Genomic DNA, 70,863 nt, shown 5'->3' on the forward strand with positions numbered 1-70,863 from the left:
GGTGATTTTAATAGTCACATAGAATTGAAAATAATCACCTATAGGGTATCATCCTCTACTCCCGAGGCCTGCTCATGGAAACTATAAAACCTGATGCTCTATCCCCATTTAGCTAGATGGGATTCACAAGAGCATGCACATCTAATAACAGAAATGTTTCCAAAAGAAAAATGGCCCAAGAAAAAGCAGTGTGGTTTACTGAACAAATTAGGAATGTTCTTGATTTACACTTAGCATCTACTTGTCAAGAGGTTCTGGATCATTCACTGCAATTGTTTTTCTGCATAAGACTCACATGTGAGGGTCTGTTTTGTGGAGCTTCCAAATGATCAAGCTTCAAAGAAAATGAAATTAAGAAATTTTCTAAAAACTATTGGTGGGATCGTATTAATTAAGGGAGGGTAAACAATTGTTACTAGCCAAGTAAAGTTTACTGCTCTGTTACAATAGCTTGCTCAAACTTAGAGAAAACAACCTGGACAAATCCATTAGCATTTGTGGACAAGAGCAACAGACTTGCGATTGCATCCTCATCTACTCTAATAAAAGCGTAATATGCTAATTAGACTGGGTCTACAGGACATCTTCTGGACATCTGACTTCCTTCCAAAGCCACAGTGGCAGAGGCCAGAGCAAAGGCAGTTAGGGGTGATCAGGCTGGCACAGGGGAACAAGCAGTTAGGGGGCAATAAAGCCAGCAGGAGACGGTGGTTGGGAGTGATCAGGCCAGCACAGGAAGGTAGTGGGAGGCAATCAGGCTGGCAGGCAGGTGAGTGGTTAGGAACCAGAGGTCCTGGATTTTGAGAAAGATGTCTGACTGCTGGTTTAGGCCTGATCCCACAGTCAGATATCCCCCGAGGGATCCCAGATTGCAGAGGGTGCAGGCCTGGCTGAAGGATACTCCCCATCCCATGCACAAATTTCATACACTGGGCCTTTAGTTTATTTATAATTCTTTAAATCTTATATAGATGGGCTCCTTGATTTCATACATGGTAGTTAAAAGAAGTGTTTTTAGTGAACCATGGCAAGATATTCACAAAGAAAAACATCCTTATCAATCTATCATTTGTTTTAAACAAAATAGACTTGCTTTGGGATTCTTTTTGTTTTTCTTAATAAAAAAAAAAAAAAAGATGGACCAGAAAGAATCAAGTAAGTGGAAGCTACTCTTACCTCCTCCCATGACCACATCAAAATTACAATTAAATTAGAAAACAAGCAACCTGGATGACCATCCATTTCCCCCTCTTCCCAATGATTCCACTGTTGTAGCTTTCGGGTGAGGGCCATCTTCCCCTCTGCCCAATGATTCCACTGTTCCTGGGCAGAGCTCTCCCTCCACACAGCCAAATCTTAACCTGCTCTAGCCCGATAAACTCTACTGGCTCCCCCTTCACAACTCCCTAAAATCTGCCCCCCACTGCAGAAGTCCACAGGCCCCAGATTGGTTGCAACTGGCCTGGGTTAACCCTGAGACTTCTGCTGAGTGACCTCAGACCTAGCACTGGCACTGCATTTGATTCTGTACTGACCTGTTAAACACCACTCACCCTTACCTGATGACTACCTGAGACCCATAGTACTTCTTGCAACTGCGAACTGCCTGAGGCCCTTTCAGTGGCTGAGCCTAACAAGCTGCTGGCAGGCCATGGCAGGTCTCCGAGTGCCTTAGGCCCTTTGCTGACCTGCCTCAGACCCATTCCAGGTGGCAGCTGGCTCAGTATGGAGTGTGGCCTCTCCCACGTGCACCCATGTTCCAGCACAGGCAGCCACCAACCGTGGATTGCTTTGAGTTTCCTAATAAGTACCCCAGAGCCAATCACAGGCAGCATCTGACATTGACCTGCGCCAGTCACTTTCAAGAGGCCCCAGAACCAAAATACCAGATGGCTGGCTTCAGAACTCATCAGAGCAATTAGCGTCACAAGCAACACACCCAAAGGGAGGTCTTGGCAGGCGCCAGATCCTACGAGGGCAAATCCTGCTCTGTGAGGTCAGCACTCACACAGCAGCTTGTATGCTGCTGTGGTGGCATTTGTTACTAGGCTAGCAGGTGATTAATGGGATATTTTTTTAAAGCCAGATAAAAAGGTTGATGTTTAGAAATCTAAGTTTCATGGGAATTATATAGACTGATTCCATTGGTGACTCTTAAATATAATTTTAAGATTAATTTCTAAATAAATATGTATTTATTATAAATCATCCAATATAACAAAGGAAAAAACAAGGAAAAAATCTATTTAGCTAGTTATTAAAAATAGCTAATATCAATTGAGTACTATTCTTTATACTTAGACCTGAGTTAGAAACTAAAGAAATATTATCTAACTTAATAAAAGCTACATAGAGTAGCTTTTTGACTTAACATCTCTTTTGGACTATTTAATCTTGCTTTTTTCTTCATTGACCTATTATCATGTACAGCAGTTAGACTAAGTTGAAAATCATTTTTTTTATTTTAAATTTTTACCAAGCCATGAGCTGTTAGGGCCTAGAGCCACTATGTTTCTCTCAGATCTCTTTTATTAAGTTGCATCAATCCAAACTCTTCCCTAGGGGAGCTGTGCCCTGCTCAGTTCCATTTCTACTTGCTAGAACAACTTCTATCTTCAATATGTACCCCTTTCTTTGGCCCTCCTTTGCCTTTTATCTCCAGGTATATGTTGCAGTGATAAAGAATAGTCAGTCTCTAGAAATGTAGGCAGAAACAAATTTAGGACTCTTTTGTTGTAGATCTATTCATCCTTTGGGAATTTACTACTACCCACTCTGATTACTTACTTCTTAGCTTACTTGTGAGGGTGGCTAATATGCAAAGTGTCCCCTAAGAAGTTCAACTAGGAAACTGGGAGTTCCATTGATTGCTATGATGTACACTGACCACCATGGGGTGGTGTGGATAAAAGGAAGGCCCCAGCCAGCAGCTGGCAGGCAGGGAAGGGAGGCTCTGGCTTGCAGCTGGAAGGCCCGATAGGACCCTACCCATGCATGAACTTTGTGCACTGGGCCTCTAGTTAGTCTATAATGAAATACACAGACTAAATGTTAAGTAAAAAATGTGAGCCATACACACAATTTGATTCTAAATGTCACTGCCAAACAGTTGATTTGAACTGGAAGAAAGTAATAATAAAGGAATATGTTGGAAAGAGATAATTCTAGAATAGTCTATATATAGAGGCAAGGAAAACTTAAATGGTCTGGTTTGGTGTAGTAATATAGTCTTAAGTAAGTAATAAGTCAAATTGGAACTAAATAGACTGCATTTCCTTCCCAGAAAGTTCAAGAGGGAGAAGGATGAGCGAGAATCCAGAAGAGGGTGGTGCAAAAAGATACAACAGCTTAAATAAACATGGATGGAGTCATTTTTACAAAATTATTATTTTTTCTTTCCAGTGTTTTCGCATATGCTTGACATTCTTCTGATTTAATTTTACTGTTGAAATGGCACCTGTTCTAGCATGGCCCTGCATGCTAATTAGGAAAACATAATGTACTCAGGCAAATACTATCATTTGCTCTTTTTTACCGAACAATATAATTTTCAGAAAATGTCAACTTAGTTAAATAACATGGACTGTGTTCATTCAAGTGCATAGAGTAAGGTTAATAGACATCATTTCATAAAACAAACAGAACAGAACTGTCAGTGAAGCACTTTATAATGCTTGAATCAGAATACCGCAATAACAAAGCAATGGCTTGACAAGGGGAAAGTACCTCCTAGACCTTTTCTTTCAAAGCCGGGGCCAAACACCCAGAGCATAAACTCAGCATCACCTGAGGTCTTGCTGGAAATGGATTTGCATTTTTTAAACATATATTTATTGATTTTTCACAGAGAGGAAGGGAGAGGGACAAAGAGTTAGAAACATCGATCAGCTGCCTCCTGCACACCCCCCATTGGGGATGTGCCCCCAACCAGGGTACATGCCCTTGCCTGGAATCAAACCTGGGACCCCTCAGTTGGCAGGCCGATGCTCTATCCACTGAGCCAAACCAGTTTCGGCTGGATTTGCATTTTAACAAAATGCCCAGGTGTGCTAGAGGTTGAGGAGCGCTGATTTAGAATACCTAGTCTACTTCAAGGCAGGGAAAGGCATGGAGGGAAAAAGAATCCATTTTTAACAACCTTCTTCTCCTTTTAAATTGGTAATCTCTTCAGAAAAGAAACACCTCTTACTTATCTTTGTACCACATATGCCTAAGAGTATCTGGTTTATAATAAGCAAATATTTGCTGAACGAATAAATTCATTAATGTTCCTCTTAAACATCTCTCAGGTATTGGCAAGCATAGAGAGATGCTGACAGGAACATTGTTTAAGCCACCTAGTCTGGCGTTATGTTACAGCAACCCTAACAAACTAATGCAGGCAGAGAATTCCACCTACATTTTCCCTTAGCACTTTGCAGATCCCCCCAAAGCTGGGAAGAAGTCAGCTCTGGCTTTTTAAATATTTTTTTCTTTATTGTACTGTAGTTTCACCATTTAGATATTTTAAAATCTTGTTTAAGACTGCTTGTGCTTCTTGAATCTAAAAGTTAACCTTCCAGTGATATTTGAAAAGTATTTATTTGTCCTTCCATCTTCAAAAATATATTTTCCCTCAATCATTTCCAGTCTCTTCTCCTGGATTCTAGTTATACCCAGATTAGACCTTCTTATTCTCTCCTCCCTGTCTCCAACATTCTGTCACATTTTCATCCTAAAAAATACCGGAGCTATATTTTGGATAATTTCACCAATAGTGTAGCCTAATTTATTAATCAGCCCTTTTAATTTTTTAATTTTGCTAGCTACATGTTTTATTCCTAGTATTTAATTCTTTCAAGTTTTTTTTTAACTTTTATTTTTTTCTTAGGTGTCAAACCCTTCTGTTATTGTGAATTATTTATTGTTTTTTAAAATCAACCTTTGAGTTTGTTTCAATAATAATCTGTTGAAGGGCTAAATTTGCTGACTTTTTCATGGCGACTGTTTCACCATATTTTGTCATACACTTTTCTTCAGGAGAGGTCTGTCCATTACATGCTCATTTAGTCTGGGTGACAGGAGCAGGTTTACACTTTTTTCTGCCAGGCTCTCCAGGACTGTCTGCAATAAAAGAACATTTTTATGTTGATTTCTCAGCTTGGTGTTTCTCACTCCAACAATGAGTATACATGCCCATTGTTGGACTTTTCCAGGCTAACTTTTTCACACTACCTCAGAAAAAAAACACAAAATAAAGCAAAACACATTTTCCCTGCATCAGTGGACACATTTTGTTTCTAACAACCGAAGCACAGCCCTCTGCAAAAGCAGCTGAGGTCTCCTGTGTGCACGGAAGTATTGGTGCCCAACCATTGTCTAGTCTAAGAATCCTCCATGGTCGCCACGCCTGTAGGTTGTGTGCTAAGGGCTCAAGGTCTTGCTTCATCTTGCCAATTCCCTTAAGTATATTGGTAATTATTTATCACAATCTATCAAAATTCTGCTTTGTGTAGTAGATGGATTTCAATTTATTGTCTCTCTTTCATAGTGCTTATGTTCATCTGGTGTTTAGATACTTTGAGCTCATGAACTTAAGTTCTGAGGCATCCATCTGACAGGCAGTTTCTGGGGGAAGGGAAGGGGGCAAGACCTAGTGAGTTTAAGGGGAGAAGACGGGATGAGTCCTCCTGGAGACAGTGCACCAGGGAAGCACTGCTTGGCCTTCCCTATCTGTGACCACTCCACAGGCAATGCATCGGGAAGGATTGTGAGGAGGTGGTCTCCCAGGTTTTAATCCATCCTCCCTGATGGTTTGGAGAGAGAGGTTGGAGGAGTGAATGCCTGATGTGGCTGGGCACCCATTCCGGGGCTTTGCATTGCCCTGCTATTACTCCCTGAACAACAGTAGTCTGCCCTTTTGTGCATAATCTCTGTCCTGAAGCAGGGAAGCAATAATTGCTCCAAGACAACTCAGGAAGAGTCCAGAGTATTGCTTAAAGCTTTCTCCCAAACTTGCTCAGGGTGCAGCTGCCCATCCACACACAAGTCCAGACTGACCTCATCTTTCCTTTCCTTTTTCCTTTTAAATTCCTCAGATCCTCTTTTCTTGCCTTTCTATTATTTCTTCAAGTTTGACTTTGGAGGAGAGAATCAGCAGTCAATGTTTAGTTGATATATTGATAGAAATCTATAATTTAGTTTATTGTTCTTTATTTCTGGCACCTGGGTTACTCCAACTATCTCAACTGTCTATTAAAAAATCATTACCTTATAGCCCTAACTGGTTTGTCTCAGTGGATAGAGCAGGGGTCTTCAAACTACGGCCCACAGGCCACATGCGGCCCACAGAGGAGTCTGATCCGGCCCGCCAGGTTTTTTGGGCAGTGAGCACAGCTGAGGTGTTACAGCAGGAATTAGTAGTTCATATAGTCCGGCCCTCCAGCTCTCTGAGGGACCGTGATCTGGCCCCCACTTTAAAAAGTTTGAGGACCCCTGGGATAGAGCATCAGCCTACAGACTGAAGGGTCCTAGGTTCAATTCCAATCAAGGGCACATGCCTGCATTGTGATCTTGATCCCCAGTGGGGAACAGGCAGGAGGCAGCCAGTCAATGATTCTCTCTCGTCATTGGTGTTTCTATCTCATTCCCTCTTTCTTCCTCTCTGAAATCAATAAAGATATATTTTTTAAAAAATCATTATTACATTTTAGGGGCATAAGACACAAGGGCTTGAGGGTTGGCATAGTTGTGGAAATTACCGGAACCAAAAGTCACTTTAACCTTTCAAATCTGGGATGCATATCTTTGTATGTATTTGATCTGGCCACTCCTCTCCCATTCTTTGCCAAGTTCTACATGAGATGGTTCTAAAGTCAACTTAATATGGCTTGGGTAATGAAAGTTTCATGATGAGGCCTATGATAAGTGAAATAAGCAGAAATATGGCAAAAAAAATAAGAATCTTTGTCTCAACATGATGAGAGCATAAACAGGGTGTCTTTTATGAGGCAGTGATATAATTATGGTTAAGTGTGTGGGCTTTAAAGTAGAAATTGCAAGTTAGAACTTGTGTGCTGTCAGTCACACATTAACTACGGTACATAAATTTGGGCCAGGTTCTTAATCGCCCTAGATTTTAGTTTCTGCATTAAAAGTGGTTAATAATTGTAACTACCACGTGCATTATGTTAGGATTAAAATCTATATTAGGCATTTAGCATGGGGCTAATCAGACAGGAAGTCTCTAATTAAAAGCTATCATTACTGTAAGATGACCAATGTCTTTCTGACTTGAAATTATTAGGAAAGATGAATCAAGGTGGTGGGCAACTGCTCCTTTTGGTTTTCCCTTTAAAGTTTCATCTACTTCCATGCCCTGCATTTGTATTTATATTTGAAAGATGACAAACCCCATAGATTAGTAGATAGCCAGGTATTAAGTACAAACTTTCAGTTTCCTCATTCAGTTTATTTGCAACTTCTACAATAGGGAGCAACTTCCATTAGCCAGAAGGACTGTAAAGCTGTCTAAATATATTGATTTTGTTTAATCTGATAATGAGTTGGAACAAAGACGCATATCTTTTAGGTTTAGTGATACCTTCTATATCTCACAGTCTGGTCTGAAAAGATATTGTCTCTACTTTTCGTAGAGGAATCTGATCTAGACTAAAGCTGACCAACAAATAACCTAAAAAATGGCCTATATTTTTCTAACCCTCTCATGTGCCATATCCTTCAGCAGATCCCTACACGTTCCCCATTGGCCTTGAGACAAAATGGCAATGGAGAGTCACTCACAGCAAGGCAAGCTGACTCTCTGGGTCTCACTTCCAAAGCTGATATTGAGTTATGTTAGGAAAAAAGCTGTAAAATTATTTTTTATTTGTATTATAAAATGTTTCCCTTTCATTATAAGTTCTCATACCTATTTAGGTAGGTCATGAATGAGCTTTTCCTCCCTTGATACTTCAAATTTAACTCATTCACACAGCATGGTATCAGTGAGAAAATGTAAGTCACACTGAATTATTTGTTTGACTATTTTAGCAAGCATTTCTCTGGTGGGTACTGAGTCCTTGAGATGTAGTTAATGCAACTGGGGAAATGGGTTTTGAACTTGATTCTATTCTAGTTAATTTAAATTTTCATTTAAAAACTAAAGCTGTGTAAAATAATCTCCTCATACACACAACTTTATTATTTTTTTTTAAAACTATCTTTACAACCATTGTAATTTGTGAAACATCATCATCCTAGTGTAGAGTGCATATTGGGCATATTTCTCATTTCTAGTAATTGCCAAAGGATTATTTCACTTTGAATGATTTTTTTCAAACTGAAATCATTTCATAACATTGATGTAACACTGTAATATATGTATTTGAACCTTATATCTGTGGAGCATAAGTTATAATATAGCTATGTAAATGAAAATTTCTAATTAAATAGAAATATTTACTATTTTAATTATAATACAATTAAATTATTTTTCTAGTTTATCTCTTAACCCACCTGAATTATTTGGGATGCAAAGGACTGTGCCTTTTTCTGTTCTGTACTTCTAGTGCCTAGTAGTACACATAGCACAGAATAGGTGATCTTTTAGCCTATGTTGATTGAATAAGTGAGGGCCCATCATGCACATTTTCCCTCTGATGCCCTCCTCTGGCTTGGCATGCCATATTGCAGTACCACTCTAAATATCTGGATGTGTTTTTTATGCAATGTGTGGCATATCCAGTGTTGTTGTTATTTAAAGGCTTTAATAAGATAATGTTTGAAAGGAATTCTTCATACTTTCTCAGTATGGGTCTCATAACTGAAAATATTCAGAATATTATTGTACCTATAAAAAGATTAGAAAAAGGTTGGTTTAAATTTCAGAATTTATGCATTCTACTGACAATATCTTTTCTCAAATCAGAGGCTCAAAACAATATACACTTTATTTGTAATTATTAGAGGCAGTGTGAGAGGTCAGACAGACCCAAGTGTTCAAATCCTGTCTCCTTTTCCCAATAGTGTCATCTCAGGTGAACTACTTAGTCTCTCTGAGCCTCAGTTTGCTCAACCGTAAAATGGCAAGGATGTTATCTGGAGGTCATTGTGGGGATAAGGAAGCATTCAAAACAGCATAATGCCTCAATGTAACTTAGCGATTTTTGTTATGAATATTATGGACAATGAGCAAACTGTATCAACAATATTTGATTGTGAGCATTAAAAGTAGATTCTGATTAAGACAAAAAAATGGGGGAAGGAATGGAATAATTAAACAAAAGCTAAAAATGAAAGTATAAAAAAAAATTAGAAAGCAGAGCAGTTCTGGAAACCTACATTTTATGAATTAAAAACAGTCTCTTCAAGGTGCCATTCTTAGAATAATTCAGCTCTTAATAATGATTTTTCCGCCCTGTGCTTTAGATTAGATATAAAAATTTTAAATCCCGCCGAAATCGGTTTGGCTCAGCGGTAGAGCGTCGGTCTGCGGACTGAAAGGTCCCAGGTTCGATTCCGGTCAAGGGCATGTACGTTGGTTGTGGGCACATCCCCGGTAGGGGGTGTGCAAGAGGCAGCTGGTCGATGTTTCTCTCTCATCGACGTTTCTAGATCTCTATCTCTCTCCCTTCCTCTCTGTAAAAAATAAATAAAATATCAAAAAAAAAATTTTTAATCCCTAAAAGAGAGAGTCTGACTGACTGGCATGGGTTTCGTGCCAGCCTGTTGGCTTGGGGGATGGTGGTGTCTGGACTGCAGCACCTTGATTGACAGTTCCTCCATGGGCATTTTCACAGGGATGTGGCTTATTCTTCAAAATAAAATTGGAGTGCTGTTATCAAAAGAAGAAATGCTTCGCAAATAAAAACAACAGATGTCCTCTAGTTTTATTATGTCATAAATTACACAAACAACTAAAGGATCTGTACACATGCATATCAGCATAACCAATGGACACAGACATTGGGGCGGTGAGAACTTTCCCAGGGTGGGAACTGCTGATGGGGGGAGGTCAATTGGAGGAAAAAAAAGGAGACTTACATAAAACTTTAGACAAAAAATTAAAAATTAAAATAAAACCTACACAGACTGCATTATTGCACTAATTTCTTCACCTGAAATGGAAGTAAGATGGGTAAGAAAGCTGCCTGCTCAGGATGTGGCTCTGAGATAAGAATTCCTAGAATGGTTGAACTGGGAAGAATGGTTTAACTTGAAGTATGGCAGAGGAACCGAGATCCTAGACGGGAAGAACTGGGCATTTAATTCTAAAAAATGTGAATGAAAAATAAAGAGGTTGTGGAAAGCAACCTCACAAGGGTGATCTGATCATAAATTCCTAACTGGGCAGGTCATGACCGGTAGTCATGCCCCAGGCATATAACTTCTTTAGTAGGTTTATCTTCACCTTAAAGCCCTGTCCATTGTTTCCATGCATCTAGGTTAACACGCCTTTGAAATGCTTCCTTTCAGACCTCTCTTTCTTACGCATGACCCTCCTCAAGAGTGCACATAATCTTAACTCTTCTGTAATCCAGCGATTTTTATCTGGTGTGCTGCACAGGCCCACGGGTGTTTCCCAAGAATTTCTAAAACATGCAATACCTGACTATTTAGTCAGGGGCACTGACCTCTTTTCCCTTTGTTTGCCAAATAATGATAAAATTAAAAAAGTGACAACAGCCAACACAGCAATAGCTGCCTGATGTGTATGAGTCAAAATTATACCTTTTTTTTTTTTTCAGAACATCAAAAAAAATATATATTTTTGGTGTGCCACAGAATTTTAATAGTTTATGTGTGCCATGAGATGAAAAAGGTTGAAAATCGCTGCTGTAATCCAATCTCCACCTTGCTTTCTCCCACCTTCATGCAGTCTTCCTTTCATTCCCTCCTTAATTCAAATGCATAAAAGAAACTCCAAACTTACTCTTCCTAGCATTTTTTTTTTCTAAGTCTTTTGAGATCTGGCTTCCAGGCATAGTCTCTGTTTGACTCAAATAAATCTTTATAAAAATTCATGACAGGTTTGGACATTCTTATATTGGCAAGAACAACATCAAATAAGACAATGAGGGAACATTAGAGACTTTGGAAACAGAGAACAAGATAAATTGCTTTTGAAAGAGTTAGAGCACCCAGTTCAGAACTAAATCCATTACTAGGAATAAAGGGGTTTATGTCTTGTTTTTCTGGTTCCTAGAGCATTTCCAATGGCCAGAGACAGACGCTTTAAGGCATCACATAAGGAGGTTTTACAGGGCTAGACAGATAGTAACTCCTCTGACTCCAAACAGAACTGTGCAAACACTTCACCAGGTGAAGCTGCTGTCCTTGTCTTTTCCAGATTCTTGATATCACCCATAGGGAATTTCTCCATCAGGCTGGAACTAGTGCTTTCCAAATGCCACTCTGTAGACCAGCACTGATCTGTGACATTTCAACATTTCACTGAGAGAAGAGAGAGAGAGAGAGAGAGAGAGAGAGAGAGAGAGAGAGAGAGAGAGAGAGAGAGAGAGAGAGAGGAGAGAAAACCCTAGCTGGTTTGGCTCAGTGGATAGAGTGTTGGCCATAGACTGAAGGTTCCCAGGTTCGATTCCAGTCAAGGGCACATGCCTGGGTTGTGGGCTTGATCCCCAGTTGGGGGCATGCAGGAGGCAGCTGATTAATGATTCTCTCATCATTGATGTTTCTATCTCTCTTTCCTTCTCTCTTCCTCTCTGAAATCAATAATAATTTAAAAAAAGATTACTGCTATAAGGTTTTTATAAAACTTATTTTTTTTTCAATTGAAAGGGCTTCCTTTTATTCTAAAATTACATTCTTATGCATTCTGGTGTTAAAAAATATTTTATATATATATATATATATTTTTTATAAAATAATGATGAAAATAGACAGCACAATAAATACTAGCAACTCAATATTGTATTGCTTTTCCTTTTCCTTCTTCAATAATGTTGATCTATAAAATACAAAATCTGGCAACTATATTTCTAAATGCGTCTGGGTCTCTGACCATTGGCTCCCCACATGGTCGTGCATGGGGAAATGTTGTTTCCAACAGTAGCATCAGTGGTGAAGGGTGTAAGCAGACTTAAGTTTAAATCCTGATTCTATGTTCAGACAGGATTAGATACATGGCACCTGTTTTTCACCATTAAGTATGACATTAGCATCAGAACGAGCAGCAAGGGACCTGCAACCTAGAAAAACAGAAAAGAGATAAATAATCGGGACGAAACAAGATTATGAGCCAAGAAAGACGGTTCAGGAAGCACACACAGGGCTCTAACAAGAAGGAGACCTTGACTACAAACCACGTGTAGCTGAAAAATCTGCACAGGTTTTATAAAGACAATAACCAAATCCCAAACACAGTAAGCCTGGGGCTGGCGGGAAGAGATAATACAAACGCTTGGCTGGGACAAAAGACAAGTTATAGTGGGCAGGACACTTGTTGATTCTTTTTTTTTTTTTTTTTTCACTTAACAATTAAATGTAGAGCTGTTATATGCCATAGAATAGATTTTATGTGCTGAGGATTCAACAGCGAACAAAATAGATAGATGCCCTGCCCATGGGGAATTTGTTTTATTGAGACTCAGATAATAAGCAAATGACAAATAATGCAACGCATAATATTAAATAGAGATAAGTGCTAAAAAGAAAACTGAATAAGAACCAGGGAAGGAAGACAGCGGGGAGGAAACAAGCCATTTTTAATATGCTTATCATATTTGAGGGATAGCCTCTCTGGAGTAATGTGAGACATGGCCTGATTAAAGGGAAGATGCTGTGTGGAGGTCCCACGGCAGAGTGCTGCCGAGAGAACAGCATGTGCAGAGGTCCTGTGGTGGAACTGAGTGAAACACACTAGAAATAGTAAGAAAGCATGTGCTGGAAACAAACCGGGCAAGTGCTGAGTTTGGAGAGAGGTAGTGGGCAGGCCCTGGTTAGGAGTGGGGATTTTATCACTGAGTTGTTTTCCTCCCTTCACTCTTTCTTAAAAGTAAAGCCCACCATTTCTTTTAATTTAACAAGGTTTGTGTGTTGTTTTGTTTTTCATTTATTGGGGTGATATGTATTGTGACATTCACAAAACCATACAGGTTTCAAGTATACAACTCAACAAAACATTGTCTGCACATGGCATCATGTGCTCATTGCCCAAAGCAAAGTCAATTTCTGTTCCCATTTTGTCCACTTCCACCTACCCCAGTCCCCTTTCCCTCTGGCTATCATCACTCTGTTGTCTGTATATATATATTAGAGGCCCGGTGCACAAAATTCATGCAAGGGGCTCTGCCATCGCAGCCACTGCAGCTCTGTCAACCCTCACAGCCCTGGCTTCTTCTGGAAGGTCGTCCGGAAGGACATCAGTCTAATTAGTGTATTATGCTTTTATTATTATTTTTATAGATATATGATTTTTCACTTAATCTCTTCACCCTCTTTCATCCAGCTGTCAGTCTGTTCCATGTGTCCATTCCTCTGTTTCTATTGTATTTTGTTTGCCAGTTTATTTTGTTCATTAGATTCCACATAGAAGTGAGATCATGTGGTATCTGTCTTCCTCTGACTGGCGCCATTTCTTAGTCACCACAGATTTTCACTCTCAGCCTAATGATTCTTCAATGTTGTCACATGCAGCATAGCTACACCAGCAGATGATCAAAATCAGCATCAATCACCCAGTGGGGCTCTGAGCAACAAGTCCATTTAGCACTCTCTGCACCCCACAGGGATCCCCAAATGGTAGTGCTGACACCCAGCATGACATAGCTAATGCTATGTCCAAGATGCTATTACAAAACCCAAAACCAGTCTAGCTAAGCAAGTGGGCCAGAGGGGAGCATTCCGGAAACACAGAATTCCCGTGGCCCATTTTATATTCTCAAGTGCATTCCCCTGAATTTAAAAAGGAAAAGAAAAAACTAGCAGAATTGAGTAGAAGTCCCAGAATCTTCCTGTTTAAACTTATGAGAAACAAATGATTTATATGCTCGCCTGAATATAAACTATAACTAGAAAAGTAAAGCAAAAACAAAATAACTTCTAGGCTAGGATAGGAACTCAGAATTCACATATCAGATGAGGAAAGTTGGGCCACAGTTAATTAACAAATAGTGTTAGATTTGAGTGAGGATTACGTTCTGCCTTCATTTTGGAATGTTTACCTGTGGAGACCTCTGGATCTGACAAAAGTTAGCCCCCCATTTTTATATGTGCAGGTGTCATCTAGAGCTCCTACTTGGCATAAAAGTATTTCAGGTTTTGGTACTTTTCTTTTGCTTTCTTATCAAGTGGTACGAGGCACTAACGTGATAGGTTGTTGTTTGGAAAATAGAGGGTAGACATATAGATGGGTGAGAAGACAGGACTTATGGAATTAGATTAACCTGAATCAGTCACTTCCTGGTTTTGTGGTCTTCACTGTGTTATTTGTACCTTTCAAATCCTTACTTTTCTCATCTGTAATACAAGGACAAAAATACCCACCTTATAATGCTGTGAGGATTAGTGAGACAGCAGGAAAAGCACTTGGAGCCTAACATGGAGTAAGGATTTTATTCATGGTGGTTGTTTTGTAACAATTATAGATTCATAGGAAGTCACCCAGTTTTCCTTAATCTTACATAATCTGGTAGAAAATTAACATCACTACAATGTATGGATAGAGTTCTGTGTCACTTTATCATATCATATCACTACCACCACAGTCAAAATACAGAACAAGTACATCACTACAAAGGTCTCCCTTATGCATTCCAGAAGTCGAAGCCACCCTCTTTGCCCCCACATCTTTACTCCTTGACAACTACTACTAATCTGTTTTTTATCTCTCGAATGTTGTCATTGAGGAAACGTTTTATATAAATGGAATAATACAGTATTTCACCTTCTGAGATAGTTTTTTTTTTCACTCAACACTATGCCTTTAAAATCTATCCAAGTAATTGTATGTATCAATACTTTGCTTCTTTTCATTCCTGAGCAGTGTTCTAAGGTATGGATGGGACAGTGTGTTTAATCATCCATCACTTGAGGGCCATTTTGGCCGTTTCCACTTTGTGTCTGTTACAAATAAAGCTGTGCTTAAAAACAATCCTGTGCAGGTTTTTGTCTGGATATAAATTTTTATTCCTCTGAAATAAATACTCAGAAGTGTGATTTCTGGTTTTGTGAACTATTTTAACAATGTCTCCTTATTGTTATAACTAGGAGCCACAGATTTGCAACTGTTACAATATACAAGAGGTTGTCAAAAAAAAAAAAAAAAAAAAAAAACTCCATTAAAAACAACCAGTCTTCCAGGAAACTCTCACATCAAGTACATTGCTGTCCAGCCCTGGACGAAAATCTCCATGGACCCTACTCTCTGTCACTAGCTTCACATTCCCTCTTGGACTCAGCTCACTTTTGCTAAAATAAGATATCACTAAAGACAAGAGGATAGCAGAAGGAGAGGGAGAGTTTGCATCAGTATGTAGGGGAACTCAAGACCCTTCACTTGCCTACCAAAGTGCATCTTCTGATTTCTAGTTCAAGCACCTTAAACACACGCGCGCGCGCACACACACACACACACACACACACAATCAGACTCCTGAAAGGAACGCCTACCCTCTGGGAAGACTGGACTTTTCACAGGCAGAGAGGCGGTAGACCTCAGTAACATCACAGTATCAGCACACTATATGATAACCCCCATGTTCATCTGTGAAAGTCATCATGTTACATCTAACCTCTCAGATGTAGAACTGTACCTAGATAATTGAAACCTGTAATTTTAGTAACCAATGTCACCTCAATAAATTCAATAAAAATGTTGAGAAATAAATAAATAAAAAAAAAACAAGTAGTGGAAGTTGAGTAATACCCTTGAATAGAACTTCAAAGTTATTTTAGTCGGGAAAAGGAATGGTCGCTGCTCTAACAGACATCCTCAAAACTTCTGTAGCTCAAAACAATAACAGTTTGTTTCTTGCTCACTTGATATCCAGTGTGGGTCAAGCAGTGCTTCTAGGGGACTGTCTATTCTGGGACTTTTTCTCTGGTAGAGTTCTGGCATCTCTGCTTTCTCTGCTTTTAGCTGGACGTATAGGAAAGAGGAGGAGTGGATACAAGAGACAACTCTACATGTTTGAGGAGTCAGACCTTCATATGGCTTATCTTGGTTTTGGCTGCATTCCATTGGCATAGTTTAAGAGAGTTGATCATGCTGCATATATTAAACTCTCCTGACAGGATGCTATAATCTGTGGGATGTCCAGCAGTCGAGGGGGGATGCAGAAAGAAGAGGTGAGACTGTGTCAAGATCAGTCTCACAGACCTCACCTGCGGGCTCTCAATGGCTACCCTCACTGTATATCCTATGGCCGGGCTTCGGTTAGGTTAAGCCAGGATCAACAAACCATAGTCTGCTGGTCACAGCCAGCACTCTGCCTATTTTTGTATGGCCTGTGTGTAAGTTTCATATGTTTAAATGTTTGAAAGAAATCAAAGGAAAGAATTATATTTTGTGACACTGGAAATTACGTATATGAAAATCAATGCCATCATCCGTAGGTAAAGTTGTGCCTGAACACAATCATACTCCTTTGTTTCTACATTGTCTGTGATTGCTTTCACACCACAAGGACAGAGATGAATAGTCACAACAAAGACTGTATGTAAGCCCACAAAGGCTAACATGTTTATTATCTGGTCCTAATTTGCTAGTCTCAAGTATAAAACCATCTGGGCCTCATAGTTTTTCAACGGTTTTGAAAATATCATTAACTTTATAGAAAGCTGTGCCCCTTTTAAAGCCAACATTGTTTAATGACATTTTCACATGGGAAAGTAGCCTTGTTATTTTTTTTTTTAAATCCACTTTAAACAGAACTTCATCATTTACTTGTCACAGAAGCAGTTTTCTGAGAATTAACAGTCTTATTGCTGAGCCTGAAGGGATAATGGTCTTATCCCTGAAATCCATCAGCATTGAGTCTTCAGTCTGGAAAAAGAACTGCTGAACTGCCACACGTCCAACTTTGAAGAGTCCTAAAATATTACATAACTGTCACATAGTTCTATCATGTGACTGAACCCTTAACATGAAATGATTTTCCCCAGGCATAAAATGTTCAGGTTTTGGCCTGCAGTTAGAAATCTCTAGCTTTTTAAACTCGCTTGTTTTCCCATTGAGCTCAAAAGAGTGTCAGCAAAAAAAACCCAAAGTTTCCCCCAAAGAAAAAAAAGAGTTCCCATCTCATTAGTGCTGTGAAGTTCTTCATTTTTAAAAATAACCTACCGAGTCTCAGCTTCAACATCACCATTTGCAGACATGAACAAAAAGCAGCTGGGTTATTTTGATACCCTAGGAAAAGCACATGAGTCTTCTCCTCTCGCACCTTAGAAAAATCACATTTCATGCCTCCTTAGCAACCTGCTAGATTAGTTTCCTCTCCACATCTGATTTTGCATTTACATGTGTAGTTAATAAAAGCCCTGGCTTGGCACTCAGCCTGCCAACACCCAAATGCCCCTCTGGTTACTTACACTGTGTGACTTTGGGTAACAACATGATGTTCTACAACTCAGTTTCCTTATCTGAAAAAAATGGGGTCATATAATGCCAACTACATAGGCTTGTTCTAAGAATTAAAGGGGGTGTGACATGGAAAGTGCTTAACAGACTGTCTGACATGCAGAGAATGGTTAATAATATTGTCTAGAATTAAGAATTGCTATTGTCTCACTGGAGAATGGATAGACCAAAGAGAATCTTTTGTTTTGGTGCTGTAGCAAACGCCATGCCACAAGGCTGTCAATGCAGAAATAGTGTCAGAGACAAACAGCAGTCTTTGTCAACAAAGCCATCTGTCAGCGGATAAGCAAATTCAAACAGAAAGAGCCTCTCTGTTTATCGAGGCACCAGGCAAAATATATTAATTACATGGACAGCAGCATTACAGGTATTAACTTAAGTCAACATAAATAGTCGTTTTGCATTAAGCTGTCTTAAACTCCCAGGAAATCTTAGAATTTACCCTGTTCAACCACCTGCCTGATGAAGCCATTTGGCCCCACATCCCTTCCCCTGGTGAGGAAAACACTGTTTCTTGAAGCAATTCGTTTCATTTTTGAGGCTCTTCCTTAGATTTTTTTCTTTCAATATTTACTCTCCAGTTTTGGGGACCTTCATCACCCTGGCCACATATCCTACGGTATTTTAAGTACAACAAAACTTTAAAAAAAAAACAAAACAAAAAACAGCTCACCTTCCCTGGAATCTTCCCTCTGGTAAATACACTACCCCATATATTCTCGAGGCTGGGTAGCTAGAGAAAGTATTCAGAATATGTCCACAGGCCCACTCCTTACATTTAAGAGCAAAATTCAAAGAAAAATGGTTTGATCTCTTCCCTGGGTCCTGGTTTGCAGGTTCTAGTCATATAATAACAACGCTGAAAGGCAGCATGAGGAAGTGTAACTCTAGTCTGCAGAGCCTAGAGAATTTAAAACTGAATGTCTTGTTTACTTAGCTGTTCACACCTCTAAATGGAGTTGGAACAATATAGAACTGAGCAATTAAGTAAATGTGCTTTTTTTTTCCAACATCAGGTCAAGAATGGTGAAGGGTCTCGGGTTTTACTCTACTTGCAAGCTACCAAGCAGGCCTGCCAACAGCGTCACAGTGTCCTGGTGGCTGCCAGGAGATACGAGACTCCTGGTCAGAGACAAAAGAGCTTATTACCCAACTAGATGCCCCTTGCAGGAAGATTCCTGCAATAGGGCTTCCTGCTGCAGTCCCTGCCCTGACTGCTTTCCTCCCTTCTCCCCACCTTGCCTGCTTCTCTCCCTTCTCTCCCTTCTCCACCAGCCCGTCTGCTTTCCTCCCATCTCCACCTGCCCTCCTGCTTTCCTGCCTTCTCCTCTGCCCCGCTTGGCTTCTTTCTATACATCTTCAGTCTTCGCTCTGGCCTGAATATGCAAATTAACCATAGTCCTGGTTGGGTTAATTTGCATACTCACCCTGATTGGCTTGTGGGCGGGGCTTGTGGGCTTAGTAAGGTGCAGTCAATTTGCATGTTTCTTTTTTATTAGGTAGGATAATAAGCATGGCAAGTGTCCTGAGCTACACGTTCCTGTTGTTTCCATCTGCTTTCTTGTCCACAGGGACAATGTGGGATGGCTCATGTAAATGCTGAGGACTCAGTGGTTTGCATCACAGTTGAGAAACCCTGAGCTTTAAATCCCTCAATCTTTTATAAAGGGCTGCATGCAGACTTACCCATTTTATTTATTTATTTATTTATTTTTTACCCTATAGGATGACATCTTCACTACACTGAACAGCAAACAAACCTGCCCTCTGCTCCAGTGGAGTCACTCTCTCGATTTTCTAGGCTGTTCTGTATCAATCCCCTTGAAAAGGGAATCTAAAACAAAAGCTGTCAGTGCCTCTGCTCTATAGCTGTATAAAGTACTAGAAACCCACGGAGAATGGTCTCCTAATATACTGGCTGCAGAATTTCATTAGGGGGAATACGTAATTTCTCTAGAACATTAAACTAATCGGTAAGTATTTATTGAATGGACAGTGTGTGTTCAGCATTTCTGTGGGTATGCTGTGGAGGATGAAAAGTTTATGGTCGCCAGGTTCAGGAAACTTAGAATTTATCAGGGACTACTTGACCCAAAGCAATAGGGAGCAATACAAGATAAACTGAAGTTAAATTAGGAATAATTTATTCATTCACACATAAATATTAAATTCTTAGCATAAACATTAAAATTTTGCCGAAACCGGTTTGGCTCAGTGGATAGAGCGTCAGTCGGGGAACTAAAAGGTCCCGGGTTCAATTCCGGTCAAGGGCATGTACCTTGGTTGCGGGCACATCCCCAGTAGGGGGTGTGCAAGAGGCAACTGATCGATGATTCTCTCTCATCGATGTTTCTAACTCTCTATCCCTCTCTTCCTCTCTGTAAAGAATCAATAAAATATATTTTAAAAAATTTACTTAGCATGGATTGTATGACAAGCACTAATCAAGCCCTTTACACCTATATTTTTACTAACCACAAAACTTTATTGATGTTGAAAATGTTTTGAGCCATCCATTAATAGTTATAAACACATCAGGATCTATTTCATTGGTATATTTTGGTTTGTTTGGCAAGGGAAAACCATGAATCAAATCTAAATTGATTCTAAGTTGAGAGAGAGAGGAAGTGAGAGAGAGAGAGAGAGAGAGAGAGAGAGAGAGAGAGAGAGAGAGAATGTGGAGAATGTGTCACACCATGGGAACAGACACTTGGCAGGAGCTGAAAGCCCAGGCCAGTGCTCTTACTGCCTTCCTCAGGGTTATGTTGCCCAAATCTAAGCATGAGGTGAGAATTATGCAGAACAGGAAGTGAGAGTCCAGGGTTCCTAGGGAATTCAGCTGACTCACCCATAAATTAAGAGATAGAACTTAATTATCTCTCTAGTGCTTTCACCTCTAGAAATTTCTGATTTGATGTTCACCTAGCAGGTGTTTGCACCTTTGTCATTCGGTATAAGGATGTTAAGATGTTACATGAGGGACTCTAATAGATGGGGCCATGGTGGCTTCTGGATCTCTGCAAAGGAAGACAACATCAGACTATTCTTCTTCAAGTAGCTATGGCTTTTACCATGTATATGGAATGCAAATGAAAGTAACCCTGCTACCCTGGCTGAAATGACTCTACCAGAGCCAAAGACACCCATATAATGTATGTGAGAACGACAGCATAACACAACTAACTTGGGGCGAAGCACTGCCAATATAAGTGACTCAACCAGAGCTCCTCACGGTGGTGTGAACATGAGGCACAGAGGAGAAAGTGGGTCAAGGGAGCTGCTTTGTACTCTATGAGACTATGAGTCATTCTCAAAATACATTATGATCTGCTGGACAGAACAATTTTAGAAGCACTGAGGCACAGAATGACTCTAAGATGCTGAGTATGTTTCTGGGTTTTCTCATTCCTGCAGCTATTCTTAGATAAACCCTTATCACCTAGAGAAAACTGTCTGTGTGTGTTGTCTTTTCTAACTATGAAAACCGCAAGGATGGGCAGGAGGCTCTCGGACTGCATGATGCTCATGGGTAGACAGATGAGTAAGAGACTTTGTTCTGCTAAAGGAATCGTGCTTCTGAAAGACCTTGTTGCTTAATACAGAATTAGTAAGTTGATGTTGCAAACAATATATAGTTTATTTGCTTTGCAATTAAGATGAAGAAATAGATTGGAAAAGTCTATTTTATGACTTAATTGATGAACTGGGAATTGATGACATGGGGTCTGAGATCTCACCATACTTGCTGCTAACATGGATGCTGGCAGAAGACACCAGACTCCTGGCTCAGAGACAGAGCAGTTGTGGCATTCAGGAAGTCAGCATTTGCACTTGATTCTCAAGCCCCAGTTCCCACAGGCTGACACTAAAAATGTTGAGATTCCTGCACACACAATGGGTTGCATTACAGAACAGAAACCTTGGGCGGAGGGACCTTGAATAATCTTTTATAACTGGCAGTAAGCCTGACTGGCATACAGGAAATAAATGAGTCCCTTGCTCTGGAGAGAGATACCATCTTTGTCCCTCAAGGATGTTTATACAGCAAACATCCTTGAAAGGGGAGTCAGTGCCTCTATTGGAAAGACAAGCAGGAACAGACTCACAGAGAACTCTCTCCCAAATGACCCATTAATATAATAGAATGAAATCAATTGAGAGGGTTTAAAACATAAGAGAATATTTTGTGTAATAAGGGTAAGCATTGTTCAGTGAAACTTATCTTATAGTTACATATGAAATCTTTAAAAAAAATTATTGGCAATCATTTGGGACACATTGGCTAAGATATCAGTAAATATATTGAATTCTTACATTCTGGGTGACATGACTTGCCTTACATAATACTCAAATCTGTGCAATAGCAATGTGTGCTGTGTTGGGGTTCTTCCATGACATGTAGTTAACCCTTGAATAATGTGAGAGTTTGGGCGCTGACACCCGAAGCAGTCAAAAAATCCACTTTGACTCTCCAAACACTTTACTAATAGCCTACTGTTGACTGAAAGACTTACTGATAACACAAAACAATCTACCGTGTTTCCCAGAAAATAAGACATCCTCCGAAAATAAGACCTAGCACATGGAAAGATAAGACATCCCCTGAAAATAAGACCTAGCACAACTTTGGGAGGAAAAAATTAATATAAGACACTGTCTTATTTTCGGGGAAACAAGGTATTAACACTTATTTTGTATGTTATATGTTTATAATAGAGTACTCTAGAATAAGCTAGATAGAAGAAAATGTTATTAAGAAAATCATAAGATCTGTCTGCCAGTTTTCTTAAAAAAAAATTGTCACAACTCCCCCACACACCAAATTTCCAATATATGTGCCAAAAAAATATATGTATATATGGAGCTGCACAGTTCAAACCTGTGTTGTTCAAGGGTCAGCTGTAAATTATGAATATAATTCCATAGACTATAGTCTACTCATGATTGATAAACCCATTCAAATGCTATTCTTTAAAGATGAGAAAATTTTATATACTGCACTGTATTTTTTTTTAACCAAATAGGGTTTTAAGAATATTATTTTTACCCTAGGTTTCAGGTAGACAGTGTGCAAAATGCGTAATATGAATTCACATGACTGAGAGAATAAAATGTGGAAAATTTTACATAACTAAGTGAATTGCAGTTCTTTTTTCCCCTCATAAACACTGTTGTCTATTCTCAGAGCATTTCATCAGCTGGCAAAGAAGCTCTGGGCCCATGATCAATCACTCCCCATTCCCTCCATCCACTAGCCTCTGTGGAGGCACTAATCTACTTTCTGAATCTTTGGATTTACCTATTCTGGATGTTTTATATAAATGGGATTAGAGGTCCAATGCATGATATTTGTGCATGGGGCTGGGGTGTTCATCAGCCCGACCTGCACCCACTCGCAGTCCAGGAGCCCTCAGGGGATGTCCGACTGACAGCTTAGGTGTTGGGTGGGGAAGCCCTAAGCTGTCAGTTGGACATCTTTAGCTCTGCCACAGAGGTGGGAGAGGATCCTGCCACCTCTGCTGTGCTCGCCAGCTGTGAGCCCAGCTCAGGGCTTCTGCTTGAGCTGTGCTCCCCCTGTGGCAGTGCACTGACCACCAGGGGGAAGCTCCTGTGTTGAGCATCCTGATGCCTCCTGATGATGGTCAGTGCACATCATAGGGACCTGTTGTTCAACCGCTTGGTTGATTTGCATATTAGCCTTTTATTATATATAATAGTATTATGTAACCTGTGACTTAAAAATGTTTATTCCCATTCACCACCATCCTTGACAAACATCAGCTTGTTCGCTATATCAGTGGATCTGTATTTGTTTTATTTTATTCATTTATTTTGTTTTTCTAGTTTCCACTTATGAGATCATATGGTATTTGCCCTTCTCTGTCTCACTTATTTAACTAAGCATAATGACTTCAAGGTCCATATATGTTGTCACAAATAGCAAGATTTCAATCTTTTTTATGGCTTAGTAATATCCTGTTGTGTGTATACCACACCTTCTTTATCTTTTATCCATTCACTTATATTTCAACCTTAGGAGTAATGCATCTTCTAGGATGACCACCTTAGGTTCTTATAAATTAAGTGATCTACTTTCAGCATATGTTTAAACTTTTGATTCTCTTCTTCACAATCAACTATAGTTTTTGCTCCAAATCCAATTTAATGGCAATTTTTTGTTTTTAAGCAACTCACCTATATCAAGTCATCCAAAGCTTTCAGCTGTATATTTACATTAAGGTTTTCTTGCTCTACATAATATTCAATTTATATGTATCCCATATAATAAAAGGCTAATATGCAAATAGACTGAACGGCGGAACAACCAAACAACCGATGGCTATGACATATGCTGACCACCAGGGGGCATGCGCAGAACATGGTGGGTATTGGCAGCAGGCGGCAGAGTGCAGAACATGGTGGGCATCAGCTGCAGCAGGATGGTGGAACAGGTGGGAGGGGATGTCAGACTTAGGCAGGGTGCTAGTCACTCATCAGCAGGAGCCTCTGGTGGTTACTGAAAATTCTTTGTGCCACAGTCCCACCCAGTGCTCCCACCTGCTGCTGGTGCTGGCCCCACTTGCCACAGTCCCACCCAGTGCTCCCACCCACTGCTGGTGCCAGAGTCATGGCTTGCACCCACTGCCAGAACCCAATGCCAGCCCTGATCACTCAGCACTGTCAGAGGGTGCAAGCAGCAGCTGCCAGCCCTGATTTCCCCTCAGGGCTGCTCCACCTCCATCTGCTCCTGAGGGGTAATCAGGGCTGGCAGCCGCCTCTTGCACCCACTGCCGGTGACAGCACTATTCACGCCCGCTGCCAGCACTGGAGCTGCCACTCGTACCCACAGCCGGTGTCTGGCACCAGTCCCAATTGCTCGGTAGCGTCAGCATGTGCGAGCGATGGCTGCTGGTCCTGATCCCCTCTAAGGGCTTCCCCACCACCCCTAGCACCTGGCGCTGCTGGCACCAGATCCAATTGCTCCACACCCTCAGCAGGTGCCAGAGATGCCAGCGCCATCAGCATGTGGGAGCAGCAGCAGCAGGAGCGGGGCTGCTGACAAACAAGGGATTAGGAACTGCTGGGAGGGGCCTGGTGGGGGTGCAGAGGATGGGCTGAAACCCATCCCTGTGCTCACTGCGCAGCCTTGCAGCCCAGTTCCTTTCAATAGGCATGAATTCGTGCACTAGGCCCCTAGTTTATAATAATAGCCACAATGTCAAAATGGGGTTGAAAAACGAACTCAAGACATATATAAAGTTCTATTAGTAGGAGTGAAAAGGAGAGAAATCAGGGCTGGCAGCTGCTGCTTGCACCCTCTGACAGTGCTGAGTGATCAGGGCTGGCATTGGGTTCTGGCAGTGGGTGCAAGCCATGACTCTGGCACCAGCAGTGGGTGGGAGCACTGGGTGGGACTGTGGCAAGTGGGGCCAGCACCAGTAGCAGGTGGGAGCACCTAAGCCTTACTAGTGTGACCACACAGGTGGTGGGGAGCACCTAAACCTTACTAGTGTGACCACACAGGTGGTGGGGAGCAGGATTTAGCAAGCCGATTTATTGGAAGGTGGTTAAAGAAGTTCCTACTATTGCCCTGGCCAGTGTTCGCAGTGGTTGGAGCATCAGCCCTTGCACCAAAGGATTGCAGATTTGATTAATGGTCAAGAGCATATACCTGTGTTGCAAGTTTGATCCCTGGCTTCAGTCCAGGCGGGCGAGGAGGCAACCCATAGGTCTCATTCTCTTTCTCTCACTCTCTCTCTCTCCTCATCTTCCTCACTTTCACTCTCTCTCTTAAAAAAAAAAAATCTATGGGAAAACACATCCTTAGGTGAGATTAACAACCACCACAACAAAACGTTTCTACTGTATGTCAGTTTTTGTTGCTATTATGATACTATTTACACAGAAGAAATATTAGGTAGTTCACATCTTCCTCAACAACTAGAGGAAAGGTTATTTTTGGAAGACCAGTTTGCCTCAATGCACAAATCTCAAATTGGCAAATTATTTTACATTTACTTTCATATAATTTTCATTCGTATGAAAGCATTTTTAAAGGTTCTCACAACTTGTTACTGGAAATGCAAGTTTCCTTCAAATTCCTATGAAGGTTTTAAGACAGTATTACTGTCCTCCATGTAATTCATATTTTTCTTTTTGGCATGAAGTTGCTAATGATTACATGTTACCTTTCATCAGTTGTCACCTCTTGAAACTCTGATCTTTAAACTGATTCTCATTCTTCTCATATGCCTTTGCATCTTCTCCCTCAATTCTTCAATCCCTTTCTCCTAGCAAAAAAATGCTCCAGAGCTCTTAGTATCTCTCTAGTTGTCTCACTGATGCTTCACATAGTGTCATAGTGACCACGGCTTGATATTCCTTCCCAATATCCTTGGAAAACAATGTTCAGTTTATTTTTGCAAACCTTAACCAGGTTTCCATGATGCTTTGAGTATTTTCGTAACTACTACCCAAGTCATACCCTTTGTCGATCTCACAGTGCAGTGTCAGGGGGTTCTGTTGAATTATCCCTTAAATCAGGGGTCCTCAAACTTTTTAAAGTGGGGGCCAGATCATGGTCCCTCAGAGAGCTGGAGGGCCAGACTATATGAACTACTAATTCCTACTGTAACACCTCGGCTGCGCTCACTGCCCAAAAAACCTGGCGGGCCGGATCAGACTCCTCTGCGGGCTGCATGTGGCCCGCGGGCCGTAGTTTGAAGACCCCTGCCTTAAATCTTCATATTTATCCTTGGATTTGGTGACCTTCACTTTCAGATTTCTACTGAAAGGAGCTTTGTCTGATTTTGAAGCTGCTCCCAAAAGCTAACAAGGACAGTGCCAGTTCCTTTAAGCCTGGTGCTGCCAACGCTCCAGGAACTGTTCTTTCATTGATTGGTATTTGTACTTCACTTTGTGCTGTGATTATTTTTAAGCTTGTTACAGATTGCTGGCAGAGAAACCAAGCGATCAATAGTCTTTGTTTATTGTGTATCCTATAGTCATATGCAAATAATACAGATGCCCTGAACTCTACGGGGTAAAGGTCAGGCTGTCTCCAATGACTTTCCTAGCAATGGATGTTCGGAATCCAAACTTGCAGTTTTTAAGGTCCTTAATAATAAAATCCACTTAAAATCAATGACTGTTGACCTTGAACAGTAAAATAGGCTGCATTTTAAATTCATTTTATGTAAATATTCTAACATCTAAAAGTGATACTGCACATCTTAATATTCACTTTTGAGATGGATGATAAACTTACCAATACTAATTATAACACTAATTAAAATTTTCACTATTTTTGCTAAGATCAGCGGCATAGTAGAAGGCAGTTATTTCTATTAAATGCTTCTGTAAGTACATTTGGAGGGCTTACGATGACTCACAGATTGTATATTTTATCTTGACTGACCATCCTGGGACAAACTTTATATCAAGCGGACTTGCTTAGGTAATTTCTCTGCCTCCTCAACCTCTGGGAGAAAAGTATAAATAAATGTCCTTGAAAGTGAGAGAAGGATGAAGTATTTTTTCATTACGAAATCCCAGGAACAAGGTATGTTTTTCAGCTACATACAGCAGCAATTTTCAACCAGTGTGCCGCAGGAGGCACACTGGTGTGCCACAGAAATTTCTAAAATATTTCTAAACTATTTAGTCAGGGGCTCTGACCTCTTTTCCCTTAGATCCGTGGTCAACAAACTGCAGCTTGAGAGCCACGTGTGGCTCTTTGGCCCCTTGCGTATGGCTCTTCACAAAATACCACGGCCTGAGCAAATCTATTTTGAAGATGTGGTGCTAGAAGTTTAAGTTCAAAAAATTTGGCTCTCAAAAGAAATTTCAATCGTTGTACTGTTGCTATTTGGCTCTGTTGACTAACGAGTTTGCCGACCACTGCCTTAGATTGTCAAGTAAAATTTAAAAAATGACAACAGCTAACACAACGCTGCCCGGTGTGAATGAATCTAAATCATATCTTTTTTTTTTTCAGATCTGCAAAAAATACACCTTTTGGTGTGCCGCAGAATTTTACAATAGTTATTAGTTTATGTGTGCCATGGGATGAAAAAGGTTGAAAATCACTGATGTAAGAGGATCATTTATACTATCAGTTAGAGAGGTAAGGTATGATGACGCCTACATCTGGTATACACACCGATATAAGCATTTAGATCACAAGAGATGCTAACAGAATAAGGAGGCAAGTAAAATACCTCCTGTCACCGCTCACCTATTGCTATGCCTGCAAAAGTGCAGGGAGCAGATTAAAAAAAAAAAAAAAAAAACAAGCGTAGAAGAAAAAACCCTGCAGCTCTCTCTTACAATGACTTTTATTGTCCTGTGATGCTTTTACTTTTTTAGTTCAGCCATACATTTGGGTCCAGAGGGAGATTACATTTTCACCAGGCGGTCAGTAGTCATCTTTCCTGCAAAGTAGCTTCTGGTACCCAGGAGCGATTTGAAAACCCAAACACTGAGCGCCATCCCAAAGAAAGGAGGCAGCTGGTTCATCACCTCCCAGAGCGCGTAGCCAGCCGCCCCGCCCCCAGGATAGTCCCGCCCCCTTACTCTCGCCCCGCCCCTCCGCGTAACCCGGATACACACCCACGCTCCCCTTTCACCTCCCGGCAGTTGGCTAACGTGGATGTGAGCCCCGGCTGCACCGTGCCGCCCCGGGGAGCTGGGCACGCGGGACGGCGAAGGCGCGCTGCTCTCAGCTTCTCCCGGGAAGGAGCGATGGGGCGCGCGGGCGCCGGGGGGCGGGCGCCGGTGTAGAGCGCGCGGGGCCCGGCCCGGGAGCGCGGCTTGGAGGCCCGTGAAGGCCGCCGCCCCGAGCGCCGGGCCTCCTCGGGCGCCATGGCCCCCATGGGCATCCGCCTGTCCCCGCTGGGGGTGGCCGTGTTCTGCCTGCTGGGGCTCGGCGTGCTCTACCACCTCTACTCGGGCTTCCTGGCCGGCCGCTTCAGCCTCTTCGGCCTGGGCGGCGAGCCGGCGGGCGGCCCGGCGGCGGCGGCGGGCCCGGCGGCCGCGGCGGACGGCGGCTCCGTGGACCTGCGCGAGATGCTGGCCGTGGCGGTGCTGGCCGCCGTGCGCGGGGGCGACGAGGTGAGGCGCGTCCGCGAGAGCAACGTCCTCCACGAGAAGTCCAAGGGGAAGACGCGCGAGGGCGCCGACGACAAGATGACCAGCGGGGATGTGCTGTCCAACCGCAAGATGTTCTACCTGCTCAAGACCGCCTTCCCCAGCGTGCAGGTGGGTGGGTGCCGCCGCGGGCGCCGGAGGAGCGGGGGCCCGGGAGCGTGGGAGCCTGGGCACGGGCCCCGTCCCATAGACGCCTCCCCGGCAGCCCCAGGACATGGAGCTCCCGCTCCCATTTTACAGATGTGGGTGGAGATGGAGAACGCTGAGCTGGAGGTGCCCAGGGTCACGCAGACAGTTCCTGCAAGAGCTGCTGGGTGAGATTGCAGGCAGTGCAAGGGCCCAGGCCCTCTGGCCCCTTCGAGGGAGGGAGGGAGGGAGGGAGGGAGAGAGAGAGAGAGAGAGAGTGAGTGAGTGGTGTGTGTTTTATACATCAAAGGGCTGAGCTTCCCCCTACCTGTCCTGCCTCAGGCTCCTCTGTCAAATGAAAGGGATTGCACTAGAACCCCCAGGGTCCTCTAGCCATCCCTGATTTAATTACTGGGAAAGGTGGTGACTGTATGAACACACGTTTTCTGGCCGACCTACCAGGAATCAATGAAAGGTCAGCAGCTGTGGAGGGGGTCTGGGCATGTGTCCTGACTGGAATCAAAGGTCAGCGCTCTGGGAGGTGATGAACCAGCTGTGGCGCTGGCCTTTGTGGGATGGATACTTATGATTCACTGTAGTTGTAGTTGTTATCAGGACCCTCTTCATGGGAATTATTTTGAGGGCCCTTCAAGGAACTTTTTGGCAGTATATTTCTCAGCAACTTCATTTCAACTGTCTATCCCTTGTTTACGCCAGGAAATAAGAATTGAAGAGCATTTGCTTTTTCTTTGGGTAGCTTCCTGGTAAGGAATCTTTCTGGTAAAGCATTGCTGTAGTAGGGAAATTCAGACATTTTTGGCTACTGGGAAGAAAAATTGTTTCCAGTGGAATTGAATTAATTAGATCAACAAGGAAATCTAACCTGGAGCTTCTTTGGAAGAGTTAGGCGAGTGTTGTCGTCATAGAATTGCATACCATATGTGACCCTTGTTCTAGTCTATCTTATGTTTGTGGTTTTCTTCCTTCCTCTTCCTCTTTCTGTCTTTTTTCCTTTTCTTAATTTTTTTCTTAAAATTTTTTGCAGCAATTAACATTGGAATTCATCATGAGCTGCTGAATACCAGATGTAATTCACACAAGAATTCTCAAACACGTTTCAATTTTTCTTATGCCCTATCCTGCTTTATCATAGTTTGCATCTCTCTGATCTCCAAAACACAGAGTTCTTCCCCGTGTGGTGAGTTGGTAGAAGAAACAGGAATTTCACAGTTGTAACAGTAGCAACAGTAACATTTATTGAGTACATTCTAGGTGCCCAGATACTGGCCACACAGGACTTCATTTGATCCTCACAGCAACTTCAGAAGTAAATTTTATTTATGCCCACTTTCCAGATGGGAAATCTGAAGCTCATGGCACTTGACTACACAGTTTATATCATCTTTTAACTCTTCATTTTAGGAGGCTACTTAAAACAGAACTTATAGTGTGGTCTCCTAGGACCTAGGGAAATAAAATGGTGCAAGCTTAAAAGCAATAATGGTGAAATATAGTAAGCAGAGTTGAATTTTTTTTAAGGTAAAGATAAAAGCATTCTTAAATATTGGAAATGTAAATCTGTGCATGTGTGTTCACATGCCAACTCCAGCCCACTCCACTTCTGCCAAAGCTTTTGTCTTGGGTAACTTCCACGGGATTCTGAGTTTGCTCAGAATCCATTAGCAAACACTAAGGGAACGGCTGCCAAGGGTAGAGAGCTGCCTTTTATTAAACACTAAACCTAAACTCTCAGAATTGTGGATGTTGAAGTCTCCTTATTTTCTTGGGATTGTGTGAATGTTTGCATGTACTCTTCAGTGTTCATTTTGGTTGGTGATTGGTGGAATAGAGGAGGCTATGTTCATTCATACAATGGCAAAATAGGATAGTGTCATGTTGAGCTATCTCCTTTTGTCCCTATGTTGTTAGGCTAGAGGCCAGATGTAGCCATCTAAGTGCAGACTCAGCCAGAGAGTCTTTTTTCACTCCCTTCCCCCAGCACGCAGAAGTACAGTCTTAAATGTATAGCTGTTTTTGAAGCCTCACCTGCAGTTTTTTTGGTAAGGAACTTAAATCAAATCCCGCTCAGTTTATTTTCTTAGGGAAAATTAGCATCAAGAGACCACAGATACTCTTTTCTTTTATACTGGTGCCCATGCTAATGGAAAGAGGTCTGTTCTCCCACTACTTTCCTGGAGTAAGATGCTTGAGCTTTCCTATGTATACACACATAAACACTTTATTGATTTTGGAAAGGGAAAGATAGAAATATCAATGAGGGAGAGAGAATCACTGATTGGCTGTCTTCTGCATTTTCTCCCCAACCCCCCCCCCCCCCCCCCCCACTGGGGATTGAGCCCACAACCTGGGCATGTGTCCTGACTGGAATCAAATCAGGGACCCTTCAGGTTGTAGGACAAGGGCTCTAGTCACTGAGCCAAACTGGCTAGGGTGAGCTTTCCTAATGAAGTTCACCCCTCAGAAAAACAATATAGCATGTCACTCCAGAGCAGTGGTTCTCCACCTTCCTCATGCTGCGACCCTTTAACACAGCTCCTCATGTTGTGGTGACTCCCACCCATGAAATTATTTTCGTTGCTACTTCATAACTATAATTTGGCTACTGTTAAGAAATCCTAATGTAAATGTCGGTGTTTTCTGATGGTCTTAGGCGACCCTGCTAGTGGTTCTGAACCTGTGGGTCACGACCCACAGGTTCAGAACTGTTGCTGTAGAGCCAGGGGCATTGACAAGAAAGAGGTATTCCATGTTTTAAAAATTCTTGTGGCACACCAGTGTGCCTCCTGCAGCACACCCGCTGAAAATCACTGCTCTGGAGCACTAACTAAACTGGGGACAATTTTGCCTCTAAGGGACATTTGGCAGTGTCTGGAGATTTTTGGTTCTTACAGCTGGGGGTAGAGTGCTATTGACATCCTGGAGGTAAAGGGTAAATAGCCCACAATGCATAGAAAAGGAGCCCATAACGAGGCATTACCTGGCCTAAGTTTTCAACTTGTGCCCACGTTGAGAAGCCCTACTCATGTTTGTCCTAAGAAAACTCAAGTTTGGCCTAGGATACCTGGATTTCCTTTTATAGTTAACTTTTTTCATGTTAGTGATCTTCGTTGGGTTCTCCGGGCAGCAATTCTCTTCCTAAACACATTGGCAGTGTTTGATTTCACTGTGTGAAAATAATAAATGCAGCATTGGTATGACACAGCGTCTTTTATCCTTGTGTATATGATGAAAATGAAGGCTGAAGATTGCTGGAGTGGATTTGCAGAGAAACACACAACAGACAAATTTAGATTTATCTTTATGATTTAAAGTAAAGGGAATTCTTTTAAAAATATATATTTTGTATTGATTTCATAAAGGAAGGGTGATGGAGAGAGAAAGGAAACATCAATGATGAGAGAGAATCATTGATAGGCTGCCTCCCTTATGCCCCACATTGGGGGTCGAGCTCGTAACCCGGGGATTCTTTATTTGAGGGGCTCCTGTCCTCATCTCGACTTGTTCAGAGTTTTGACAATGATTTAAGATAAAGCATGCTATTCCAAGCTGGTAGGAGCAGCTTGTGTCCATGCCTTCCTGACTTCTAGAATAGGAGTTAAATTCTTTCACCACGAGTACCCACTAGAAAAGTTGAGAAGTTCTAGTATAGTGCAAAGAACTCTTGCCTTTGACATCTTGTCCAGTCTCCAGCCTATGCCAAATATTAAACTTGTGTTACAGTTTCCTCTCCTTTAAAATTAAGGTAACAATGTGATAATCAGTGTTTCAATAAACATTGCAACCAGAGAAAAAGAAATTCATTGGGATAGGCCCAATAGAGGATTTTACTATAGTAAAATCAAGTAGCCTGATGAGCCTGAATCAGAAGCACATGGAAGAAAGGTAGGCAGGAGCCGTATCATATGCCAAACTCTAAAGTTTGGACTAGATCTTTAGTTCAGTCCTAGAGTATTGAAAGATTTACCCAACTTTTCTTAAAGCTTGCAATGTGCCATACTTTGTTTTGGTTTTGGGCACTTGGAGTGGGTGAGACCAGTCAGGAGACTTTTAAATACCTGTGTGGGGGATGAGGACCAGAACCTGGGCAATGGGAAAGTTATACTTAGCTTGTTTTACTAACTAACATTTATTTAGTTCTGGCAAGCACTGAATTAAGTTTTTATTGCCTCTATTTATTTATTCGACAAAAACAGGAGGTGAGTACTCTTACCTCCATTTTGCAGATAAATTGAGACTTGGAGAGGCTAAATAATTTGCCAAAGGATATACAGCTAGAAAGTAATCTGAGGCTCACAAGAGATTCACTTAATGATCCCCGAAAATAAGACATCCTCCGAAAATAAGACGTACTTACAGGTTTCCTTCTGAGTGAAATATAAGGCATCCTCCGAAAATAAGCCTTCCCCCCCCTCCCCCCCCCCCCCCCCCCCGACTAAACATGAGAGATTTGGATTTTAAAAGAAATGGAGTCACAGGAAATTCAGGAATTGGATTGTTATGATGATGTTCCAGAAGATGACGACATGATTGTCATTGAATAAATGAGTAAATTCTTGATACTGTAGGATTCACAGTTTGTCTGGTTTGTGTTGACAACTACCGTACTACCGTTACGGTACTACAGGTAATAAATTTCCTTTATTTGCATTTAACAATAAATGTGTACCATATTCTTCTTCATCGAAAAATAAGACATCCCCTGAAAATAAGACCTAGCACATCTTTGGGAGCAAAAATTAATATAAGACACTGTCTTATTTTCAGGGAAACAGGGTATCATATCAGATATTTGATTCTATATATAAGGTACTCTTAGAGGTATAACTATAGTGTACTCTTAAATTATAGTTTTGAATGATTGGAAGGACTCAGGGTAGATGCTTGAAGAATAGTAGAGGTGGTAGACCAGTTAGGAGGCTTTTTCAAGTGAGCAACAATACATTTTGAATTAGAGTTATGATTGTAGACAAGTTAGATGTGGAAGGATATGAGAAAATTTTTGCGATGTGTCAAAAAAGACTCTGGTTTTGCTAGTGGTGAAAGGGATAACAAGTACTAGAGGGAAGATTAAGTGTTATCTTAGACTTAAGTTAGAGGTGCCTTGTATGTTCAAGGGAATATGTTAAGGAGATAGTTAAATAAATATGAGTCTGAAGCTATTGATATTTCTGAATTAGAAATACAAATTTCTGAGTCATAAATGTGATATTGATTGAAACCAGCTGTGGACAGGATTGCTTAATGAAAGAAAATTGTGTGAAAGGGGAAGATGAGTACCTACAACCAAGGATAACAAAGACTGAAAATAATCCTTCATAAATAAAAGCCTAATATGCTAAGTGTCCAATTGTCCACTCATCCATTCAACCAATCAAAGTGTAGTATGCTAATGATATGCTGAGGCCACTCAACTGCTCACTATGATGAGCACTGACCACCAGGGGGCAGATGCTCTGACTGGTAGGTTAGCTGGGGTCTGGCTGATCAGGATTGAACGAGATGGGCTGGACATGCCCTGGAGCCTTCCTGCGGTCTCCAGCTGGCTAACCTCCTGCGTCCCTCTCCAGCCCCGATAGTGCACCAGTGGGGTCTCTCAGCCTGGTCTGCACCTTCTTGCAATCCAGGACCCCTCAGGGGATGTGGGAGAGCTGGTTTTGATCTGGTCCCGCTCAGTGCAGGAGCTGTCCCCTGGTGGTCAGTGTGCTCCCACAGGGTGAGCAATGCTCAGCCAGAAGCCGGGCTCACAGCTATTGAGCGGAAAAGGAGTGGCACCTCCGCAGCAGCCAGGCATCCCCGAGGGTTCCGGACAGTGAGAGGATGCAAGCCAGGCTGAGTCCCGCCCCCCCCCCCCCCCCCCCCGTCCCTTTGCCCCCCCACCTCCCTTGGCCCCCACCCCAGTGCATGAATTTCCTGCACCAGGCCTCTAGACACTTAATAGTAGCAGCCAACTTTTATTAAATGCTTACTCTGTGTTAAGTACTATACTGTTTGCTTTACCTTTTCTATTCCATTGAATTATGCAAAGAACCCTGTAGAGAGAGATATTTCTCATCCATTTTTAGCACTTGGTAACTGGAGCTCAGAAAGATTATTTATAGAGATATAATAGTTTATAGAAAAAGACTTCTGAAAAGGGAGGAGAATAAGATAGGTAGAGCAGTGTTTATCCATTTAGAACATAGTTATTGAATTCCTACTGTGTTCATAGGTACAGCTCGAGACAATATATTTAAAAATTTATTAAGATTTAATGTTTTATGTAAATGGTACCTTCTTAAGGTATTAACCAAAAGCCTCTTTAACCCCAAAGTAATGGAATTGTCATGTAAATAACATTAATTGTGTTTTGAATTCTTGATTTCTTCTTTTTATTCAATTCCCTGTTAAAGACTAGGACAAGATAGGCAGTAGAGATGGGGGAGGGAGAGTAGATTGAGTAGAATGGTTATGGAGAAGAAATAAAACTACATTAGTGAAGAATAATGTTGTCAATCAAGAAGTATTTAGCACCTATTATTAAGGCACTGGTTTATAGGCAGTGGAGATGGAGCTGCAGTAATGAAGGAACTGTGTCTGAACACACGGATCTTATGTTGTAGTAGGTCAAGATAGATACTTAACATGGTAACAAATAAGTGACTTATATTGATAAGAAATAAAAGTAAGAACATTTGGGAAGAGTGATTTGAAGAAATATAAGTAAGAACATGTGGGAAGAGTGATTGGGGGATCATGCTTTGGCCATGGGTAGTTGCGGAAGGCCACTCTAAGGCACAGTCCTTTGAGCTGAGAGCTGAGTGATAAGAAGCAGACCATCATGCAGAGATTTGGTAAAAGAGAATATGAGCAAAAGAGTGCAAGTACAAAGGCCTTGAGGCCAAGGGACAGGTAAGTCTGGAATGTAGTAAATAAGAGTGCAAATAGATAAAGGTTACAGATCATCCAGGCCTTGCCTTGTAGATGATAGTAAGCAGCCTGGATTTTGTCTCTGTGTAATGAGAAATTATTGGAAGGTTTTAAGTAGGGAGTAATATAATCAGTCTCATTTAGGAAGATGGCAGGTAGCTAGGTTGAGAAAGAAAGCTCCAAAAAAGCAGTGATTTTTGTCTCTTTTGTTCATTATTATATCTTAGTACCCAAAAGAGTTTAGCTTGTGTAGTCATTAAATAGTTGATGAATGAATGAATTTGAGAATATACTGTAGGAGCCAGAGCAATCAAAGGCTATTCTAGGAATCCAAATATGGGATAGATGGAGATTTAAACCAGAATTTTTTTAAAAAAAATTTTTTTGGTATACTGTACATGATTTAGTCTGTGGTTTTTGCATGGTGATACAAAGTACTGTAGAGTGATGTCTGCAAGATGGCAGGAATTCTCTACTGACATTCCCTCACAGAACACAGATTTTGGCGGTTATTCATAAATAAGAATATCTTTCTGGGAATCTGAGAGTCCAGCAGAAAACTTATAGCACACCAATGAGGCAAAGAAAAAAAAGAAAAAAGAAAACCCAAGGCAAGAATAAATGCATGAATGTTTTTGCTAATCTTAGGTACATTTATTTCTAGATAATTTATTTTTGTTGTTAGTATAAATGGTTTTCTTTATGTTAAATGTTTTTAATATTTCTTGCTATATAAATATTCAATCAAATATATTCTTGCTATATTTGATTGAATATTAAATATTCAATCAAATATAAAAATGTAGTTGATTGATAATGATTCACATCGTACCAAGCTACTTAATTTTGTTCTATAATATTGCCACAAATTTTTTTGAATTTTTTCAGTAATCAGGTATCAGTTACATATTTTGCTGCTCTACCATGCCCTCATCTGTCTTAGCTATCTATAATGGCTAGGACTCTGCACATTATTAATAGTGGTTTTGATGGAGGGCAACCGACTGTCCTTCCTGCAGGGTTCTTCAGCTTCTGGCTTCCATTCCCGTCTGACCTCAGACCTCATCTTTAGCTCCCTTCTTCGTTCACTTGCTCTAGCCATGTTTGCCTCCTTGCTGTACTCTGAATATACCAGGCACACACTCATCGTAGGGCTGTTGGATTTTTTTATTCCATGGGCTGGAGTGTGTGCCCTTTACATACTTGCTAGTCTCACATCCTTTAGATTTGCACTCTTATACCACCTTTTCAGTCTTGCCTTTTTTAGCTACCCCGTCTTGTAAAAACAAATTAACAACTTCATTGCAGCATATTTTACATATGATATTATTTGCTTGTTTCACATGTCCAATTCAGTAGTTTTTGGTGAATAGGCCAAATTGTGCAACCATTGTTATTAATCAGTTTTAGAAAAATGTTATCACCCCAAAAATAACCCTGGGCCCATTTACTGCGAATCCCTGTTCTACCCTCTGCCCCAGGCAACTACTAATACTATCTCCATAGATCTGCCTGTTCTAGACATTTCACATACAATGGAACCACCCAGTATTTAGTCTCTTGTGTCTTCTTTTTTCATTTAGTATAATGCTTTTGGGTTTATCCCTGCTATGGTATGAATCACTACCTCATTTCTTTTTATGGCTAAATAATGTTCAATGGTATGGATGTACCACATTTTGTTCATTCGTCAGTTGATGGACATTTGGTAGTTTCCATTTTGGGGCCATTATGAATAATCCTAGCCACCCTATCTTAAAGAACAATCCTTTTCTACTCTCTTACACACACTTCTTGTTCTTTCCTATTTTATTTTCTCTAGCATACCATATGCTTATTTATTTATTTTGTATATTGTTTATCTCCTTCAATAGAATGTAAGTCCCCCAACTTTTGTCTCATGTTGATCAACATCATGAATGTCTGGTATAAAGTAAGAATCAGTAAACATTTGCAAACCAACAAAGGAAAAAATGAGTGGATGAGTTGGATATTTACTATACACTGAATTAGAAATATTTTATGATTTATGTGGCTTGCAGTTTCAGGAATATTACTATTTTTAACCTCTTCAGTGTCAATTTAGGATATTTCAGGGTTCTTTCCAGAGATTGCTAATATCTGTGGGTTTTCACCCTGTATGACTTTGCTCATAATACTGTTAGTGTTATAAACACTCTGACTCTGTAGTAATGGGGTCTAGGCATGGCATCACATACAGTGTAACACATTGATCTATGTACTCTGGAAAGGGAGCTTGTCAGAAAGCACAGTACCCGCTTGTTTCTTTGAGGCTTACTTTATATTTTCTATATTTAGAGTCTTTGTCTTTGACAACAAGCAAAAGTTTAAATATTAGATTGGGAAGTACTTGAAGACAAAATATTGTTGGAATTTCTCTTATAATATAGTTTCATTTTGTAATGAAATGTCTTGAAATTAAAAAAAATATATATTAATTTACCTACTTTAAATTTATGTGATTTTTGTCTGAAAGGTTTTTCTCTTTTGTGCTTTCCTAGGTAGTGATTTTCTTTCTTACTCTAAAAATTTTTTTAACTATTATCTCTTTTTGATGCAGATAAATACAGAAGAACATGTGGATGCAACGGATCAGGAAGTTATTTTATGGGATCGTAAAATTCCTGAGGACATCCTGAAAGAAATAGCCACTCCCAAGGAGGTACCAGCAGAAAGTGTTACTGTCTGGATCGACCCACTTGATGCTACACAGGAGTATACGGGTAATTTTAAAATTTTAAATTGATCTCAAATTTTAGATTGTCATTATATATCAGAAAATCAGAATGAGGGCAGGTAGTATATACATGATAGTAGATATTTTACCAATCTCAAACAACTTTTCCATTAGATTTTAAGACAGCTAGATTAATGTAGCAATATCATATGACCCATTTGCACTGGATTGGTTATTCTCAATGTCTCCTCACCCTACCCCCCCCCCCCCAACTCCACCAACGTATATTATACTCCTTTTTTAATATGTATATGTTATTTTTTTTTTTTTAATTAATTTCAGAGAGAGGGAGAGAGAGAGAAACATCAGTGATGTGAGAGAATCATTGATTGGCTGCCTCCTGCACACTCCTTATTGGGGATCGAGCCTGCAACCCAGAAATGTACCTTGATTAGAAATTGAACTGTGACCTCCTAAATCAGGGGTCCCCAAACTTTTTAAAGTGGGGGCCAGATCACGGTCCCTCAGAGAGCTGGAGGGCCGGACTATATGAACTACTAATTCCTACTGTAACACCTAGGCTGCGCTCACTGCCCAAAAAACCTGGCGGGCCAGATCAGACTCCTCTGCGGGCCGCATGTGGCCCGCGGGCCGTAGTTTGAAGACCCCTGTCCTAAATCATAGGTCTATGTTGAATCATTGAGTCATACCTGCTGGGCTGTACATGTCATAATATATAGTGAGCTTACCCCTTTTGCAGAGAAGGTTATTTTTTAAATTTAATAATAAAATTAAAAATAATTTTAATATTTAAAGATGAGTACTTAGTGTCTGTAATTTACAGATGAGGAAACTGAATTTAAATAATTTGCCCAAAGAAATGCACCTGATAAAATGATAATCTGGGGGAATAACCCAGGTAATTTGCTTATAAAATCAAAACTCAACTACTTCCTTAAACTGGTTCTTATTAGCTAGCTAGCCTCTGAGGGGATTGTTGACTGTGAAAGACATTTTATAAAATGTACATAAATTTTTAATGAAGTAAATTATAACATTATATCCTGAATTTATATGTTACTTTAACAATTGTGTGTGTTTGTTTCTCATAGAGGATCTTCGAAAGTATGTCACTACTATGGTTTGTGTGGCTGTATATGGTAAACCTGTCCTAGGAGTAATACATAAGCCATTTTCGGAATATACAGGTAAGAAATAGGTTAGAGCAAAAGCTGATGTTATTATATCATTTGTCTATAGTGCTTACCATCCTGTCAGAATCTCAGCTGTAGCTCTGTAATTATTAGAGTCAGTCCCCTCCCCTACCTCACCCCTTTGCTGTATACAGTAAGGATTTTATTGTTGGTCCTCAGAGTACATGACAAAGCAGACTGTCTAAACTAGGATAGACAATGTGTAATAAAGATGAGAGATTCTTAGTGTATTGAGGAATACAATTATATGGACTCCCCAGTAGCTGAGGTTGAGGACTCTAACACATTGGATTCTGTGTGTATTCTGAGATCCACCCTGAACAAAATCTGTTGTCATATCAGAAAATGAACTTGATCTTGTGGTGCTTAAGGGCATAGTGGCATTATGGTACTTAAGGGCAATATCAACCTCAACATAAAAAATAGATGGTGTCACTGTGAAAATCTCAATAGCAGTACTAACACACTTAATATAGTTTATGAGGGTCACAATTACTATTAGTATTCCCACTTAGAGATGAGAAACATGAGACTCGGAAAATTGATACAGTCCTCAAGCTCATCCAGCTAAATTAAAGGATGAATCAACCTAGGAATTTTGTGCAAATTAGTATAGTACATCACTTTTATAATTATAATCCACGAATACTAACAGTTGTATAGTATTTAGTAGTTTGTAATATACTTAATGCTATCTCAGTTCAACTTTTTTATAACTATGTGATAAGGGAAAATGTTATTGTATTTTATAGATGGAAAAGGGGCTTACCAGCTCTTACAATGAAAACCATACGTTTATAATGTTACTATAAGACCTAACTACTCTTTTTAAATATCTCACATTTGTTTAAGATTTTCAGTTTATGAAATGTATTAACATAAAATCACTTCACCCTTAAAATAACTCTGGAAAGAATGTAAAATAGGAATTACAGTGACGGTGAATTTTTTAATTAAAAAAATGTGTCTATTAAAGTTAAGTACAGGGCTAAAGTCTTTGAAGCCCTCATTCTTTTGACAGTGTCCCTTATTGCCTCTTCTATATCAGGATTTCCTTTAGCTGCATATAAAGTAAATCTGATTATAATGGTTAAACAAGTACAAGCTTTATTTTTCTCACCTAATAAGACGGCCAAGAGTTTAGGGATTTATTTAATGGCTTTATAATGCTGTTAAGCTGACTTTTCTGTTTTTGCTTTTTTCTTAGAAGATGGCTTTTTTTTAAGATATATACTCAAAGTTTGGCGCTTCCAGTTTGCATAGGTCTATGCTAGGCAGGAAAAAAGAGGAAAGAAGGTACACAAAGGATCTATGCTAGCTAGCCCTTCTTTGTATAAACTTGGCCCTCTCCTTCATCTCATAGACCAGATGTCACATGCACCCTTAGCTACAAGCTGAGCCTGCTACTTCAAAGAGAATTAGACCTGTAATAAAGGGAATGCAGAGGAAATTGCTATCAGATAGGCGAATGGATTCACATTCTTTGAACCTAGTTTCCACATCTGTTCATTTCAGGGGGAAAAACTGGGATAGGAAACTACCCATGGGGGGAAAAAATATTTTATAAAAACATGTATTTCTCCTCATAGGCTTATCTAACTCATTAAAATAAGAAAGCCAAGTCTCTAACTTACAGGAATAAGTTATGTTCCAAAAAAACTCTTTTAAGTTACTAATAAAATGCCCTGTTCTTCTGTGATAAAGCTTTCTTGCCCAGCATACTGGAACATATCTTGCTAGTTAGCAGATACCCAGAATAATCCATAGTTCTTAATTAGGTATAGGTTGACCTGCTAATCCTGGATGAAAGGTTTGTTTGGTGTGCCTTATTCTTGGACTGTTATTTTCAGATCCAGACTGTATATTGATGTTTACAGAATACCGACTGTCAAATAGTGCATTTACCAGAATTTAGCAACACCATTATAGTAAATGGGAAGTAGTTATTATTGGTGGCAGTTTTTTGTAAAGCTGATGAAAATTCTTACCAGATTTAATTAGGATTAATTCATTGAATTTGAAATTCTTAGAAGCAAGAGATACTTGAGTAGTATTTTAATGAAGTAATTTATAAATGTGTAACTGTAGATATCCACACAGTGAAAATTGTAGCTATTAAAACAAGTTATAGCCCTGGCCAGTGTGGCTCAGTTTGATTCCTGATCAGGACACATGTTATTTCTTGCTGGACTTTTATTTTTTTATTTTTTTAAATATATTTTATTGATTTTTTACAGAGAGGAAGGGAGAGAGATAGAGAGTTAGAAACGTCGATGAGAGAGAAACATCGACCAGCAGCCTCTTGCACACCCCCTACCGGGGATGTGCCCGCAACCAACGTACATGCCCCTAACCGGAATTGAACCTGGGACCTTTCAGTCCGCAGACTGACGCTCTACCACTGAGCCAAACCAGTTTCGCCTCTTGCTGGACTTTTAAAAAGCATATCTTACAGAGAGAATATACACATTCTGTAAGCTGTTATTTTACCTTTTCACCATTACCTCATTATCACCAGTCATTAGTATTTAAGTACCTACTGTGTTTTTTAAGGTGATTCATTTTGTCCATAGCAGTGTTATGACTGAATGTATTGAATTTTATGTAACATGAAATACATTTTTCAAAATCCTAAATTAGTAATTTTTATCTAAAAATATTCTGGTATGCCCTAGCTAGCTTGGCACAGCAGATAGAGTGTTGGCTGTGAACAGAAGGGTCCCAGGTTCGATTCCAGTCAAGGGCACATACCTCCTTTGCAGGCTCCTCCTCAGCGGAGAGAGGCCCTGGTTAGGGCATGTGCAGGAGGCAACCAATCACTGTGTTTCTCCCACATTGATATATCTGTCTCTCCATCTTCCTTCCACTCTCTAAAATCAATGAAAAAATATCCTTAGGTGAGGATTAAAAAATAAATAAAATAATTCTGGTAGTATCTTCTGATATAATGCTATCTTGATTCTCTTACACAATACTGACCTCTAGAGATATAGCATTGTAAATTCACTTCTTAGTAAAATCATATTTTTGGGTCATTTCTAAAAAAAAAAAAAAAAAAAAAAAAAAAAAATTAAAGGATTTTTATTTTTTTCAGTTTTTGAATAATTTCAAATATAAAATTGTAATAAATTTTTATATACAGTAGTCTCCCTCTTATTGCAGTTTTATTTTCTGTGATTCAGTTACCTGAGATCAACCACGGTCTAAAAATACTAAATGGAGAATTACAGAAATAAGCAATTCATGAATTTTAAATTGCTCTCCTTCTGGGTAATGTGATGAACTCTCATGTTGTCCTGCCCCGTCCCTCCCAGGGTGTGAGTCATGTTAAACTTTTCACATAATAATTTTATCATCTATTGAACATGTAAAATGGGATCTTTTTTTCTATATGTAACAGCTAGAATTTCTCTATAAGGGAAATTTCTCTATCAACTGAACTTATATATTTGTCTTGAAATGTTCTTACAAGATAAGCATATAACTCTTTTTCTATACCAGTTTTCATTTAAGGAGTGAGGGTGAAAACTGCCTGCAAGAACAAATGTTGTTTTCAGGTGGAGGGAAAGAGCAAGCTTTCTCCTTTTTTTAGATATACTTATGATCTCATGGATATTTGTGTATTTGGTATGGTTCAAGCTAGAATTATTATTTTTTTAGGTTAAATTTGTTTTTTTACACCTTAATATTATATGGTCCCTTTCTTAAGAAATTATCTGTTGGTTCTCTCCTATGAGCAACAGTTAAGTCAGCTTAGTTTTAGCCTTCTTCTTGACCACCCACCATTTATATCTTTTTTTTAATGTTTTTCTTTCTACACTGTTTTTTAACTCTTCAGATTTAAATGGTATCTTTTGAGTTTCCCCAAGCAACTCTGAGATAACATTTACATTTACTTATTCTAGTATCTTTTTCCTATATTTGGTTTCCTCTTATATTTATTAAATTGATTCATTGCTCCCATCTTATGCCCTTTTTTTCTTGGATAATGTAGAAACTGTTGAACTGCTGTGGTATTTGTGTGGGCACATGTTGATTCTTATTGGCAAAGAGGCTGATAATTGATTTTCTTTCCCTTGGAAAGGGCTGGGTCTTTTTTGCCTGGAAGGCCAAAGAGCTTTATCTTTGTAGTCTAATAATAAAGCAATGCTATATCTCTGACTCAGATATGGCATTCTGGTCAGATGTCTACATAGTATGTCTCTCAGTATGGACAATTAGGTCTTCTTTTATTCAGGAACATTTTCTTGAATCATAATTTTAAAGATTAGATCTCTTTCATTATTTTGTTTTTCTTTCTAAGGGACTCCTCAGTATATATGTTGACTTTTCTTTCTCTGACTTCTGCATCTGTCACTTTCTCTTTCCTTTTATTTGTTTTGGCTTTTTGCTTGTTTCATTGCTTGCTATGCTTTTGGACAAGTCAGTTGTCCTTTGTGTATTCTGATTTTGTGTGGAGTCTTAAGTGATTTTGTCTTTTATTTTTCTTTCTTGTGTTATGAGTTCCCATTTTATGTCTTTCTATTGTTTGTTCATCTTGAGTTATTGTTTCATAGTTTTTTTAATTTTTTAATGTTTTTGATCTTTAGAGAGAGAGGAAGGAATAAGAATAGAGAGATAGAAACATTGATAAGAGAGAAACATCAATTGGCTTGCCTCCTGCATGCTCCCTACTGGGGATCCAGCCTGCAACCCAGGCATGTGCCCTGACTAGGAGTCAAACCGGTGACCTCTTGGTTCATGGGTTGATGCTCAACCATTGGGCAACACCAGCCAGGTTCTTTTTTAATTTTGTTTTTTTATTTTTAATCATGTTTGAATGCTGTATTATAGGTTTTTTCTCTGCTTTGTATAAATTTTCAAGTAGCCTGAAATGTTTTAATCTTTGTTCTCTGTGTTTTCTTATATATTTAGGTGGACATTGTGGTTTAACATTTTTTTCATATTTGGCCAGCTACTGTGGAATCATTTGGAGGCTGGTGATTCTCAGTTCAGGAGCTCTTTTCTGTTACCATGAGGAAGGCATTTTTATTATCAGGCATCTTTTCTGTTTTTTACATTTCTTCTTTCTTGTTTGATTCCATCTGTTTCAACTCTTCCTTCTTGTTAGTTTTATTTGCTGTCTTCCAAATTATCTCTCTTTTCGGGAGACATCCTAAAATATGTTGTACATCATCCAGTATGTTAGTAAGACTTCACTTTTGGTTTCATGTCTTCTCTAAGCCTCTTCTTGAGAAGGCTAACCCCTATTTTGTAAAACTACTGTTTGGAATTCTCTACTATATTTTAGACGGCCTCTTATTCTTAAAAAAAATAAAAATAAATAAATAAATAAATAAAAATCACTTTGCTTTCTAGTCTGCTTTAGCCTGCTTGAACAATAAGGAAGATAAACTTGGCTGTCTGACCTTGTAGGCCATAGACTAGATATGCCTATGCTCTCAGTGCCATGCCAGGTGCATTTTTTAATTGGATAGAACTGTGTTGTTTTAAAGGCCACCAGCAAGATAACCACTTAGCACACGTAGGGCTGGCTTTTCAATAAAAAGGGAAGTTCTGCTTATAGCGGGGCTTAGAATTTGAATCCATTTTCACTGAGCCTACCTGTGAATAAAAGTATGACTCCAAATTCCTCCGAGCTCTGTTACCAAGTTTCAGGTCTTTTTCCTTCTGGGAATAAATCCTGGCTGATTTTCTGTCACCACTGAGGTCCTCTGACCTCTTGGCACTTTGTGAGCTCCTGCCCTGTTCCCCACCCTGGGGTCAGTTGCAGCACTCATTCAGCTATCTCTGGTATTTATTCCCCTTATTATAAATTTGGGCTGATAGCTATCCTCTCTCTGCTCCTTATAGTCATTGATTAAGGAAGTTTGTATTAATCTCCTTGTTGCTATGTGGGGGTTTTAGCAAGAAGTGTGAGAAGAGTCCAGGAGACTGTCATCACCCTTGGGGAACTCAGAAACCCAGACCTTAAAAAATTTTCTTTTTTTTTTTCCTGCAGCCAGGAATATGTAATAATGCAGCTGCTTTCATTGTTAGCCATGGTTGACTATATTTTATACTATAGTGAGTGACCAATAGAACAACAATCTAATTGGGATAATTCTGAGGAAGTTTTGTTTTCTTGTATAGTTTGGTAGACAGTGAAGAACACTTCTAAACCAATAAAAATATTTCCAACCATCTCTGGAGTCTCCCCTCCTTCTTAAAAACTTCTGTTCTTTTTTGAAATCTAGTACCATTGCTTATACTATTTGACAAAGCAGATATGTAAATCTAACTTTCCTCTTTAATAGTTTTAAAATTTAAATTATCTGGTGTAATTGGTTGTGCTTGTGTCACAGGTTGGGTTCTCCAGGAATGAGACTTTGAGAGAGGGATTGGCATGCAGAATGTTCACTAGGGGCAGCTTGGGCTTATGTTTGCGAAGGGAGGGAAGGGAGCTTAGATGCAAGGAGTGGTTCAGTTGCAGTGAGATCCAGTGAAGACGACTCAGCTGCCACCCCCCAGGGAGCTCTGGAGCTTAGGAGTTCTTAAGCCAAGTGTGTGTTGTGATCTGTGGCTAAGCGGGATTATGTGGCCTTTTTTAGCTTTGTCTTAATACATGCCTATTTTAATGTAAAAAAAGAAATAAATAAATAAACGTAGTACTCTGTCCTCAGGGGGGAAAAAATAAAGCTTCTGTTTTAGAAAAAAATACAAGTAACTGTGGAAGAGAATTTTCTTAAGTTTCTCGTTATTCTGAATTGAGGATTTTAAAACTCTAGTGCTATTAACAAATATTATATTTGCTTTTCAGCTTGGGCAATGGTAGATGGTGGGTCAAATGTGAAAGCCCGCTCTTCCTACAATGAGAAGACCCCAAGGATTGTTGTATCTCGCTCCCATTCAGGAATGGTCAAACAGGTTGCTCTTCAGACTTTTGGAAACCAGACTACAATTATCCCAGCTGGTGGTGCTGGTATGTTTCTGCTCCCCTTTGATGCCTATAAAGTGTTCCCAGCATGGTCCAGGCTATGTCAGGAGAAAGATTTGGTTGCCACATGCTTGGGAAGAACATGAGAGTAGTCAGGGTACTTTCAAGTAGGCCTGGTCTCCTACTTGGTGATTTCTAGGGTGGGATTTCAGTCATGCATGCTTTCTTGACAGACATATCTCTCATAGAAACACAATTTCACAATAGTGATTTCTGTTCCTCAAGTAACAAAAGCATCTTATTGTCAGTGATGTACTGTCTGTCAATGGTTGTTTTATATATGATCTGATTTCAAAATAGTTCTCCTATCAGTTTAACTCAGGGAGAGGAGAAGAAAAGATCCAAGTACATTATGATGTTTCACGTGGTAAAAGGATGCCAGAAATATGTGTCGTTACAGTGGCTAATCTCGGATCATTTTTAACACCCCGGAATTCTTTAGCCTGTATGTCTGGGATGAGCCAGTCTAGTGCCCACCTATAGCTTAGTGCATATTCTGTAATATGGCCCATATTATGGGTGAGGGGGTCAACTGGCTTTTTCTGGAAGGTAGTATATATTTTAGGCCCTGTAAGCTGCAGATGGTCTATATTGCATGCTGGTTTTTGTTTTGTTTTTTTTAAACTACCCTTTCAAAAATATAAAAATCATATATAACTTGAGGTCTATATAAAAATAGGCCATTGCCTAGATTTGGCTCATAGGTCATTTGCCCACCCTTGTTTTGAATACTGTTTAGTATCATAAAAGTCTTTTAATTCAAATAAATGGCAAATAATTGACAGAAACATTTGTGTTTGAAAACCTTTTCAGCACAGTACTAAAGGGGAAATAATTGCTTATTAACTTGTAAGCCTATAGTTTTAGTTTGTTGGTTACATATATCTGCTTTTCTTGATATGACTTTATTCTTTTCTTAAAGGCTCTTTGTTAGGTTGGTTAAGAAAGGTAATGGCTAAATACTCAGTAAGAATGGATAAACCAGGTTCTAGACCCAGTTTCTTCTGCAGTTGTCTTAATATTTTATTTTTAAACTCTACCTCATTACATAGAGGACATATGATAGTAGTGTTATTTTATATTCTCTTCTTTCAAATCTAGCCTTTCTAGGTATTCAGATGAAACCTGTGGATATTTAGTTTCAGCAAAATATTCCATAGAAAACAGTATGTCCTGAATGTATTATTTCATAGAAAACAACCACAAAGTAGTTGAAATTTAAAAATTTTAGACATATATTTGGTTATACTTGAGAATAACAAGTTATTTTGCAGTATATTTTTTGTTCACTTAGGTTTAATGTCTGTGCCATTACTTTGCTAAAAAACCCCAAACACCTATTTTGAAATAATTTAGACTTGGCAGTTGCAAAGGTAGTACAGAGAGCTCCTGCACACCCTGTGCTTTTGTTTTTCATAGTGTGCTCAACAATCTTCCCAACAGTAACCAAAATTCTTTTTATCTTTTAGGTTATAAAGTTTTAGCGCTCTTGGATGTGCCTGATAAGAATCAAGAAAAAGCTGATGTATACATTCATGTGACATACATCAAAAAGTGGGACATATGTGCTGGCAATGCCATCTTAAAAGCCCTCGGGGGACATATGACTACCCTGAATGGTGAAGAAATCAGTTACACTGGTTCCGACGGCATTGACGGCGGGCTCCTGGCTAGCATCCGAATGAACCACCAAGCTCTGGTCAAAAAACTCCCAGATCTAGAGAAGACGGGACACAAATAAGCAAAGTTGATTATAGATGACAGCTCTTCCAGAGCTGCGTGGTCAGCCTGAAATTTGGAAGCTTCAAATCATTGGTGGAGACTCTGCATGGTTAAGGCCATCCCGAACTTTTTAAAGTATTTATGAAGCATCAGAGACTTATTTTCCCTGTAATAGGATACAAGATCAGGGGAGATGGGTTGCTTCGTGTCTCAAGTATTGTCTTTATTTTTGAGACTATTTTCGTACAGTTGTCATACACAAGGCGTGCGGGTGTGTGTGGGGGTGTGTGTGCGCGCGCGCGTGAATTAAAATCTATAGCTGAGTCTACATTGTTATGAGTCACCATTTTCACACAACATCATGAATCTTCACTGTTAGTACTTTCATGTAAAATTGGGCTGAAGAAAGGATTGATTTCCTATAGATGTTTAATATTACTTTTTACTTATATCTCATTAAAAACAAAGTATGTTGGGGTTTTTACCCTGAGTTCAGATGGAAAGCACAAGAAGCTACATGTTCGTTAATATGCAGCAAATATTCTACTTATCTGTTCCTGAGTATTTCTTATGGGTTAAATAGAATAAGCTTAAATTGTTTTTTTCTTCGAAATTTTAATAACAGGTTCACCAGCAAGTAGAAAATATAGATACATGGTGGTTGCTTGTAACTTCTTTGTGTGTGTGCTTTCTTGATCAAAGAAAAATGTGTTTGTACCCAGGGGTTCAGCTTTCCTGGCGTCTTGCCGTTGATTTTGATTTGCACTATAGACAGTGCATGATTTCATTCATTCTCTCTTGAACACTTAGTCTTTTACGTGTAAGGTTTGGATTAAGATTTCAGGGATAGCATTAGTATTTTAGTATATTTTTTCATTAGGGACATAATATGCTATAAGGCACTATGGAAAAATGGAAACAGTTCTATTAATTGAAAGTTAATTTGACACTATATAAATTGAGCTAACTTTCGTTATTTTCAAAAGCTTTGTTTAAGTATTTTTTTAAAAATTTGACAGGTTTGCATATAGGGATTCTCTCATTGAAAATGAGTTATGGTTGCTCTTAGCATTAATAAATGGCTCTAACTTTACCAAATTCTCAAAGTAGTAAATTCTGAGATATTTTATGGTTGTCCTTCAGATTAAAATAATGAAGGTTAGTGTTAATATTTGAAGCATTTTTCTATTCAGCATGCGAAATCTGGAAGAAAGATGGCGTATTCACTGTATCACTAATTTCAACCTTGCTTTGTGAAATATCATTGGGATCTCGGATTTCTCTCATTGTGATGTCTGAAAACTTTATGTATGCAAACAATACCATTATTTCACGTGACTTCGCTCTCTTTGTGTTCCATAATACACTGATCAAGAGATGGATTTCTCATGATTATTTTGTCTCCCTCCCTCTCCCTTCCCTCCCTTCTTTCTTCCTCTTTTATAACCTTAAAGCAACCTTCCATTTATTGCCTTTCTTAGAGATAAAGTTGACCCGAGTGGACATCCTCACATGTGGAATGTGCACACAACTTTGGGTTTGGTTATTACACTGTCCAAAGCTCTAATTCCTCATTAGGAAATTGAATTTAGTATGATGCACATGTTTCAACCCAATCTCTAGCAACTGGTAATGAATCTGGGACTCAATAGATAGGCTTTTTGTTCAATGTAAATTTATTCAAGAATTTTTGTAGTTGGAACACTTGATATTTAAACAGGACTTAAGAATGCTGAACAAAATATTGAAGATTGCATATTTTTATTTAGTAGCTGTGAGATGAATCCTTTTTTCTTAGGAGAGATGGCAAAGGCATATGCTATTTCCAGAGTACCATGGTATAAAAGCATTGTGTCACTGTAATATGTCATACTTAGGGAAATAAGACTGGCATAGTAAGAAATGGAATTGGAGTGGTTTTCTTACCGCAATATGTGGAAACTTTCTGATTTAATGGAAATGGGAATAGTTTATACTAGCAAGCATGATTGCTTGGTTTTATTTTTAATTGCATTAATTTGCGTGTAGATAATGACTTTGAAGAACTTGTGTGCAAAAATTAAGATATTGACTGACAGTTAAATGCATTATTTTTATAATTTGTTGGATACAGTCTAGTTACTAATGATTTTTAAGTGCTTTTATTGAAAGTTTATTTAATTTTGTTTCTAAAAGTCAGTATACATTGTAACTACAAAGAACAGTATTGATATTTACATGAGACATCTGTTTGCCAGAACATACCAAACACCTCATGAGTGAGTCATATAATAACTCCCAGAATTATATAAATTATTTCTAAAATGTAGTGAAAACTAGAGTTTACTTTTAGTGACCCTCACCTCCCCTCCTCTTGGTCTTCCCTGTCTCTCATTGTTCTTATTTAGAAGATATTTTCCCTTAAAATTAAGTTTCACACATCGCAGTCAGTAAGAAGCAGTGGCATAAATAACCTCAGTAGCCATCAGTTGTCCTTTTCCACTGTCTCTTCATTCCTACATCATTCCCTATCTCCCCAGCCCCTTAAATGTTCTCCTTATATTTCTGCTCTTCTTTCTTAATCAATAGACTCTTCCCAAACCTTATCAAGGAATTCTTTCTTAGACCTATTTCTCTCAAGATTAACTGCTGAAATCTTAACAGTAGAACAGACTCCAGTGAGAGATCAATCCTGGTGAAATCCTAGCTGACCGTTAATTTTCAGACTCTCCTGATAAAGCAAAGAAAAATCACCTTAAAATAGATCACAGACCTTGATGCTGTCAAATCTAACTAACCATGCTTCAGTTTTCACAAAGCAAATCTCCCAACCCTTTTTTCAAAGAAGGAATATGCAGGAAATATGAGTTTGGGTATATAAGCCTGCTTGAGAAAACTTGCTTTTTTTATTAGTTTTCATATTTGAATCCTTATTTCAGTTGCGATTACAAGGACCTACAAGATAGGTCATATATGTCCTTGGTATTCAATTGTCCCTTTTCCCCAAATTTTAGTTTTTAAAATTAATATTAAAATGAATTGTTTAAAGCTGTATAATGAAATTAAATAAGCAATTTGATTTATGTGTTTTAAGTAGCTATTGTGCAAACTTCCCGTTCGCTGGGTGCACCCATTCAGAATTGTGTAAACTGGGGCAGAGGAAGTGGGGGAGGGGCACTGGCTAGGACAAGAGGAAGGATAGCTCAGGGAAGGGTAGCAAGGGGAGGATGCAAAGCAAACATCTGCTCTGACGCCTGTGATCAGGAACTGGGCCCTGGCCTCAGATGTTTAGTTCAAATATTGGGTTTCACTCAGGCTTTTATGGTGACAACCATCCCTGGTGGCCCAAGCATAAAAGAAAGCAGGAGTGCCACCCCTATTTCTCAGAAAATACCCTGCTTGCCTACCCTTGATAACACCTTGAAATGGCCTTATGGATACATTCTAGCCAGTTAAAAACGGGCAACTATTTGGATTAGCCTAACTGCAGCTACTTACCTTGGCAATGTGCTGTTTGCCCCTGGATGGAAACAATGATTTTTCCTTTTAGATCTTGGTTGAATTTCAGACATATTTCATTATTTTGAGTGTATGCCTATATAAAAATTCTGTCTTGTAACTGTTTTGTGAAATAAACCTAATCTGTGGTTTCATAGTATCCAAAAAAAAAAAAAAAGTTGTGCCTTAACAATAGGGCATTGTATGTTAATAAGGGAAAACAATCTTTTTAACAGATGGGGAAAATTTTGCCATTAAAATTTAAGTTATTTTCATGTTTTTAATAGTAGAGTTGGGGAAAACCCATTAAAATTACTTTTGCTTAATCTAGCATTGACAACTAAAGTACATTTTTATAACTGGCATCTATCTTGATGTATATAGGTTTGAAATGAAACTTTATCCTTTGGTTTTTAATTTCAGTTAATGTAAAGGCCAGGATAGATTACATTCTTTTAAATTTTTACTGTTAACTCATTTTAGCATGCTGTTGTATCTGTTCTGGTCCTGAGTCACTTTGGTTAAAAAAAATATCTATTTATTCTTTGTGCCACATCAGTAATTTATTAATGTTAAAAAATATTGTATGTTGTGTTACATACCAGAACAGTTCCTAGGTAGAGGAGTGTTCTGGTTACCAGTTACTATGAGGGCAAGAAGAATTAAACTCTGTACTTCAAAAGGAGGTTTTGGTTTTATGAGATGCTCTGTTTTGTAAGTTGCTGATTATTTCCTTAAAGCCTGGCAGCTGTTTGTGTTGTAATTTTCCCTTGGTAAATGCTTACAGGAAAGCTTTTTCTTTCATTTAACAATTTTTTAAGTTTGATGGTAAATTAGTTCTGTGGGAAAATGAGATAGTTTTCCTTTGAGATAATATAAGCCAAACTTTCAGAAGTTAAGGATGATGAATAATAGTAAAACGTCTTGTTATATATTGTGTTTGTAAGGGTTCCCAAAGTGTTATAATAAGGTAATTTGTGTAATTGCAGAAGCAGAAGCTGATGTTTGATTATTATAACGTTCTGTTAAAATTCTCTTTGAGGTGTATGTTACACGCATAGTAAATTATTATTCAAGAAAGATCCTGTATTTTTTTAAATAGGAAATATAGCATCTTTCTCAAGTATCTTTCATCTCAAGTATCTTTCCCTGAGATGAAACCCCCTTCATTTATGTTGAGTTAAGGAGGGAATGTTTATGGAATTTATGTATAAAATATGGATTTCAATTTCCATCTATCCTTATGTCCACCGTTGGCAGTAGTGAAAGCTGGCTTTATGGACTAATGGGAGAAACCATAATGAACTGGTGCTGCCTTTGTTTTTTTCCCATTTGATGGTGTTACTCAAGCTACTAGATACATATACATACACAAGGGGTTGAGTTTACACTAAAACTATGAAATGGCAGTCTTGTGTCCCTGCCTCTTTAAACAGTTTTTATTTATCATCCTCATTTCCTGTTAATCTCTTTCATTGATGAAAGTGATTAAAATAAAAATACTTTTGAGTACCCTTCCCCTCACACATTTAAAGCTGTAGAGGAACTAAACCACTTCCTGTTGCCAAGACATGCTTAAGCACCAGAGTTTTCTGTACTTGGCATGCTGTACCCTGCCTCACCCACACCACCAAATTTAGGGGTCGGGGGGTCCCCATTTCAGACTTTAATCTTTACAAGGAAGTAAAACTACCCCCTCCGTGTTTTTAGAGCAGTTTTTTTGTTTTGTTTTTGTTATTGTTCCTTATAACACTAATTTATACATGTGCTGGTGTAAACTTAAGGACAGGGATTATATATTTTGGTGAATTTTCTGTTTCCACTTCAACCCCAACAGCTAGGCCAATGTCTTGAACAAATTAGGTGCTTACTATATGCTGAACTAAATTGAATAAAGGGTTATGACTATCATTAGCATTTCTAATGCCTCAGTTGTATAAGCTGGTTGCTTGTTTTGTTTCCTCTGCAAATATTTATGATTTTAACCCCCCACACACTATATTATTTTTTAAAATTGTGCTTCAGTTACTACCACTTGGCCAATTAGCTCTAGAAAATGTGATTGCCTCCAATGAAATGATTATTCCAAACTCTGCCCCTAGATATACATTGCCAAACAATTTGAATTTTCCAAATAAATTGGTCATGTCTGATACAGTGTGTCTCAACTTTCTTTTTTTCACTATGTAAAATTTATACAACAAATTTACCTTTTTAACCATTTTTAAGTGTACAATTCAAGAGGCATCAAATACGTTCACAATGTTGTACAATTGTCACCCCTATCCATTTGAAGAACCTGTTTATTGGTCCAAACTGTAGCCATTAATCAGTCACACTGCATCCTCCTTTCCCAGCCCCTAATAACTCCTGCTTTCTGTCTCTGAATGTATCTCCTTTTGAACTCAATTTTGCGGGATTCTCTGTTCTCTCTCACCATGTTCACAGAAGTTAGCAGTTTGAGAATGGGTATATGTGACAAACATAGCTATAATTTGGATCCTTTTTATTTATTTATTTAATATATTTTATTGATTTTGTACAGAGAAGAAGGGAGAGAGATAGAGAGTTAGAAACATCGATGAGAGAGAGTCATCCATCAGCTGTCTCTTGCACACACCCTACTGGGGATATATTTTTGTAATTTGCATGAATTTGAGTAGTATAAGTGTTTCCAGCCAGAAAAATATATTTTTTCCTAGAAAAGTTTTCATCTTCAGTTCACTCAGAGACAATGTTTAATGACTCTAGCAGTTTAAAAATTGAAGTCTTAGAAAAAAAAAATCTCTGAATAGTTATCAAGGTCCCAAGGCTACTTCTTGGAAAAGATTTCCTGGCTTACATGGACAGAGAGATTAATAAAGCCTGAAAGCACTGGACACAAAGAAAGATGTTGAGGACAGCAAATGCTAAAGCAAAAGTCAACAAAAATGTCAAGACAGTGACTTCTGGGCAGCAGGACAGAGGCTAGCACATGCCAACCACTGGTGACAGCAGCCAAGTGTGCGTGACCTTTGCTTTCCCACTCACTGTCCCTCCCACTCTGAGCACTGGCTCAGTTCCACAATGTCCACAGGAAGAGCACCATCTAGATATTTATCTGCAACAAGACCTGTTTAGATCAGATGGGGTAAACTCAGATCTGGTTGAGTGACTTTGGACAAGTAAGTTATCCTGTATATGCTGACCTGAAGAAGGCAGGATGGTGTGAAATAATGACAGTGAGGGTGACAATGAAATATTCTGCTTGTATGATCAGCCCTGGCAAAGCTCTGAACCGCAGCACCAGGTGTACCATGAGCAGTGAGCTAAGGTGGCTGAGGGTCTCTACTGAAGGTTCCACAGTATATGTGGGGTACTATTCCTGGCTGTATAGCCAGATTCTGGGAGCTTCCCATTATTATTTTTTTAAATTTCAGAGAGGGAGAGAGAGAGAGAGAAACATCAGTGATGAGAGAGAATCACTGATCAGGGGCTTCCTGCATGCCCCACAATGGGGATCAAGACTGCAACCTAGGCATGTGCCCTTGACTGGAATCGAACCCTGGACCCTTCAGGCCACAGGCCTATGCTCTATCCACTGAGCCAAAACAACTAGGACACCATTATTCTTTAATGATTTTTTTGGGGGGTTGAAACATGCTAAGGTGTGTTTATTTGCAGCTAAGAACCCTATCAAACATTTTCTTGACTATTGATAACCTGTTTTTCAGGGCATCCGTGGCCCCAACAAAGAGGCCAGCTCAGACATTAATTTCTCAGGGGTTTCCTGTCTTTCAGGTTACACCCTGAGAAGGAAGGCACCTTGGGCCAAGCACTTAAATTCAGAGAAACAGCTACCTTATCCTAAGAGGCAACCTAAACACAACTCTCTTGACATGGAGCAAGAGATAACAAGTTACAGTCACACTGAACTAGAGAACATGTATACTTTCTTCAGATGATCAGAAATACCCACTGGTGATGTTTGCAGGCACATAAGGTTGGGAGTGGGGGTACAGCCAAGTTAGGTGAGTGTTAAACAACAGGATGGCAACTCTCTGATCTGGAGAACTTGGGCAAATTCAGGTTCCAGAAGCTACTATATTGAGAACTGCTATGAGCCAGGCACTCTTCTCAGCACCAGGCATTCTCCATTTCATTTAATTTTCTCCACAGTCCCCAGAAGTAGTATCATACCCTCATTGTATAGATAAGGAAATGAAGGCATACAGAAATTAAAGTCAAAGTCATATAGCAGGTACATTTGGAACCATTATACAGAAAGGTAAGGAAGATGAGGGAGAGAGAAAAGTAACTGCTGTTCTTTTAAGCTCAAGCTAGGAATAGAAATCCTATGGAATAAAGAGCTTATAGACTGGATGGCGGGATGACCTTCCAGAACAACCTTCTGGAACGACCAGTGGGTGGGGGTTGAGGGGCGAGGCCACGGGGCCTAGAGGATCGAAGTAGCTGGGTTGCGAGGGCCTACTCTTGCACAAATTTCATGCATTGGGCCTCTAGTGTGTTTAATAAAGGTTCAAATATGGCTGCAAAGCAGACATGCCTTCACCCCTTACCTGAAAGAAAAGGAATGTGTGAGAGAAGTGGGGCTTCCTCATGAGTCAATGAGGAGAACATGTTCCCTGCAGTTTAGTTTGTTCTTCCAATTATTGAGACTACGGATTATAGCTTTGTCCACAGCTGCTCATAAACGACTGCCAAAGCCCAACCTCCTCCTCGGTGAGCAGCAGTGTTCCAGTGTGAGGCTCGCTGAGTTTTATTTCCTCCTACAGTATTGTTGGATTTGGCAGGCCTCTGATGCCCTGCAAGTTCTTGTATCCTCTCAGGCTTCAACCTGTGCACACCCACAGGCCGTGTGGAAACAGGTGGGAGGTACTGCTTCATTTGTGGCAAGTGCTTTTCTTGTTTCAAAAATTGGCTGCGTTTGAAGAGTGGTTTGCAATCAGGGTCACCTGGGAGCTTAGACATGCAAACTCTCAGGCTCTGTCCCAGAACTACTGACTCACTAGCCATAGGGTGATCTCCACTATCTGTGTTCAAACACATTTTCCAGCGGATGCTGATGTTTGCTCATATTTGAGAACATTGGAGTCAAGGTTAAATATAAATACCTAAATTGTATTTAAAAAATGTTAATGCAACAGTTTTATTGAGATATAATCCATATGCCATACCAAATCACCCATTATAAAGTATATCCTATAAGGCAGTGGTCGGCAAACTCATTAGTCAAAAGAGCCAAATATCAATAGTATAACCATTAAAATTTCTTTTGAGAGCCAAATTTTTTAAACTTAAACTTCTTCTAATGCCACTTCTTCAAAATAGACTTGCCCAGGCTATGGTATTTTATGAAAGAGACACACTCAAGGGGCCAAAGAGCCACATGTGGCTCACTAGCCGCTGTTTGCTGACCGTGGCTACAGGTGGCTTTAGTATGTCTACAGAATTATGCAACCATCACCACAATCATGTTTAAAGCACTACTTTCACCCCCAAAGAAACCTGTGCCTATTAGCAGCCCCTCCCCCCTTTTCCTTCAGCTCCCAGCCCTCTAAGTCTAGGCAATCACTAACCAATTTGGTGTCTGTAGATGTGCCTACTCTGAACATTGCATATTAATTAGATCATTCAGCATGTAGTCTTTTGTGACTAGCTTTTTTCACTTAGCATAATATTGTAAGAGTCATCCTTGTTATAGATGTATCAGTAATTCATTCTTTTTTATGGCTGAATAATATTCCATTTTATGGATATACCACATTTTGTTTAACCATTCCTTAGTTGATGCACATTTTGATTCTAATTTGGTTTTATTAAATCCGTGGTACAAGCTTCCTTCCAACTTGTGTTAAACATCTACATGCGAAAATGTTGTATTTATACACATTAGTAATTCTGAATTGTTATTTAGTGCCAAGTGTATCTGATTGCCTAGGCTTCCCCTGCCCCCAATAGAGTTGGGGTTTATAAGACTATTCTTAAAGCTACTATTACTGCCACCAAACCAGAAATAAATTGAGCATGTGGGATTTCACATGCTCAATTTATCTGTTTATGAGTTCCTCACTGCATCTATTAGCAGGGTCAGCCTCATGGGTGCTGGGAGCTGAACTCCGAGTCCTGGTTCCAGTGCTTAGGTGAACAGTGCACATGAGACTTGTCTGGGTATCATGGCTCCTGCCCCTTCCTTATGAATCAGAAGTTCCTTAGAGATTGTGGCACCAAATGTTTAATTCCAATAAAAAAAAATAACATTACCCCCAAACCCTTTTCTGTAGCATGTTAGCAAAGGGATTTAAAGCTTATGCGGGGGAGACATATATGTGCCTTCCTGGTGGAAAGGCAATTCTGAACTAAGACCTATACATTAGAGTGGGATGCTAGGTGTCAGGGACAAAGCACTCAGAGAACTTTCATTTCAACAAAGATGACCACTGTAGGAAACCTATATAAAGCCACGTGAACAGTGTGTCTCCACAGGCTGAGACTATCCAACAAAGGAGACCATGAAAATCTCTCTCCAACAGGGAAAAAAAAAATTATTTCTAAGCAAAAGATAATCAGAGGCACCTCTGAGAACTTATTGGTTATGGATGCGAAACTCAACTCATAGTTCTGTATCTTGGAGATTTATGATCTTAGAAATCATTGATGCAGAAATTGAGGATATTAAATAATCAAAATCATCATTAAAATTTTAAAAATGCTTCTAATGTTCTTTTAAATAATCAATACATTCTACTCCTAATAAAAGATGAGGAGCTAGACCATTCTCTTAAAAATGGCTTCTAAAATTTGAGTATTTTGCCCTAGCCGGTTTGGCTTAGTGGATAGAGCATCAGCCTACGGACTGAAGGGTCCCGGGTTCAATTCCGGTCAAGGGCACATGCCTGGGTTGCAGGCTGGATCCCCAGTGGGGATGTGCAGGAGGCAGCTGATCAATGATCCCCATCATTGATGTTTTAATTTCTCTCCTTTTCCCTTCCTCTCTCTGAAGTCAATAAAAATATATTTAAAATAATAATAATAAAATTTGAGTATTTTGAAATTACAGAAAGAATTTTAAATGCTTCAGCTCTTTAATAACTTCCAGGACTATTCTCTTCCCTCCCCTTTAACTCTTTTGGTAGGATCTTTTCAGGATTATTATTGCATAATTTTAAAAAAACCAATGTAAATTCAAGTTTTCCTAAGGGAGGGATGGCCCTGTGAGTGTCAGCTATGCTGATATTTCAAAGATCATATTTGATTTTTGATTTTTTGCCACTTCCAAAGGTTTGATGTCTTTTTAAAAAATATATATTTTATTGATTTTTTACAGAGAGGAAGAGAAGAGGGATAGAGAGTTAGAAACATCAATGAGAGAGAATCATCGATCAGCTACCTCTTGCACAACCCCTACCAGGGATGTGCCAGCAACCAAGGTACATGCCCTTGACTGGACTCGAACCTGGGAACCTTCCAGTCCGCAAGCTGATGCTCTATCCACTGAGCCAAACTGGTTTCGGCCAAAGGTTGATGTCTTGTTGAACAGTTAGTTTGAAGCTTGGAGCACATGGAGACCAACCACGACTCAGTGAATTCAGTGCAAGAGGCAGCACTTTGTAGTCTCTGTTTACCTTCTAGAACTTCCATCCCTTCCTCCCAGCCAGCTTGTTTGCCAGCCATTCCTGCTGCAGGGATTACGACTAGAACATCAGGCAAGAAGGACTCCCTCTTGTTGGGCAGAGAATAGAGTGGTTGCTCTCCTAAACCAGATTTCTGATTGTGGAGCAAGATCTCCACGGCTCTGGTGGGAATTCTTCCCAGATAGGTCCTGGGTCAGATCTGATTTCACAGTAGGAATGCAAGCGGCACACTTGCGAAAGTGTTTCTTTCTGTGTCCAGTGAGTTTAGTTCTCTCGCTGGATTAAGATCTTTGGTTACATCAGATCTCCGGTTGGCAGAGGACCAGACCTAATTTTTCAAAGAGAACATTGTTGTGAGAAATATTTTTTTTTAAAGTGGCTGTAACTTTGCCTAAAGCAGCTGTCGGTGGGGAAGCGATGGGGTGGCATGGGGCTGCCGTGAAATGGTATTTCTCAAGAACACTTGATTCTCTGGAGAAGTGATAAAACATTCTTCAGCGTGTCAAACAGTTGTTTTGGCCTGCAAGCCAAATACGTCTTGGAAACCTCAGCAGATGAAATATCTCAACAAAAAGGAAACACTTAAAATTGTAAGGTCTGTCAGACAACAAAATGATACAACAGCTACCAGTGAGAGCCGAATTGCCAGGGGGATAGGTCACCCTGAGCCTTGGACCCCTATAGAGCAACAGGGGTGGGGGGGTGTCCGCTAACCTAGTGGCTGTGTTCAATTGAAAGGTTCAGGAATAGTCCTTCATTGTTGAGCCCTGTCAGGGGCAGGAGTTAGGGACCTCCAGAGACCAGGGTATTTCCTATGGACTCTGGGATAGCGATGTCTATATTTCAGTACCCCCCTGTCTCTTAACTGCATGGTCTTGGGCAAGGTAATCAGTGAGAAAGTGGCATAAATACAGTACCAAATAGTGTTATTTTAAGGATGAAATTATATAAAATAAGGAAAACCACACAGCGATAAAAGTTGAGGTTAAATGATGTCATCTCTCCTCCTCCCCCTTCTCTCTCCCCCTTGGTTCTCTGTCTGCCTGTGTGGTGTGTTGTCTTCATTCTTTTCTTCTATGGACCGTCTTTCTCCACAAGATGGGTATATGGTTCTCAGCAAGCCCAGATCCACGTTCCCCCAGCAGAGTCCACCAGCATGGAAAAGGTTCCCATACTAACTCCACAGAAACATCCTGGAAAGGGACAGGACAGGGCCTGATAAAGAAGGAAGGCTAGACAGAGGAAATGGAGCTACTAAAACCCAGACAACAAGGATTTATCTGTGAGAATGAGGTGAGCCCCTAGTCAAGGGCAGCAGACAACCATCCCCTCATCAGGCTTCTCAGGTGTTCTATCCTGATGGAAGGCCCGGGTCTCAGCATCTCAGTTCTGCACCCATAGAGTTCCTTCTTTGTTCCTACGACCATACAGGACACTTTCTTGGCACCTGGCTCTTCTGGCCATATCGGGCTGGGGAGGGACAGGAAATGCAGATTGAACTTCACCTATGTTTTTATGCTCAGAATTTATATCTCTGCAAAGTTCCCTGGTCCTTCCTTTTCCTTAGATTTCTCAGGGTCAAGGCTAAGCCATTATCACACTGTTAGTCCAAGTAGCAGGTGTCCGTGCCCCTAATGGCCTGTGGAAGAAGTTTGCCGACCACTGTCCCTGGGAACCTGTGTGGAGGAACGTGGACAAGGTGGATTGCCATGGGAAACAGTGAACGCTGCAGTGTGATGAGCACTGGGTGCCCAAGGGCCCAGGTCCCGGGCTTTCTTTCTTATTCCTAGTAGTTGGCTCTATTCTGGCAAGAGGAGCAGTGGGCTGTCAATCTGGCAGAGATGACACTCAGATGAACCACTAGGAAAGATTGCGGTGGCAAAAAAAAACCTGGTTTGTCCATCTAATAATTTGGGCAATTCTTAATCTTAATAGGCAAAGTTTAAGCACAAACTTTGAGGCATTGGGTAGCAGAGTAGGGCAGAAATGCCCTGAAGTCAGCACCAGCCCTCCTTTGGGAGGACTTGAGTTCCTGGTGCAGATGTGAGGGAATAGACATGATCTTTTTGAAAAGAGCCACCCACAGAGCTAACTCCTTGAGTAGACATTTAAAGAGTTTTCTGTGCTTTCACAGTACTAATATTTAGAAGTGATTTTTTAAAAGTAATGGTCTACCATCCTAAAATTTTTTCTATTATAATGAGCAAATAAAATGCATGTTTAAAAACCTGGTTATGAATTGTTTATTTGCTATCCTTATTTCTGCATTAGCAATTTCTAAAATCATAAAGTCAAGTTTCCCATCTATAAACAAAAATTCCAGAGAGGTACCCCTTATTCTCTGTTGCTTACAAATAAATATTTCATTGACTCAGTCAGCCATTACCAATCTTCTCCCAAGTCCTGGTTGGCCTAACTTTTCCCACCCACTTCTCTGAGTAAAGTGGGTGAAACTATACCTGCATTAGTTTGCTTGGGTTGCCTTAGCACGATAGCACAGATGCAGTGTCTTCAATGATACAATAGAAATTGATTGTTTCACAGTGCTGGAGACCAGAGGTCCCAAATCAAATTGTATGTTGGGTCGGTTCTTTCTGAGGGCTGTGAGGGAGAATCTATCCCAGGCATCACTCCCACTTTCTGGAGTTCGCTGGCATCTTTGGCAGACCTTGGCTTCAGCCTGACCTCTGCCTTCATATTGCCATCGTGTTCTCCTTGTGTGTTTGAATTTCCCCAATAAAGACATAAATCATACTGGAGTAGGGCCCACTCTACTCCAGTGTGACCGCACCCTAGTTAACTACACCTGTAATTACCTCATTTCAAAATAAGGTTACATTATGAGATACTGGGGAGTAGAACTTCTATGCAGAAATTTTTAGGGAAGACAATGCAACTCATAGTGATACTCCTAGAAAGAAACAGGATAAGGATAAGAATGGAGAGATTAGGAAGAACCACTTTTAAATCCATGGTGATAACAATATAAGTGTAACTAAAGAGTTGTTTTAATCATTGTGTTTTGTTTGCTTTTTAAGGGCTAACATATTTCAGAGCATTTGTCATCTGATTTTTGAAAATCTTCAAGTTTTCAATTAGTCTTCAAATGCTTTGAGGTACCTAATTTGTTAAAGTCATCTACTTTGGTATACTTTTTAATGTAACCAGTATGAGCATATTTAAATGAATTACTTTAAAAATGAGAAGTGAATATTAGAAAAATAGCATTGAGTGTTCCATAGAAGAATGCCCTGCAGATATTAAAGAATATGTTAATAAGAAGCTGCAGTAAAATTCTGATATGGAGTATCATTGAATCCTCAAATATTCCTGCCCATTTTCCAGGTCTCTCAGTACAAATAAGAGCCACCTTATGGAATTCTGTTTCCCAGGTTCAGTATAGATGGCAGGAGATGGGTCTGGAAGGTAGGATATAAAGGACTTTGAATGCTAAGCTAACACCAATTTCAAATATATTTTAAAAAAATTATTGATTTTAGAGAAGGGAGAGAGTTAGACAATCAATGACAGAGAATCATTGATTGGCTGCCTCCCACACGCCCCCTATTGGGGATTGAGCCTGCAACCTAACCTGGGCTTGTGCCCTGACCAGGAATTGAACAATGACCTTCTGGTTCATAGGTCAATGCTCAACCACTGAGCCACGTCATCTGGGTTTCAATCATCTTTTCAATGCAGAATCTTTTGTGTAGATAATATCTCACACATAAAACTGAATCTATAAAGCAGATTAAAATGAACATTCTCTATTGTTATTGGGGCAGTGTGTTTTTGAATTTCATTCTTGTACCCCTTGCCTCAGAAGCACCTGAAAATAATAGGCAAGAAGCAGATTTGTGGGCCTGTGGTAGACTTCCCGATTCAGAAATTTAGCATTGGGGCCCAGGAATCTGCATTTTAACAAACATCTAAGAATATTTCATACATACACAAAAGTTTGTGAATTGCTTCTTTAGCCTAATCTATGTTCTGGCACAAATTTGCCTTAGTGCATGTTAGACTCAGAATCTGGATTCAAATCCTGCTTTTCCTACTTTGTAGCTCCTTGATTTGGGCATAGTGCTTATTTTGCTATATCCCAGTTACATGACCTTAAATATTGTTGCAAGTGTCCAATTAAATGATGCACATAACAACCTCAGCACAAGCCCCTCAGTGCTACTGCTCACTAGGTGTCCATTGACACCATTACCAATGCTGGTTACTGTCACTGCCATTCTCCCAATGCCTTCTACCAGGTTGACCTCAGCAGGACAGCTCAGGACAATTCATCATCACTACCATCTAAACGAGTGCCTGTGTCTCCTCCCCCTGGAAGTGTCTACACTGTCCCTGGGAAACCGATCCCAAATCTCCCCACCCCGCTGGACGCTCCCCTTGTCACTTCTAGTTTGGGGCTCACATGGTTGTTTCCTCTGACCACCAGAACTCATTCCCAGTTTGTGGGTCTTGGTTGTTTGAGTTCTTCTAGTCTTGTGGTCAGCAAACTGCTGCTTGCGGGCCACATGTCGTGTGGCTCTCTGGCCCCTTGAGTGTGGCTTTTTCACAAAATACCACAGCCTGTGCGAGTCTATTTTGAAGAAGTGGCATTAGAAGAAGTTTAAGTTTAAAAAGATTGGCTCTCAAAAGAAATTTCAATCGTTGTACTGTTGATATTTGGCTCTGTTGACTAATGAGTTTGCTGACCACTGTTCTAGCCCATGGTTCTCAAACATGAAGGCACATGTGAATCACCTGGGGATTTTTTTTTTTAAAATGCAGCCTCTGTGTCTGTAAAGTCTGAGATGAGGCTGAGATGACATCTTTCTAACCAGCCCACAGGGACACCCTCACTGCAGGCCCAGGAAGCACACGGGGAGCAGCGAGGCTCAGAAAAGTGGTGCATCTCCGCCTGGTTCTCCCCGACCCCCCGCATTAAGTATGGTTCCTGCCACAGCTCAGGTTAGATCACCCAAGAGAGCTGGCTGCCTGCCCTCAGCCTCAGCGGCTCAGGAGAAGGTTCCTGTGTATGTGGGGCTGTCCCTACTCCCAGGACATCTACACTCCAGTGTTCTGCATGCCACCAACACTGTTTTCTGGTGAATAGGAACTTCATTTAGATGATGTTACTTTATAAAGTAGAAGGCCTGGAGAGATATATGAATGTATGGTTGACTTCCCCTTAATGTGACATTAACTAAAAAAAATCTTATTTTTTTTTAGTACAATTTTTTAGTACAAAAATCTTATATTTTTTAGTACAATTTTCCAACCCACTGGGCCACCCAGCTAAGGCCTGACTTGAAATTTAGAAGAAAATAAAAAGAAAAATTTTCTAAAATAGCTATTGGTGTGTGTGTGTGTGTGTGTGTGTGTGTGTGTGTGTGTGTTCTTTAGCCTTTTTCTTCAAAAAATGAAAGTCATGATATGCGTAATTAAAAAAAAAAATAATAACCCTCTTGATTGTCTTGCTTCCTGCTTTTGTTTTGACTGTAAATCTGGTTTCTATGGAGTGAAATATCAAACTGCACCACACGGGGGAAGCAAAGCATCACTTTTTCTACCTCAACTAGAACGCCATGCTTTGAGTTTAGGGTTGAATTTCAAAACCTTGAAAACAGAAATTATTTTCCTAATAATAAATCCATTCTGCTGGTTGAAGTTCCACAAGTATAATCTTCTAACTTAAAAGTTTATTTGAAGAATCATGTTTTAAGTAAACTCTATTATTAAGGGAAACAGCTCACCTATTCTTGTAATTGTGTCTAATCCCACCAGCCTTACAGGCAGGCAGGTCAGAGAATGTAGGGAATATTAATTTAATTCCAAGCCAGGATAGCACTTTGACTGCAGCATCCAGCAAAATGCAGAGGCGGGGGTAATGGATGGGGGTGAGACAAGAAATCTCTGAGGAAAGAAAACTGATTTGGATGGGTGCTGTATCTAAAGACCTAAAACACAAGCAATCCTGAAGAATCACTTACACACACACACACACACTCACACACACACACACACACACACACACACACACACGGAACTTTAAGAAATTATTTCGGAAACCATTCAAGCTAATATCTAGACTACCAGCTATTTCAGGACATGATAGGTTTTATTTTTATTTTATTTTTTGATACTGTGAGCTTATTCTTTGGACTTGCTTTTATTTTGTCTCCATGCAAACTGACAAAATCTTGTTCATCCAGAGGAAAAATGAGGCTAAAGAGTGATGATTTTGGGTTGCACACATCATACATGCACGCAGGTTTAGAATTCTATCATTCATTCAGCTGTGGCCTCATGTCACACAGAAATGGTTAAATTCTAAAGGGAGACACGAGCTCTTGCATCCCATTCTTCTTCTTTAAGGCTGAAGATTGAACACAAAGGAGAGTTTTAAAAGCAAATCCTGGTCACTGAATCACTGTCATGATGTGCTTCCTCGATGGGTTCATGTGTTAGCTCATGCAAGAGTCACCGTGCCGGCTGACCGGGCCTCAGGGCGGGGGGCTGGGTGGACAAGGCACTCACAGTGTCAGCCTTGTAATGTGGGTAAAACTATGAGAGAGCAATAACAGAGACAAAGTTCCAAGGTGAAATGCAGCCAGAGGGTGCTAGAGCGTGTGATTGCCAGCAAGCAAACTCGCTGACTTCCTCAATTCCATTGTGTTATCACTTGCCCTGGCTTGGCTTCCGAGTTCCAGAACCATATATACTGCCTACCAGAGAAGTCCATGAAGACACTGTGGTTTCCTGCTCGCTTCCCACCCCAGTGAAAGACATTACCATAGTCATCCTGGATTCTTCCTTTTCCTCATTCTCACCCGTAAGTAACCAGCAACATCTTCTGTTTCTCCTTTAAAACATGGTATCTTGAGCCCAGTAATCTCTCTCCATCTCCATTATCACCATCTGGATCCAACACCAATCCTCTTCACTTGCAGAACTGCACACACTCTCTTAAGACCATCCTCTCTGGCTGCCCCCAACCCAGGCCATTCTCTACCCAGAGCTATGAGTAATCCTTAAAAATAGAAATTGTGTCAGATGTTGGACCTACTTAGACCCCTTTCATTTAAGCCCATTGTTCTTCTGATCCAAATACCTCTCCTTGGCCTCTCTTGACCATCCACTGGCCCTGCAGGATTTGCCTGGGACTCCTCTACTCAAACTCCTATGTCCCAGGAAATCCTTCTTCCCCAACAAACCAGGGCAGCCAGTCTCCCAAAGCCCTGATTGGTTTATTTCCTACCCAACTCTCCAACTACATCCCTTTCCACTTTTCTCTGTACTCATAAGGGTTGAGCCACGCTGACTTCATGTTGTCCAGTAAGCAGCAAACGGAACTCTTCTTGCCCTCAGCCTCTGCCCTGCTCTTTCCTGTGTGACTCCTGCTCTCCGACCTTCACATGCTGGCTTTGCCACAGCCCTCAGGCCACGTCCCCAAGGTGATTCTTCATGGATCTCCTCCTCTTTCCTTCTACCAAACAAGCTGATTTTATTATCCAGGTAATTGTTTTATGCAATTTCCCTATTAGGTGGTAAGCTTTTAAGATCAGAAACATAATGTAATTTTTTTTGTTCACCACAGTGTCTAGAACCATGCCCAAGACATAATTGTTGTTAGTTAATATTTGTTGGATGAGTTTTACATGTGAGCACCTCAGGTATCTTTTTTGAAAATTATACATTTTTATTGATTTTAGAGAGGAAGGGAGAGGGAGAGAGAAATAGAAATATCAGTGATGAGAAAGAATCAAGCCCCCAACACGGACATGTGCCCTTGACTGGAATCAAACCCGGAAACCTTCAGTCTGCAGGCCAACACTCTATCCACTGAGTCAAACCAGCCAGGGCCTCAGGTATCTTTTTGTTAGTTCTAGTTGGATTTTGTCTACTCATTTTATTCTGTATTTTCAAAGTACTCTTCTCAGCTGAGTAAGTGGCTCTAAAACTTTGATGTGCTCAAGTTCATTAAATAACTCATTTGTGAGTCTCATCTGCACAGATCTGGTCCCCAGGGGAGCAATAAAACCCAAGACTCCACTTTAGCCACTGGCCCCACCACTCACACCAGCGGGGCGGGGGGGCCCTGTAGGCCACATTATGAACTATGCCGAGTTCCACCTTTTGTAAAACTCCCTTCTGCGCCTGCTCTCCCATTCCAATTATTTCCCACTTAATAGCCAACCCCTGCATGCCATCCAATTCTCAAATTCTCCTCACTCAACATTTAATTTAACAAACACCCTCTCTTTATTGGGAATACAAGGACAAAAGACATACGTTTTTACCTCAATTATGTCTAGCATTTCTATATATTTTCTAGGAACCAACTTAAACATCATGGTTTTCTGAAGCCTTTATTAAGTTCCTTCACATAATTATTTGATCTGCCAAATCAAATTTGATCTTCATTATTTTCACCACCAACAATCTATTTTAATATTTTCAAACAGGAAGCATGGATTTTGTCTGATTACAGGTCTATCTCTTCCAAGAGATTATGGCTTCCTTGAAGGCAAAGATCCCCTGTGACCCATTTTTATTGTTTCTAATTTTAGCAAATAGTAGATCAAAAAACACGTGTAGAATGAATAGGTGAAAGGGCAAACAATGTATTCACTGCTGAGCTTAGAGAGAGAAGCAGATAAGTAAATAGCCACAATACCATGCAATAAATGATACATAGAGAAGTAATTAGTTGTGTCAGGTTGTTGGGAGATCAAAAAGAGAAGATAACAGTTTATGAGAGTTTTCAGGTGAAACTGTTTGAGAATCAGATGGAGAAAAAAGAATGGGTATACCAGGAAAGGGAACAACAAGAGAATAAGTTCAGAGTCACGACTCCATGGAGAAACAGCGGATCTATCTGTGTGGTGTGGATGCACCAGGCGCAGGACCTGCAGAAGGAAGGGGGAAGGCTGCACATGCAGACGCCACTAAGTCCAAGGTAACTGTGAGCAGTGGGGTAGGAGATGAAGGACAGTAGCTGGTTAATTAAATCTGCTTCATGGAGATAACTAGTGGTAATGTGGAGGACTGAGTATCAAGGAGAGATTAGAGGCAGGAGGGCCAGTTAAAAGGTTTTTGTAAAAGACAGTCAACTAGGGCTGAAACTAGGTCAAGGGCAGGGATCATAGAGATGAGGCATGTGGTCAGCAGAATCACGATCCCCAAAGAGGCCACGTCCTGAGCCCCAGAACCTATGAGTGTGTTGCCTTACACGCCAAAGGGTACTGCAGGTTGCTCATCAGTTGTCCTTCAGTTGGGGAATTTGCCGTGGGTCATCAGGTGGACCCAAAGATGTCAATGGGAGCTGGACTCAGCCTCATGTCCTTGCTGGCTTTGAAGGAGGAGGAAGGAAGGGACCATGAGCCTAGGAAAACAGGTGGCCTCAAGAGGTTAAACAAGTTCAGGAAACAGATTCTCTCCTATAGCCTTGAGAGAGGAACTCAGCCCTAACACCTTTTTTTTTTTTTTTTTAACCCCAGGACACTTGTCAGACTGCCGAACTATGACACTTTAAGACAATAAGTGTGTTCTTTAAGTCATCCAGTTTTTGGTAACTTGTTACAACACTGATATAAAATTAAAACAAGTGGCTTATTTGAGATACACACCGAGATGGAATTGAAAGAAAAACATATTAAACGTTATTGTCTATTTATTTTTTAGTCTTCAGTTCTATAGATAGAAGTTAATGAGATCATTTATTAGAGCAGTGGTTACAGGAAGAAATGCAAATATGTTGGTAGATGCTAAGGGAGACAGAGGCATGTAAGATTATTATAAAACTCCCATGATTTTGCTTACCACATCCTTCATTTCCATGATCACTGCCCATGGCCTAGTTCCAGCCCTAATTTACTGTCTTTTACAGTAACTGAAACAGGGAAATGAGGAGGAAGAGCAGGTTTGTGGGAAAAGAATGGGAGTTCAGTTTCTGACATATTTCCATTGAGATGCCATGGGACATCCAAGGAGAGCCAGCAGCCACCCAGTAAACAGTTGCAAACATTCGTTCAGAGTTCAGAGGAGAAGTAAAAGCTATCATAACACAACTAAGAGCGACAAATTGGGATATAATGAGGTCCCTCATGGAAATGCTATGAATGGGAAAAGAAAACTGCGCCCAATCATTGGAGTAAACCATGTAAGGCAGACACCAAACAAAAGGAAGAAAGCAGAAAGAAACAAATGCATCCAGACAAATGAGATCAGAGCAAGGAGGGAAGTCTGGAGAGAGTGGTGTCCTGGGATCCAAGAAAGGAGGAAAAGATCCACTATGTCCAAGTGTTAGAAAGGTCAGGTAAGATGGGGGCAGGGGACATTGGCGTGGCTTCTGACGCTGACATGGAGCTTCAGGTGAGGAGTGGCCTGGTTTGGAACTCTGCCTCTGTCACTAAAGTTGTATGACTTGAGGCAGTGACTTCGCTGGGTTCCTTCATCTGTAAAAGGCGGGTGGCCTCAAGAGGTTGAAACTACATTAGTTTCCTAGGGCTTTTATAACAGATTGCCACAAACTATGTAGCTTAAAACAGCACAGATCTATCCTCTCCCAGTTCTGGAGGCCAAAGGTCCAACATGATTGTGCTAATAGGGCTTCACCACCAGTTCCAGTTTCTGGTGGCTGCTAGCACTCCTTGTCTAGTGGCAGCATCCCTCCAGTCTCTCATTGCTTCCTCCTCATCTGTGGGTAACCTTCCTCTGCCCTTCTCTTATAAGGACACTGGTCATTGGATTCAGGACTTGCCATGTCAATCCAGTCTAGATGCTCCCTCTCAAAATCCTTAACTTAGTCACATTTTTTTTGTCCTATAGAGTAATATTCACTCTTTTATCATATTCAGTAAATATTCACACTTTCCGAGGAACTCGTGCATGTATAGATTTTGGGGGGGCTGCCACTGAACTCACTACCCATGGACTGGAGGACAGTCAGGCCAAATAATCTCCAGTCTTTCTGTGCACTGATATTTGGTGATTCACCAATAGACCTGTAATGTGGGAACTCTATTATTATTTACCACCATTCAAAGTAATGGACAGAATCAATGAGTATTTATTTTAATCCCAATAATAGCTTATATCATCTTTGCATTAATTTTTTTAAAAGATTGTCACATGCCTTGCTGTGGTTGGTGTGTCCCTGACCCACACATAGTGGGGCCCTTTGGGAACTGCATACTTTTCATTTACTTAACCTGACTTCTCTTATATTCCTATGGCTTAGTCAGCAAATCCTTTGCCCAGTGAAGTTGGGTGACTATCGGATGTCATAAGAGAAAACTTCTGATTTTAGAAAGGTAAGAAAGTTTACTTAATTTCTTTGAGATACATTAATTGCACTCTGTGAAGAT

At 40.0% G+C, this 70,863-nt stretch overlaps 1 protein-coding gene across 1 annotated transcript; it reads left to right on the forward strand.

The window, feature by feature from the left end:
* The first annotated feature begins 28,292 nt into the window (after window positions 1-28,292).
* On the forward strand, window positions 28,293-49,776 carry BPNT2 (3'(2'), 5'-bisphosphate nucleotidase 2). The gene is made up of 5 exons (XM_084865024.1): window positions 28,293-28,837; window positions 38,361-38,523; window positions 39,590-39,685; window positions 46,491-46,652; window positions 48,137-49,776. The coding sequence occupies exons 1-5, from the start codon at window positions 28,442-28,444 to the stop codon at window positions 48,406-48,408; spliced, it is 1,089 nt and encodes a 362-aa protein (XP_084721150.1). The 5' UTR covers window positions 28,293-28,441; the 3' UTR covers window positions 48,409-49,776.
* Window positions 49,777-70,863: the final 21,087 nt, after the last annotated feature.

This window comes from Pipistrellus hanaki, assembly GCF_964339955.1.
Source record: "Pipistrellus hanaki genome assembly, chromosome: 17".
NCBI lineage: Eukaryota > Metazoa > Chordata > Mammalia > Chiroptera > Vespertilionidae > Pipistrellus > Pipistrellus hanaki.

Excerpts from the sequence above, each read along its gene's own strand:
- BPNT2 (XM_084865024.1), top strand. The coding sequence starts at position 28,442 with ATGGCCCCCATGGGCATCCGCCTGTCCCCGCTGGGGGTGGCCGTGTTC. Across the intron at positions 38,524-39,589 it reads TGCTACACAGGAGTATACGG|AGGATCTTCGAAAGTATGTC; the intron begins GTAATTTTAAAA and ends TGTTTCTCATAG. Across the intron at positions 39,686-46,490 it reads GCCATTTTCGGAATATACAG|CTTGGGCAATGGTAGATGGT; the intron begins GTAAGAAATAGG and ends TTTGCTTTTCAG.